Source organism: Salvelinus fontinalis, chromosome 1 (assembly GCF_029448725.1).
Source record: "Salvelinus fontinalis isolate EN_2023a chromosome 1, ASM2944872v1, whole genome shotgun sequence".
Classification (NCBI taxonomy): domain Eukaryota; kingdom Metazoa; phylum Chordata; class Actinopteri; order Salmoniformes; family Salmonidae; genus Salvelinus; species Salvelinus fontinalis.
Window position 1 is genome coordinate 56,077,294 of NC_074665.1, and position 52,613 is coordinate 56,129,906.

General features: G+C 43.3%; 1 protein-coding gene and 2 long non-coding RNA genes across 3 annotated transcripts; 1 reads left to right on the forward strand and 2 right to left on the reverse strand.

Annotated features, from left to right (window-relative positions):
- Positions 1-13,613: 13,613 nt before the first annotated feature.
- On the forward strand, positions 13,614-17,686 carry LOC129858204 (cyclin-dependent kinase 1-like). Its single transcript, XM_055927249.1, has 8 exons — positions 13,614-13,723; positions 14,214-14,256; positions 15,088-15,244; positions 15,448-15,571; positions 15,754-15,924; positions 16,056-16,219; positions 16,666-16,807; positions 17,054-17,686. The coding sequence occupies exons 1-8, from the start codon at positions 13,712-13,714 to the stop codon at positions 17,165-17,167; spliced, it is 927 nt and encodes a 308-aa protein (XP_055783224.1). The 5' UTR covers positions 13,614-13,711; the 3' UTR covers positions 17,168-17,686.
- A 482-nt stretch (positions 17,687-18,168) lies between these two features.
- On the reverse strand, positions 18,169-29,206 carry LOC129858213 (uncharacterized). The gene is made up of 3 exons (XR_008759993.1): positions 27,408-29,206; positions 27,156-27,312; positions 18,169-18,532 (listed from the first exon to the last, which is right to left on the reverse strand). It is a non-coding gene; the product is annotated as an uncharacterized LOC129858213 (long non-coding RNA).
- A 4,477-nt stretch (positions 29,207-33,683) lies between these two features.
- Positions 33,684-35,762, reverse strand: LOC129858217 (uncharacterized). Its single transcript, XR_008759994.1, has 2 exons — positions 35,491-35,762; positions 33,684-34,375 (listed from the first exon to the last, which is right to left on the reverse strand). It is a non-coding gene; the product is annotated as an uncharacterized LOC129858217 (long non-coding RNA).
- Between the last annotated feature and the right edge of the window lie 16,851 nt (positions 35,763-52,613).

Consider the following 52,613-nt stretch of genomic DNA (forward strand, 5'->3'; position numbering starts at 1 on the left):
AGAACCTGACACTGATTTGATTAGCCCTTCAGAACTTGTTAGGGTTGTTTAGGTTCTCTGTGACTGTATTTAAATAGTAATCTGGTTTGGACTTCCTGATCAAACCTGTGCATTTTTTTCTTAGTGCTATGAAGGAGAAGCATTTGTAGGTCTAGCTTGAGCCCAAGAGACATTTCTCTTTCTAATTAATTCTGCCAATTTTGCCAATAAGCCCACAAAGTGAGGAATTTTTGTATGGTCAATGAGAAAGTAAAACAAGACTTGCTAATTTCCTACATGAGGCTAATTCTGATTGAATAAAAGTGTTGTCATATTCAGGCACTGCTATTAGTGGGTGGCATATCGCCAACTTTGAAAAAAATGACTTTATATCAGAGATGTGCCTGTTGTCAAAGAGATAGAGAACTCATTATGGATATAACCAGTTTTAGCATGGACATTGGCAGGGTTGGGGAGTAACTGATTACATGTCATCTGATTACAAAAAAATGAATCAGTAACGTTGCCAGCAAGAAATATTGTAATCAGATTACAAATACTTTTGATATCTAGATGAGTACTTCTTGGATAACTTTCAAATTCAGAAAGGATGTTTAAAAAACATATACATAATGACACCTTTCTGTTTTCTCAATGGCATTCAATTCAGCATTGAAAAAGGCGCAAGTTTAAGTTTGTTCCACCTGAGCGAGTGTGACCACAATTCAGAGACCACTAGGATGACACACCAAATGCATTTGATGGATCCTTTTTCTCTTCTAATGCCTCTTAAGGGGAAAGTAATCCAAATGTGACTGAAAGTAATCAGATTATGTTACTGAGTTTTGGTAATCCGTAAATTATGTTACTGTAAAAAGAAATGGGACAGGTGACTAGTAACTGTAACTGATTACATTTCAAAAGTAACCCACTCAACCCTAATTGAGGGCTTCCTATGAGGTGGGAGCAGTCAGCCAACGGAGAAGAAGAACATGTAGTACTTGTTGGGGATGACTCAGAAGGAGTTGGGTAACATAGATAAGATATTTTATTTTCATAATATGCTTGTGAGATACTTGTCATTAAAATATTTCCCTTTGCCTATAGGGTTGGCAGTTGCAGTTATCACTTCTCAGCTAGGGCTTAGTCACTTGGGGCCCAGAGAGGGGAGAGGTCAGGCTTGTCTTCATATGTCAATGTATCTGTTAAACCATGTGGTGCTATGTAGAATATCAGAAGGGGAGGAGGACAGAATGGAACATTGTCTTCTTATGGGAATGTGTCTGTAACTATTCCTAAACCATGTGAAGGGATGGCGTTATTAATGGGGAACCAGTTAGTTATCTCATACAATGTCTGTACGCCAGTCACTCCCTACTTTTCTCATTGGGGGAAAGAGTATGGCAGTGTCTGGAACCATTGTATGTCCCCTCTGAGGTTGCCCTTATCTTGACCTAGTATATGACCTAAGAGGCTCACTGTCTTCAGTGAGTTTGTCCAGGTTTGGGTGTATTTGAGATGGGAGTATCTAGGATTGACAATTGATATATGCCATTGGATGAGGTAATGTTTTGGGAGACAGTGAAGTACCAAGGATGAGATTAGAACCTTGTTTAGGGGACCAAACTGAATGATAATTTATAGCAAATGCTTTATAGCTATGGGATACTCCTCTCTCAAGTAAAAGTATTTCTTTGTGAAGCAGTTCCTATTATCTGTGGTTTGTCATGTCGACTAGGGGGTGGATCTTTGCTATAAAAGATCTCAGTTGCCATCATGATGGGGACTCTCAACTTTTCATTAGAGATACTGAAATGTTGAAAGTCAAATGCTATTGCAAAAGCTTAATGATTATTAAAGGTGAAGTTTAAGTATAACTCTGACTGGTGTGTGGTTTGCGCTCTCATCATTTGGTAATACAGGAAACTGCCACGACATACTTTAAAACGGAGATAGCCTCAATGGCGCTGCCCATGCTGTCACAGATGCTATAATGCACAGATATAAAGATGTGTCCTCTATCTCTGTGGCCTGTTGTTCACACGCGTATTTGCCCTCTCATTGGCTAGAATAGTCCCATCTGATCTTGCCTCCTCCCACCTGCCTTCCATCTTTGAGGACATGTATTTCCATTATTAGAGTGATCACTCACCTAGCTTATCAATATAATAGACAATCTTTGACTTAATCGCTGTGATTAGTCACCTTTTACCAAGACTAACTTTTCAATGTAACTAGCTCTCAGTTGGCCTGAAAATATTTTACATTTTAAACTTAAAAATGGTCTTGAAAATCTATGCCATAAAAGAGCAGGGAACTGAACATGCAGTTATTTAAAGTAAGTCCAGGTGTGTTCAATAACGCTGATGAGCGTGACGAGGGAAGGCAGGTGTGCGTGATGGATGGCAACCTGGCGCCCTCAAGCGCCAGGGGGAGGGAAGAGCGGGAGCAGACGTGACATATACAGTTGAAGTCGGAAGTTTACATACACTTTGGTTGGAGTCATTAAAACTCGTTTTTACAACCACTCCACAAATTTCTTGTGAACAAACTATAGTTTTGGCAAGTCGGTTAGGACATCTACTTTGTGCATGACACAAGTCATTTTTCCAATAATTGTTTACAGACAGATTATTTCACTTATAATTCACTGTATCACAATTCCAGTGGGTCAGAAGTTTATATACACTAAATTGACTGTGCCTTTAATAAACAGCTTGGAAAATTCCAGAAAATTATGTCATGGCTTTAGAAGCTTCTGATAGGCTAATTGACATAATTTGAGTCAATTGGAGGTGTACCTGTGGACATATTTCAAGGCCATCCTTCAAACTCAGTGCCTCTTTGTTTGACATCATGGGAAAATCAAAAGAAATCAGCCAAGACCTCAGAAAAAAATGTGTAGACCTCCACAAGTCTGGTTCATCCTTGGGAGCAATTTTCAAGTGCCTGAAGGTACCACGTTCACCTGTACAAACAATAGTACGCAAGAATAAACAACATGGGACCACGCAGCCGTCATACCACTCAGGAAGAAGACACGTTTTGTCTCCTAGAGATGAATGAACTTTGGTGTGAAAAGTGCAAATCAATCCCAGAACAACAGCAAAGGACCTTGTGAAGATGCTGTAGGAACAGGTACAAAAGTATCTATATCCACAGTAAACGAGTCCTGTATCGACATAACCTGAGAGGAAGAACACCATCTCAACCGTGAAGCACGGGGGTGGCAGCATCATGTTGTGGGGGTGCTTTGCTGCAGGAGGGGCTGGTGCACTTCATAAAATAGATGGCATCATGAGGGAGGAAAATTATGTGGATATATTGAAGACATCAGTCAGGAAGTTAAAGCTTGGTCGCAAATGGGTCTTCCAAATGGACAATGACCACAAGCATACTTCCAAAGTTGGTATTGGAGTGGCCATCACAAAGCCCTGACCTCAGTCCTATAGAAAATTTGTGGGCAGAACTGAAAAATTGTATTTGAGAAAAAGACGCCTACAAACCTGATTCAGTTACACCAGCTGTCAGGAGGAATGGGCCAAAATTCACCCACTTATTGTGGGAAGCTTGTGGAAAGCTACCCAAAACGTATGACCCAAGTTAAACAATTTAAAGGCAATGCTACCAAATACTAATTGAGTGTATGTAAACTTCTGACCCACTGGGAATGTGATGAAAGAAATAAAAGCTGAAAGAAATCATTCTCTCTAATATTATTCTGACATTTCACATTCTTAAAATGAAGTGGTGATCCTAACTGACCTAAGACGGAATTGTTACTAGGATTAAATGTCAGGAATTGTGAAAAACTGAGTTTAAATGTATTTGGTTAAGGTGTATGTAAACTTCCCTGGAAACATAGCCCACTGTAAATATAAAATATGGAGTAGAAAAAAAAGCTGACGAGACACTCATACAGCTCAAGAGGAGCCTACTAAGTGTCTTCCAGGGAAAGTGGCCCTGGACTCTCTCTTAAGAGTCTGAATTGTACATGAGGGCCAATAAAGAGGTCAGTGTGAAAAATAGCTGATCCAAACACAGACCAAACAGTAATGGTTTATTTCCACTTGTTGCTGTCTGTACCTCAACACGAAAAGCACATAGCTCAAAAGAGGAGTGAATGGCATGGTTTGGCTCCTTAAAATGCAGTGTGTGAGGTTTGATAGATGAGGAGCTCACATAGTTTCAGTCAAGGGGCAAAATTTATCCCAAAAAGGATGAATGTTGGAATTTCCATTGCTGCATTTGTCAATAGGATACAACATATGTCACAAGGGATGCAATCTGACTGACAACATTTGGTTCAACATTTGGTACCATAGAATATCAACAGGTAAATGTAACTTTTGTTAGGAAATGTAGCAGTTTTTGTCATGATGGAGAGGTAGCACACTCTCTGAGTAAACAAACTCAACAACACTATCTCTCTCTAGCAGCCGGTGTCCAGCAGGACTCCGTCAAACAGTGAATTGACCTGCCAGTAGGGTTGCAAAGGGTCGTAAACTTTCCGGTAAATTTCCAGAATTTTCCCTGAAGTGTTCCATGGGAAGTTAAGCCCGGGAATTTTGCTTACATTCATCAAAAAGATTAGCTTATGATATTGAACCTTTTTTTGTGGGATACACATCAGGCAATTCTAGGTCTTGTGGCATATTTTGGTTAAACTATCCCCAATTCAAAGGAATTGCAACCCTCTGCATGCACAGTGCATTCTTCCATCACGTGCAGTGCACTTTTCCATCACATGTACAGCTGATTCTCAAGATCTTGCACACTAATGAGATACTATTGAGACCACACTACTATACTGTTTGAGCCAAGGACTACATGCTTTCTGTTAAGTTTTGATTACAATACTGGGTGGGGTGAATATATTTTATATGACATATATGCATGATTTTATGTTAGCTAGTAAATAGTAGCCTACAGCAAAGTGTTTTTAAATCAAATCTAATTTGTTAATCATTTCTTCTAGTTTGTTTTTGCTACTATGTGGGTTTTAGCTTGCTTGAACCTGCTAACTGCGGAGTGCTACTTTACCTGTTTCCATTCATGTTTCATTTTAAAACATTTATCTTACAAAGGAGTTGTTTAATCTAACTGCTTAACTATTTATCTGTACATAGAATTGTATTCGGGTTTTTCTTTACTCATTTTTTTCAAATCTTTACTGGAAAATGCCACGGGCACTATCTGATGTGTGGAGACATGTCACTGCAGCTAATGTAGAAGGAAAAGCTGTACATTTGCAAATACTGTGCCAAATCCTATGTGAAGAATGCAACAAAGATGCAGAATCATCTGGCCAAGTGCATAAAGTTCCCTCGGCGCTCACAACAAGCAGCCTCTGACAAAAGTCCCTCTACTTCTATTCGAGGTGAAAATGATGAATCAGACACCTTATCGATAGCAACAGTTCAGGGTCCTCCTGGAATCAGAAGTTTTTTTTGAGTCAATGGAGGAACGTAGTCAGAGAAATGGTGATGAATGTCTTGCCCGAGCTGTGTATGCAACTGGTTCACCTCTGATGCTCACAGGCAATATGTATTGGAAGGGATTTCTGAATGTTCTTCGCCCAGCATACACCCCTCCAACCAGACATGCTTTATCTACTAATTTGCTTGATGCAGAGTACAAAAGAGTTCAAGTGAAGGTCAAGCAAATCATAGAGAAAGCAGACTGTATTGCAATCATCTCTGATGGAAGGTCGAATGTTTGTGGGCAAGGAATAATTCTCCACCCCTCATCTCCACCCCTCAACCAGTATTCTACAAGAGCACAGACACAAGGGACAACAGACACATCGGTCTCTACATTGCAGATGAGCTGAAGGCAGTCATCAATGACCTTGGACGCCAGAAGGTATTTGCACTGGTGACAGTCATTGCTGCAAACATAAAGGCTGCTTGGTCTAAAGTGGACGAGTCCTACTCTCACATCACACCCATTAGCTGTACTGCTCATACATTGAATCTGCTCCTCAAGGACATCATGGCACTGAAAACAATGGATACACTCTACAAGAGAGCCAAGGAAATGGTTAGGTATGTGAAGGGTCATCAAGTTATAGCAGCAATCTACCTCACCAAGCAAAGTGAGAAGAATAAGAGCACCACATTGAAGCTGCCCAGCAACACCTGTTGGGGTGGTGTTGTCATCATGTTTGAAGGAGTCTCTCCAAGAAATGGCCATATCACAGTCTGCCAATATGGACAGCCCCATCAAAAGGATCCTCCTGGATGATGTATTTTGGGAGAGAGTGGTAAGCAGCCTGAAAATCCTGAAACCTATAGCAGTAGCCATTGCACGGATTGAGGGAGACAATGACATCTTGTCTGATGTTTAGACTCTGCTTGCAGATGTAAGAGAATAAATCCGTACTGCCCTGCCCACTTCACTGTTGCTCCAAGCAGAGGAAACTGCAGTTCTGAAATATATCAAAAAGTGTGAAGACTTCTGCCTGAAGCCCATACATGCTGCAGTGTACATGTTGGACCCCAAGTATGCTGGCAAGAGCATCCTGTCTGGTGTAGAGATCAACAAGGCCTACGGTGTCATCACTATCGTGTCTCGCCACCTTGGCCTGGATGAAGGCAAGGTTCTTGGCAGTCTGGTGAAGTACACTTCCAAGCAAGGGCTTTGGGATGGAGATGCAATATGGCAGTTGTGCCAACATATCTCATCAGCCACCTGGTGGAAGGGACTTTGTCGATCTGAGGCTCTTTCCCGTTGCCTCCATCATCCTCCAAATCCCACCAACATCATCTGCCTCAGAGCGCAACTGGTCCTTGTTTGGGAAAACACACACCAAAGCACGCAACAGGCTGACCAATACAAGGGTTGAAAAATTGGTGGCCATCCAGGCAAATTTGAGTCTTTTTAAGCCTGAAAACAAGCCATCCTCAACAAGGTTGGAAAATGAAGATGAGGCCTCAGAGTCTGATGTTCAAGAGGTGGACATTGAGGAAGTACAGGGAGAAGACATGGAAGCCTGAGAGGAAGACGACTGAAGCTTTAGTTTACAGACTATCATTTTACAGATGTATGTTGAAAATGTTTTTGGGAGATGCGATAGATCATTGGGGATATCACGATTCAAGGTAAGACCTAGATGTAGACTGTGTCAAAGTAACAATTTTATTACAACAACAAGGGCAAAGGTAGAGGACGGCAGGCAGGCTCAGGGTCCGGTCAGGCAGAGGTCGGTAATCCAGAGTAGTGGGGCAAAGGTACAGGACGGCAGGCAGGCTCAGGTTCAGGTCAGGCAGAGGGGTCAAAGCCGGGAAAAACTAGAAAACAGGAACTAAGACAAGATAGGAGCAAGGGGGAAACCGCTGGTAGGTTCTACAAACAAAACGAACTGGAAACAGACAAACAGAGAATACAGGTATAAATACACAGGGGATAACAGGGAAGATGGGCGATTTTATTTTTTTAATTTTTTTATTTTACCGTTATTTTACCAGGTAAGTTGACTGAGAACACGTTCTCATTTGCAGCAACGACCTGGGGAATAGTTACAGGGGAGAGGAGGGGGATGAATGAGCCAATTGTAAACTGGAGGGGTGGAGACAAGCACAAAGACAGGTGAAACAGATCAGGGCGTGACAAGGGAGCATTCAATATTCCCTTTATTTAGTTGTTTAGTGAAATCATCCAATGTGAAGAGTCAACTAATTTAATTAAAGTTCAATTCGTAACTAAATGTTTTTTAAACATTTCTATAGGAAGGATTTAATCATTTGCAATTGTGTCTACTTATGATAAGGTTAAAGATTTATGTTTCTGTCTCCATATGATATGGTAAATATATCCAATGCAAAAAAACTACATTTAAATGGTATTAATATTAATTTGCATATATTTCCATTAATTCCCAAATATTCCCGTTAATTCCCATATATTCCCGTTAATTCCCACCGAAAGTTTCCACCTTTGAAAATTCCCTAAAATGTGCAACCCTACTTGTCACTACCTGACCTTAGAGATTATTTTTATGTCTCTATTTTGGTTTGGTCAGGGCGTGAATTGGGGTGGGCATTCTATGTTTTGTGTTCTATGTTTTTTATTTCTGTGTGTTTAGCCGGGTGTAGTTCTCAATCAGAGGCAGCTGTCTATCGTTGTCTCTGATTGAGAACCATACTTAGGTAGCCTATTCCCACCTGTGTTTTGTGGGTAGTTGTTTTCTGTCTTTGTGTCTGTACCAGACAGGACTCTTTCATTTCATTCTCTTTGTTATTTTGTTTAGTGTTCTGATTTTAATAAATGAACATGAACACTTACCACGCTGCGCTTTGGTCCGATGATTCCTCATCTTCAGACGACGAACGTTACATCAGGAGGATAAAAATAACACATGAAGGTCTAGTAAAGAGTTTTGGGTTGTTCTTTTTAATAGGACAACTAGAGCAGTAGCGTTGTAATAATTCTAGCTTTGGACATGTCGTGAGGTGGGTTAAACCCTCCCTCTCCCATTACAATAGGTAGGCCTACAAAACTGATAGACTGTTAGGCTAATATAAATGTATGTTATATTACAAAATGTAATAAAAGGTGTGGGAACAAATGACATGCTATATTTTTTATTTTATAGGACATCCATATCTGATGTCTTCAGCTATGGTTTAGTGATTGCCAATGCAATATGATACATGTCAGACATGTAACAAAAATAAGCTGATAAAACAATGGGAACACCTTGCGTTGGAAAGCTGTACTGAAGAAACCAGTGTTGAATAAGGGAAATATCATTGAAAGTGATAAATATGAGAATAGGACATATCCCCACTGAAACATGACATGTTCAAACCTATATAAATTGATAGACATAAAGCATATTACACAAAGCAACAAGCAGATACTTAGAAGTAATTTATCACTACCCTGCTAATGGTGCTGACTGCTTTTCCATTTTGTTGTTTTACTTTGAAACACACTGGAGCAATGAGCATATGGATGAGTACATTATGTAAAAACTATGAACATCAGCTTCCCTGTATCTTCATGTTCGAATGTGAGCTTTCCTCACCATGCACCCAGCCAGCAGATTAATCGCCATGATTAATATGGCTATGTGGAGTGTTTTAATCATTAGCTAATGTTTTTTCCTTGAGCATTTTGCATAATGGATTACTAGAAAGCACTTCACTATGCATAATTAATGCAACCTCAAAAGCAGGAATAATGTATGCTCTATTGAACTCCTTTATTCATCTTCCTTAGTAATTAACTCTAAGCCGTTTTCCTAAATTCTCTAATGCATAGCATAATTTATTTGCAGATCGGGTGTTATTGCCATGTAATCGTTCACATTTTTGTGTAGTTGTTTAGAAGACAAATAATTATTCATAAGGCCGACCTGGGCAACAAAAAAAGCTAGTTTAGCTTTGAAAAACATATTGTATCACAGTACCTCTCATCTTTCGAAATATCTAATTTAAAGGTACTGTGTCTTCACTGACATTTTCAACCTCTACCTGTCCGAGTCTGTAATACCAACATGTTTTAACTAAATAAATAAATAACAAACATGGATTATATTCAATGTCATCAGTTCACTGGAGAACAGAATATAATTTGAAAGTAAAACACAAATTGAGCTTTATAGATCTGATATTGCTGTTTACAATTCGGAAATTAGTTAAGTGATGGTTGGTGTCTTTTGAATTCAAGTTCATTGGACTGGTTGATCCTCTTGTGTTCCTCTGTTTTGCCATTTGCAGGAGACTCCTAGGTTTAACTGGTGTGGTGGTCTGTGCTGGTGGTGTTAGGGCAGTGCCACACACATCCATGGTGTTTGGGGAGAGACTTAAACCTTGACTCAGTTCTGCTCAGTCTCAGAGCCATAGAGCAAAAGCCACATTCACATACACGTTCATACACATGACACATGTGAGTGTAGTTGCTTGTGTACAGAGATGGGACCAAGTCTCAACCTTCGAGTCTTCAATCAAGTCCCAAGAAATAACAGGCAAGTCTCAAGTAAAGTGCACAGCTCAGGTCGAGTCAAGTCACAAGTCCCTAATTTGGGATTTTGTGTCCTCAAGTCAATGGTTACGTGTTTATTGTCAATTTCGATGCACTTTTTTATTTCCTGTTTTTCTTATACTACTAGTACACTACATAATAAACTTGAGTCAAAGATCATGTTAGAAATGTATTTTTTTTAAATTCCTATTACTGACAGAAAGGCCATACAAATGGTTCCAATGACAAGACTTTAAGGCTCTTAGGTTTTCAACTGTAACGGTAGTCCTCCTCCTCTTCAACCGAAAAGGAGGAGTAGTGATGGAACCAAGGCGCAGCGGGTTGTAAACACATAATTTATTTAAAGACAAGGCGAAAAAACACGAACTTCACTATAACTAACAAAACAACAAACGGAGTAGACAGACCTGGATGACGAACTTACATTGAACACGAAGAACGCACGAACAGGGAAAATAGACTACACAAAATGACGATGTACAAAAACAAACCGAACAGTCCCGTATGGTGCGACAAACACTGACACAGGAGACAACCACCCACCACGAACACTGTGAAACAACCTACCTAAATATGACTCTCAATTAGAGGAACGCCAAACACCTGCCTCTAATTAAGAGCCATACCAGGCAACCCTAAACCAACATAGAAACAGACAACATAGAATGCCCACCCAAACTCACGTCCTGACCAACTAACACATACAAAAAACTAACAGAAATAGGTCAGGAACGTGACATCAACACAGCTTACACCTACTGTAGACACAAAATGTAAACCAGGAAAATCCCAAAAGTTGTTTTATTTTTTCATAACTATACAAGAAAAAACAAGTGCAAACTTCAGAGCAGCCATTGTACGTTCTCAAGACTTCACTGCTCCATTATCATCATTTATTTCCTCTCTCTCTTACAATGCATTGCATTAGCAAAAGATCAAATTGGCCAAGGGTCTATCACTCATTTGGGTGCATACCGCAGTATGATTCTCCCTGAACACACGATCCACAGGAGCACTTAATGCAGACACTGCCAAGAACCTCATTGCCTCTCAGAACAGTGAAGGAATAGTGTTTCTGTTCATAGCCCAGAACAACTTCGCAAATGTTAAGTTCGTGGCTGAACTGAGATGCTGGAGTGCCACACACTTCTCTCTTTTGTCTTTTGCGATATGCTACAAACCAGTGGCGGTCAATGCCGTTTATGATGAGGGAGGACATTTTTTTTTTCGTGAACATGGTCTTATTTCTATTACGGCATGTTTGGATGACTGTTATTCATATTCCATTCACCTAGTTCAATGTAACATCAATCGGTTTAGGCTACTACATGATACCATGACGTTGCTACAACCTAGCCTATGAATGAATGTTTACAACGTACACATTCAAGGTACACACAGGTCGAAGGGAAATTTTGAGATGACAGTCAGTGACACATGGACAGACAGTGACACATGCAATACTGCCTTGGACACTCCTGCCTGCATCTAGCTTATCTAGGGTGTAATTATTAGTCCAACAATTGCAAACAAGAGTTTCTTTTGGACAAATTCTGGTATTTTGTATCCCCATTTCATTTACTTCAGTTTAAACAGACCACCATAGTGCCTGTGCCCAATAACACTAAGGTAACCTAAATGACTACCGACCCGTAGCACTCACGTCTGTAACCATGAAGTGCTTTGAAAGGCTGGTCATGGCTCACATCAACACCATTATCCCAGAAACCCTAGACCCACTCCAATTTGCATACCGCCCCCAACAGATCCACAGATGATGCAATCTCTATTGCACTCCACACTGCCCTTTCCCACCTGGACCATAGGAACACCTTTTTTAAGAATGCTATTCATTGTCTACAGCTCAGCATTCAACTCCATAGGGCCCTCAAAGCTCATCAATAAGCTAAGGACCCTGGGACTAAACACCTCCCTCTGCACCTGGATCCTGGACTTCCTGACTGGCTGCCACCAGGTGGTAAGGGTAGGTAACAACACTTCCGCCACGCTGATCCTCAACACAGGGGCCCCTCAGGGGTGCGTGCTCAGCCCCCTCCTGTATTCCCTGTTCACCCATGACTGCGTGGTCAAACATGACTCCAACACCATCATTAAGTTTGCTGATGACAGAACAGTGGTAGGCCTGATCACCGATAACGATGAGACGGCCTATAGGGAGGAGGTCAGAGATCTGGCAATGTGATGCCAGGACAACAACCTCTCCCTCAATGTGAGCAAGACAAAGGAGCTAATCGTGGACTACATGAAAAGGCGGACCGAACAGGCCCCCATTAACATTGACAGAGCTGTAGTGGAACGGGTCGAGAGCTTCAAGTTCCTTGGTGTCCAATTTACCAACAAACTATCATGGTCCAAACATACCAAGACAGTCATGAAGAGGGCACGACAAAACCTTTTCCCCCCCAGGAGACTGAAAAGATTTGACATGGGTCCCCAGATCCTCAAAAGGTTCTACAGCTGCACCATCAAAAGTATCCTGACCGGTTGCATCACCGCCTGGTATGGCTACTGCTCGGCATCTGACCGTAAGGTGCTATAGAGGCTAGTGCGAACAGCCCAGTACATGACTGGGGTCAAGGTTCCTGCCATCCAGGACCTATATAATAGGCGGTGTCAGAGGAATGCCCATAAAATTGCCAGAGACTCCAGTCACCCAAGTTATAGACTGTTTTCTCTGCTACTGCACGGAAAGTGGTACCAGAGCGCCAAGTCTAGGACCAAAAGACTCCTCAACAGCTTCTACCCCCAAGCCATTAGACTGCTGAGAAATTCATAAAAATCGCCACCGAACAGATCACCCCCTCTTCTTGTTTTTGTACACTGCTGCTACTCGCCGTTTGCTTGTTACCTATGCATAGCCACTACATGTACAGATTACGTCAACTAGCCTGTACCCCCGCACACTGACTCGGTACCGGTGCCCCTGTATATAGCCTAGTTATTGTTGTTCTTATTGTGTTACTTTTTATTATTACTTTTTATTTTAGCCTACCTGGTAAATATTTTCTTCTTCTTGAACTGCACTGTTGGTTAAGGGCTTGTAAGTAAGCATTTCACGGTAAAGTCTACACTACAATTCAGTGCATGTGGCAAATAAAGTTTGATTTGATTGAACAACAGGGACACCGGCTCTTGCTATATGCAATCCTTGGGACGTCCCAACTCTGACGTTTTCAAGGGGCCAGAGGGTTATTGTTAAAGTAAAGGTAGGCATTAATAGGGTAGGGAAGCCCCAATGTTACCATATAGCAATAACCCAGGCACAACTCCACTATAACGTTTTTTTTCTCAAAGTTGCCGCGATGTCAGTAAAATCGTAACAACTTAACCATTATGGAACTTATATTCGATCAAATAAGACTCACGTAGCACATAAGACATTGCATTTTTGTTGACCAAATTCGACCTTCTAATTGACCTCCATACAAAACCTCCGCTTGGTGGAAAAAAAGCCACCTTGCTGGAGAAGACATATTTAAGTTTCCATCTCGCTTCGCCCCTTCCTCTCTGTTTAAACTTTAAAACCATCATATCCTGCTTCGAATTGTCCTCCTCCGGATTGGCTCTTTTGAAAGACATCCAGCGACGTGATTGCTTGGTTTTGAAAGCTAGCAGTCCCGCGGCCAATTCGAAAAGAGTGCACCCAGCAGTAGTACTCTAGCTAGCTGACTGTAATAGAGCCACACTCATTTTCCATTCAACAGTCGCGTTACACAACGACATGGCACGACCGGTATAAAAGTTTTACATTTTTAGCAACATGTATTCTTTGTTTGTTTGATCGATTGTATTGTAGCAGTTGTCATGAAATTGAAAATGTAACTAGCTAGCATAGCTAGCTATCACATGCACAGTTTTTGAAAACGAGGATATTGGAAATTATTACTAACAAGACGTCACATTAAATGTCACAAAGTAATGTTATACTTGTTTTGTTATCGACTAATGATACTAATATAATGTTCAGTGTTGGCTGGCTACCTAAGTTAGGTAGGTAACGTTAGGCAAGTATTTAGATAACGTTAGTTGACTATCTATTTTCTTAACGCAGACGTCGTGCTTTTTTCCCCTAACACTTGTTAGATTACGCGAGGTTTCTTAACTAACTCTAGCTACTGTAGTTACCTCCAACAAACACAAACTAAGTTGGCTATTTTGACCTATCGTTCATTTTAAATTGCATAAATGGCTTTCGTAACCTAGACTGTTTTTTTTTTCTTCAGGGAACGATGGAGGATTACGTGAAAATAGAGAAAATCGGAGAGGGTATGTTATTTCCTCAACCTTGATTTGTTCCCCCCCAAAACTTGCTATCTATCTAGACTAATATGTATATAATTTTGAACTTGCTATATCTAGCTTGCTAGATTTGTGTGCATGTCATTAGATTTTCTTCTTTGTATTTTCTTCCAACCTGTTAATCAAATCTAATTTCACTTGTCACATACTTCGTAAACTAACAGTGAAATGCTTATTTATTGGCCTCTCCCAACAATGCAGAGATAAAAAATAATAGAACGATAATAATGGGTAACGATAACTTTCTATATACACGGGGTACCAGTACCAAGTAGATGTGCAGGGATACAAGGTAATTGACGTAGATATGTACACATAGGTAGGGGTAAGTGATTAGGCAACAGGATAGCTAACAGCAGCATATGTGATGAGTCAAGAGTCAGTACAAAGGGGGGGGGGGGGGGGGGGGTAGTCTGTGTAGATATTTCTGTTCACTATTTACCAGTCTTATTTCTTGGGAGTAGACACTTGTGGTGCAGCGGTCTAAGACACTGCATCTTAGTGCAAGAGGTTTCACTACACTCCCTGGTTTGAATCCAGGCTGTATCACATCCGGCCCTGATTGGGAGTCTCATAGGGCGGCGCACAATTGGCCCAGCATCGTCTGGGGTAGGCTGTCATTGTGAATACGAATTCGTTCTTAACTGACTTGCCTAGTTAAATAAAGGTAAAAAAATTTAAAAACTTAAGGATCCTGTTGGTTCCAGACTCGGTGCAGCGGTACCACTTGGCGCTCTACATTATTCATCAAGTTAGCTACACAACATAGTAAAGCATGAGTATTCTTGTGATTTCCAGGTACCTATGGGGTTGTGTACAAAGGCAGACACAAGTCGACAGGCCAGATAGTGGCCATGAAGAAGATCCGACTGGAGAGTGAGGAGGAGGGAGTGCCAAGCACAGCTGTTAGAGAGATCTCTCTGCTCAAAGAGCTAGCGCACCCTAATGTTGTACGGTATGTAGTGTGTTTGTGTCTGTGGGGTTCCTAAAGAGTTTACAGTAGCCAGGCAGCAAGAAAGTAGATGTGATGTCTTATCAGTTCAAAGCTCAGACACACCATCATTCCAAATAGGTTCTGAGCAGGTTTTGCTATCGCCATATCATATTAGCTGTCTAGTGTCTACATAAACAAATAACATGTATTTTGTCTCCAAACAGCCTTCTAGATGTGCTGATGCAGGAGTCCAGACTGTACCTCATCTTTGAGTTCCTTTCCATGGACCTGAAGAAATACCTAGACTCTATCCCCTCGGGCCAGTACATGGACCCCATGCTTGTGAAGGTATTGACCCCACTGAGGGCGGGGCAGTCATGATGCACATAACTTTGTTTGTATTTATTTTTTTCACTTTCTGCTCTTAGTATACCAACTTAGTGTTTTTAGTCCAAGTTGTATTGGACTGTAAACGGTGTTTCTTGCCAGTAGGTGAATTTTAACCCTCTGCTACTATCTCCCCCATCCAGAGCTATCTATACCAGATCTTGGAGGGCATCCTGTTCTGCCACTGTAGAAGGGTCCTCCACAGAGACCTGAAGCCCCAGAACCTGCTGATTGACAACAAGGGAGTGATCAAGCTGGCAGACTTTGGGTTGGCCAGGGCCTTCGGTGTGCCAGTCCGGGTATATACCCACGAGGTAAGCCAGAACACCACATAGTTCATTTCCAAAGAGCATTAGCAGATACACATGTAAAGGAAGGCTATGATAAGGTGTGTGTGTGTGTGCGTACATTTTAATGGCATCATTAACTGTGTCTTTGTGTCCAGGTTGTGACACTGTGGTACAGGGCTCCTGAGGTTCTGCTGGGTGCCGCACGGTACTCCACCCCTGTGGATGTCTGGAGTATCGGGACCATCTTTGCGGAGTTGGCCACAAAGAAACCACTTTTCCATGGAGACTCAGAGATTGACCAGCTCTTCAGGATCTTCAGGTATACACTGAGTGTACAAAACATTTGGAACACCTTTCTAATGTTGAGTTACACCAGGTGACATCAATAAGGGATCATAGCTTTCACCTGGATTCACCTGGTCAGTCTGTCATGGAAAGAGCAGGTGTTACTAATGTTTTGTACACTCAGCATATTTGCATGTGAATATACACATCTGTAATATAACAAATCCTACTGCTACCAACATCTAGGTTGGTTAATCAATAAATGCGAATATTAGTTTTGTTGTTGTAGACAATGTAGCTATTTGATGCTAGATTAGGACATTTGATTGAGCTGTGGTGGGCAATGGGCCATCCAGAATTGACAAGTTGAGTGATTAACAGTCAACACTGAGATAATTGCTCCATGATGGGCATACTGTATGATATTTTATGATCTCCTTGAATTAAGTATTTATCAAGCATGGTTTCTTTCTTTTCCAGGGCCCTTGGTACTCCCAACAATGACATCTGGCCAGAGGTAGAATCTCTGCCTGACTACAAGAACACGTTCCCCAAGTGGAAGTCAGGGAATCTGTCCTCCATGGTGAAAAACCTAGATAAGAATGGCATTGATCTGCTCGCTGTAAGACAGTTTCCCTCTTCTCCTCATATTTATTCAGATTGATTATGAAACATTGTTACTGTAGAAGCGCGGTGCACACCTGTCTTTTTCAAGGGGCTGGTTGTGTTTTGGATAGTATTAGTGATATTGAAGTGACCTAATGTTCTGTCAGCACTGCAGTAGTCTTTAGGATACAAATGAAAGTGACCATGTCCCACCTTCTGTAGAATGTGTCGCTTCATAACTTCCTATCGTCCTCATTTGTAGAAAACGCTGATCTATGACCCACCCAAGAGGATCTCTGCTAGACAGGCTATGAGCCATCCATACTTTGACGACCTGGACAAAACCACTCTACCTGCCAGCACGGTCACGATGTAAATGTCACATGGCTCTACTCAAAGGACCTGAAAAAGAGTACAATTATGGATGTGTATTGAATTTGTTCGTTTGATTTATTTTTTGTATCTTTGTCCTTTCTTTGTTTGTCCTTTTTCTATCTAATATGAATAACTATTCTGTAAATAACTTTTATGTAAAAAAACAAAAAGTTTGGATCTAAAGTGACAGTATATTTTCAATAAAGTGCACTTTTGCAGAACTGATCTTTCTAAATTGTTTTGTTTTTTATCAGGCAATAATAACTGTTAATCTGTCACTTTGTTTCTGCATTCCTGCCTTCAGTTTGATGCTTTCAAGTGTATATTTCTGTTTTTAGCAAGTCATACCTTATCAGGGTTTAACACAGGGATCATCAACTATATTCAGCTGCGGGCCAGTTTTTTCTGATGGCGGGGAGCTGGAACATAATTACAAATAATTGGTAGACTGCAAGGCTGATTTCAGTGACAATTTTGCTGTTTAAACAAGTTTTGTTTTGCTAATAAAATTTAAACATTACTTCAAACTACTTTTGGGTACCTTGTTAACATTACAACATGAAATCCATGTCTTAAACGTTGCTACATCTCAGAAATGGCAAAGAGAACCTGTAATCTGCTTGACACATTAATGTTACTTACCTTACAGATCAAAGTCAGCTAATTTCCACTCCATCTCTTGGCAAATCTGTTTGATTCATACACTGGCTTGTCTGCCTGTCATGTTTTTATTTGAACCTTTTCTACATTGAAATATCATTTTAGTAGTCTGATTTTTTTTTTCTCATATAGCTCATTGTGGTTGAATATATGTATTATAGGTTCTAGGATACAATGAATAATGTGGAACAAATAAATACCATCAAAGGATAACTTACAATAATGAACACCTTGTGAAACATGTGAAAACCAAACAGGCAATAATTGAGATTTTAACACAAACTTGATATTTTTTGGTACAGTTGTCATTTATTTTCAGATTATTTTTTTTTGTACACTCACATGGCAATAATAGACTAAAATACTGAATTCTGGTGTGTGGAATATTGAGGTGGTTGGGAGGTTCTGCCTGTCATTTGTTCTCAACAGGCAGCCAGTCTCGGAAGGGGGACTTGAAGTAGGATCCTGCAAGGTCCAGGCACTGCTGCTTTCTTTGATCTGAGTGTTTGCAGTGCTAGTGTTTATAGTTAATCTGTGTATCTCACATATGTGCCCAGTGTGATAGAGCAAGAAAGCTTTCTTAGCAGATAATGACAACATGACAATAACAGTAGCTGCAGGTGATGTAATGAAAAGTTGGAGGGTTGTTGATAATGGAGGACATCAGGTGGATCCACATCTGGGTGTTGGGCAGAACCCCTAGGTCCTGGAGAACGAGCAGAGTTTTAAAGGGAACAGGGTAGGAGACGGAGACGTAAACAAGCAAACACAAAGGTTATACTTTAATGTGAGAAAATTTGATGGATTCGTGCAGAGTTATAAATGGGAGATATGTACTTTTCAACACTTTTGGAAGGTATAGCCTAATGCAAGCTGGTCCCCCTCCGACTCAGAGCACAGAGAATCAGACCGATCGGAACTCAGTGGTTCTGGTGGATGGGATTATTCCTGGGGGGCTTGGACAGTTGATGGTCCTAAAGTCATGTGGAGAGGTAAATTGAAGAGGTACATTTTCATAAACTCAGCATAACTACCATTTCTTGCTTTCTCAAATGTCAACCAAAGCTTAACATACTTTGTATATTGGGCTTCGCGTCAGTGCTTTCAGTGGTCGACCATCCAACTGCTCCAACTGGAAAAGATTGTTGGCCTCTGTCACATCTTCTCCTGCTCCTCCCCTCCGGCGTACGACGTCGCCAGAATACTAACCACCGGTCCTGGGATTCATCATTATGCACACCTGGCACTCATCATTACGCGCTCCTGTTAATCATTGTGATTCACACCTGGACTCAGGTGTCCACGTCTGCCTGGATAACCTTCTCTGGGAGCATTGGCATTCTCATCGCTTCTCTTCCTCCTTTGGCGAGTACTCAGGATCAGAGCCTGAACCCATGGAGGTAGGGGTCACACGCTTTTCCACGGCGGAACGACGCAGACGGATACAGCTGGGGCTATGTCTGTATTGTGGGCAAGAAGGGCATAAGCTCCAGTGGTGTCCGGTACTTCGGGATCCACTAGAGCAGAGGTACGGTCAGGTGATGTTCCATCCCTTGGACCAGGAGTGAGGAATCCAGATTCAGCTCTTCTGCTAAACTTTTCGGAGTTATTACTCTGGCTGACTGTCCCTCATGTACTGTCTACAGCTTAAGTGAATTCCGGCTCCGCAGATAACTTTATGGATCAGACCCTTGCCTCTGTCACGACTTCGACCGAGGCAGGCTCTCCTTCCCGTTCGGGTGGCGTTCGGCGGTCGTCGTCACCGGCCTATTAGCTGCCACTGATCCTTTTCTCCCCATCCCTATGTGTTTATTGGGTTCACCTGTTTTGTAGTAGAGTTAATTAGTTGGGCTTATTAGTCAGCCGGCCCGCACGTTTCTTTGTGCGAGATTGTTTGTTTGTAAGTAGTGGTGTTGGTTTTGTGCTACGTGTTTTCTGGACTGTGTTCGTTTCCCCCGTGTCTGGGGTTGGTTAAGAAGTACACCCAGTGTGTTCGTAGGGTGGCCTAGTTTGTCCGTGTTCATTAAAGAACATTTGTATTTGCACCTGCTGTTTCCTGCGCTTTGACTTCACACTCCAACACCCAGGCCTTACAGAATCCCGCACCATAAATGGAGTCAGCAGGAGCAGCGGCCAACCCTCTCCCATCGATGGAGGAACGGGTACTCCATCATACCACTGTTCTCCACCGTATTGGATCAGCGATGGATTCGATGATGGAGAAAATGGACCGATGGAAGAGGAGTGGTCTCCTCTCTCCACCTCCGGCTCCTCCAGCCCAGGACTCTCCATCCCTCGGCTCCAGCGCTCTCCGTCTGACACTCCCGAGGGATTATGATGGATCGGCGGCGGGGTGCCAGGGGTTCCTAATCCAACTGGAACTGTACCTTGCCACCGTAAGAACCACTCCATCGGCAGCGGAGAGGGTGAGTGTCCTCGTCTCCTGCCTCACGGGTCGTGCTCTGGAGTGGGCCAACGCAGTCTGGAATGGCCCAGACTCGGCGAAGGAGCATTACCCAGACTTCACCCGCCGTTTTCGGGCCGTATTTGACCATCCTCCAGAGGGCCGAGCGGCGGGAGAACGACTGTTCCACCTTAGGCAGGAGAAGAGGAGCGCCCAGGATTACGCGCTGGAGTTCCGGACCCTGGCTGCAGGATCTGGGTGGAACGACAGGGCCCTTATTGATCACTACCAGTGTAGTCTCCGGGAGGACGTCCGCAGGGAGCTAGCATGTCGGGACACCGCTCTTTCCCTGGATGAGCTGATTGACATGTCCATCCATCTGGACAATCTGCTGGCTGCCCGCGGGCGTTCTGAGAGGGTCCTGTACGTTCCACCACCCAGCCCCTCCGCTCCTATTCCGATGGAGTTGGGAGGGGCTGTGCCGAGGGGTACCGGAGGAGGAGGCTCTCCCTGCACCAGCTGTGGTCGGAGAGGACACGCGGCCAATCGGTGCTGGGGGGTCCGTCTGGGAGTCGAAATGGCAGGCGGAACGCTTCTCGATCACCCCAGGTGAGTCAGCACCAAACTCACCCAGAACCCCCGGTTAGTCACATGTTTGTCTTGATTTTTTTCCTTACATTTTTTCCCTCTTCCCAGCATAGGGCGCTAGTCGATTCAGGCGCAGCTGGGAACTTTATGGATCGCGGACTCGCTCTTAGGTTAAGGGTTCCGCTTGTGCCGATAGATTCTCCCTTTCCCGCGCACTCCCTAGATAGCCGGCCATTAGGGTCAGGGGTGGTCAGGGAGACCACGGTCCCCCTGGACATGGTGACGCAGGGGAATCATAAGGAGCGTATCAGCTTTTATATTATTGATTCGCCTGCGTTTCTAGTGGTGCTAGGGATTCCCTGGCTGGCCCGGCACAATCCTAAAATTTCGTGGAGACGGGGTTCTCCAGGGGTGGTCAAAGGAGTGTTCTGGAAGGTATTTGGGAGTTTCCATCAGTGCCACGTCGGTGGAAAGTCCAGACCAGGGTTCCACGGTGTGCATTCCCCCGAGTATGCCGATTTGGCAATCACTTTCAGTAAAAAGAAAGCGACTAAATTACCACCTCATCGACCGGGAAGGGATTGTGCGATAGATCTCCAGCTAGACGCTGCGCTTCCCAAGAGTCACGTGTACCCATTGTCCCAAGAGGAGACGGTGGCTATGGAGACATATGTCACTGAGTCTCTGGGACAGGGGTACATTCGGTCCTCCATCTTACCCGCCTCCTCGAGTTTCTTTTTTGTGAAGAAAAAGGAGGGAGGTTTGCGTCCGTGTATTGATTATAGAGGTCTAAATGCCATCACCGTGGGGTTTAGTTACCCACTACCTCTCATTGCTACGGCAATGGAATCATTTCACGGAGCGCAGTTCTTCACAAAATTGGATCTCAGGAGTGCGTATAGTCTGGTGCGTATTCGGAAAGGAGACGAGCGGAAAACCGCATTTAGTACCACATCGGGCCATTATGAGTACTGCGTCATGCCGTATGGGTTAAAGAATGCTCCAGACGTTTTCCAATCCTTTGTAGACGATATTTTCAGGGACCTGCACGGGCAGGGAGTGGTTGTTTATATCGATGACATTCTGATCTACTCAGCCACTCACGCCGCACATGTGTCTCTGGTGCGCAAGGTGCTTGGTAGACTGCTGGAGCATGACCTATATGTCAAGGCTGAGAAGTGTGTGTTCTCCAAACGAGCCGTCTCTTTTCTGGGTTATCGCATTTCCACCTCGGGCGTGGTAGTAGGGAGTGACCGCATTAAGGCCATGCGTAATTGGCCGACTCCGACCACGGTAAAAGAGGTGCAGCGGTTTTTGGGTTTTGCCAACTACTACCGGAGGTTTATCCGGGGTTTTGGCCAGGTAGCAGCTCCCATTACCTCACTGCTGAAGGGGGGTCCGGTGCGATTGCAGTGGTCAGCAAAAGCGGACGGAGCTTTCAACAGGTTGAAGGCGCTGTTCACGGATGCGCCCGTGTTGGCGCATCCGGATCCCTCTCTAGTATTCATAGTGGAGGTGGACGCGTCCGAGGCTGGGGTAGGTGCCGTGCTATCACAGCGCTCTGGTACGCCACCAAAACTCCACCCCTGTGCTTTCTTCTCGAAGAAACTCAGTCCAGCGGAGCGTACCTATGATGTGGGGGACCGGGAGTTGTTAGCAGTGGTCAGTGCCCTGAAGGTGTGGAGACACTGGCTTGAGGGGGCTAAGCACCCTTTTCTCATCTGGACCGACCACCAGAATCTGGAGTATATTCGGGCAGCTAGGAGACTGAACCCACGTCAAGCAAGGTGGGCCATGTTCTTTACCTGATTCCAGTTTACGTTAACGTATAGACCGGGCTCTCAGAACGTAAAGGCGGATGCACTGTCCCGTTTTTACGACTCGGACGATCGGCCCACCGAACCCACTCCCATCCTTCCCGCCTCAAGGCTGATAGCACCAGTGGTGTGGGAAGTGGACTCGGACATCGAGCGGGCGTTACGGGCGGTACCCGCTCCTCCTCAGTGTCCGGTGGGGCGGAAGTACGTGCCGCTTGGTGTTCGGGACAAATTGATTCGGTGGGCTCACGTTCTACCCTCCTCGGGTCAAGCTGGGGTGAAGAGGACAGTGGGGAGCCTTCGGGGGAGGTATTGGTGGCCTACCTTGGCGAGAGACATTAGGGTTTATGTTTCCTCCTGTTCGGTATGCGCCCAGAGTAAGGCTCCTAGGCACCTTCCTAGAGGGAAGTTACAACCCCTCCCCGTTCCACAACGGCCTTGGTCGCACCTGTCCGTAGATTTTCTGACCGAACTTCCCCCGTCTCAGGGGAACACTATGGTACTGGTGATTGTGGGTCGGTTCTCGAAGTCCTGTCGTCTCCTCCCGTTGCCCGGTATTCCTACAGCCCTACAGACTGCGGAGGCATTATTCACCCACGTCTTCCGGCACTACGGGGTGCCGGAGGACATCGTTTCTGATCGGGGCCCTCAATTCACGTCCCGAGTATGGAGGGCGTTCATGGAGCGTTTGGGGGTCTCGGTCAGCCTGACCTCCGGGTATCACCCTGAGAGTAATGGGCAGGTGGAGAGAGTGAACCAGGAGGTGGGTAGGTTTCTGCGGTCGTATTGCCAGGACCGGCCAGGGGAGTGGGCGAGATACATTCCCTGGGCCGAAATGGCCCAGAACTCACTACGCCACTCCTCTACTAACGTGTCCCCCTTTTAGTGTGTATTGGGGTACCAGCCGGTCCTGGCACCATGGCATCCGAGCCAGACCGAGGCTCCTGCGGTGGAGGAATGGGCGCAGCGTTCTAAGGAGACATGGAGGGCCGTCCAGGAATCTCTCCAACAGGCTAGTGGACGGCAGAAGAGGAGCGCTTACCACCACCGCAGTGAGGCCCCCGTGTTTGTACCGAGGGACAGGGTCTGGCTCTCGACCCGAAACCTGGCCCTCCGCTTGCCCTGCCGGAAGCTGGGTCCGCAGTGTGTAGGGCCCTTCAAAGTCCTGAGGAGAATAAACGAGGTGTGTTATCGATTACAACTCCCTTCCTATTATCGTATTAACCCCTCGTTTCATGTGTCTCTCCTCAGGCCGGTGGTAGCTGGTCCCCTGCAGGACGGTGAGGTGCCGGAGGTCCCTCCTCCCCCTCTGGACATCGAGGGGTCCCCGGCGTACACGATACGGGACATTCTGGACTCGAGACGCCGGGTGAGGGGCCTGCAGTACCTCGTGGACTGGGAGGGGTACGGTCCGTAGGAGAGGTGCTGGGTACCGGTGGGGGACATTTTGGATCCGTCGATGCTGAGGGATTTCCATCGCCTCCATCCGGATCGCCCTGCACCTCGTCCTCCGGGTCGACCTCGAGGCCGGTGTCGGCGCGCTGCGGGATCCGTGCGTCAGAGGGGGGGTACTGTCACGACTTCGACCGAGGCAGGCTCTCCTTCCCGTTCGGGTGGCGTTCGGCGGTCGTCGTCACCGGCCTATTAGCTGCCACTGATCCTTTTCTCCCCCTCCCTATGTGTTTAATGGGTTCACCTGTTTTGTATTAGGGTTAATTAGTTGGGCTTATTAGTCAGCCGGCCCGCACGTTTCTTTGTGCGGGATTGTTTGTAAGTAGTGGTGTTGGTTTTGTGCTACGTGTTTTCTGGACTTTCTTCGTTTCCCCCGTGTCTGGGGTTGGTTAAGAAGTACACCCAGTGTGTTAGTAGGGTGGCCTAGTTTGTCCGTGTTCATTAAAGAACATTTGTATTTGCACCTGCTGTTTCCTGCGCTTTGACTTCACACTCCGACACCCAGGCCTTACAGCCTCCCTCAACATTACCATCTAGCCGCTCTCCTCTCCTTTTAGGGTTCAAGGACTCATCTGTTGGCCATTGGAATCTGGAATAATTAAAAACATCACTCAACCACTCACCCTCACCATGGAGTCCAATCATCAGTAGAGCATCTTCATCACAAGTGCACCAGGTCACAATCATCCTCGGCCTACCTTGGCTCCAACGCCATAACCCTATCATCTCATGGTTGAAAATGAAAATCAGACTGGTCACCGGAATGCCGGAAGATCTGCTTCCCTGTTCCACGTCGGTTGTGAGTCCTATGGTGTCCTTTCCGCCCAACATCCGAGGAATACCAGGACCTTAAGGAGGTGTTCTCCAAGACCCGCGCTAGTTGTTTCCCTCATCACCCCTGGGACTGTGCCATCGACCTGTTTTCCGGTGCTATACCTCTGCACAGACGCATCTACCCTCTGTCTGTGACTGAGACCCAGGCCATGGAGCATTACATTCAAGAGGTGCTCCAACAAGGTTTCATCCGGACTTCCACGTCTCCTGCGTCGGCTGGTTTCTTCTTCGTGGCCAAAAAGGAGGGAGGATTACGGTACCCTCTCCCGTTGGTGCCGTCAACCATAGAGCAGCTCCGCGGGGCTCAGTTCTTCACCAAAGTGTGCCCTTTGGCTTAGCCAATGCTCCGTAAGTTTTCCAGGCATTCGGCAATGAGGTGTTCAGGGACATGGTTGAACGGCAGGTGATTGTATGCATCGATGACATCCTGATCTTCTCGACCAACCTGAAAGACCACACCACCCACGTTCGCGCTGTCCTGGAACGCCGCTTGGTTAATCACCTGTTCATCGAGGCAGAGAAGTGCCAATCTGTATCCTTCCTGGGTTACCAAATCAGCCCGCAGGGAGTGAGAATGGAGGACAAGAAGGTAGATGCTGTAAGGTCATGGCCAGTCCCAACCCCCATCAAGGGGTTACAACGGTTTCTGGTGTTTGCCAACTTCTACCGCCGCTTCATCAGGAACTTCAGCGCGCCGTCGCTGCCCCTATCACCTCCCTCAAGGATGGACCTCGTAGGGTGGTGTGGTCCCCAGCAACCGATGAGGCCTTTTGTTTCCAAGCAGTGTTTCACCTCCGCCTCCTTGCTATAACACCCAGATCCCACGCTACCTTTGTGGTTGAGGTAGACGTATCTGAAGTGTGCGTGGGGGCAGTTTTGCAACAAAGACAGGGTGCCCCATTGTAATTGCATCCTTGAGCTTTTTCTCCATGAAATTGTCCTCCGCAGAGAGAAATTGCGACATTGGCGACCCGGAGCTCCTGGTGGTGAAATTGGCGTTAGAGGAATGGAGACACAGGCTGGAGGGCGCCAAGGAACCATTTGTCATCCTCACCGACCATCGGAATCTAGAGTACATAAGGACAGCAAGGAAACTGAATTTGCAACAAGCAAGGTGGGCATTTTTCTTCACCAGGTTCGACTTCATGCTGACCTATCACCCAGGTTCTGAGAACATCAAGGCTGATGCTTTGTCCCATATCTATGATTCGGGAGAGGTTCCTGTCCAGAGGGAACCCATAATCCCATCTGAGTCGTGGGTCCAGTGGTTTGGGAAGATTGGCTGCTGACTTGGGAACACAGCTGTTGTCGCTGGTCATCCAGGTATTTCTTGCACCATCTACTCCATCACTGAGAAGTACTGGTGGCCCACCTTGGTGCAGGATGTCAACTCCTGTTCCAGATGTGCTCAAACCAAGCCCCCCCCCCCCCCCCCCCCCCCTGGAATGATCCAGCAGGGAAGCTCCTGGCACTTCCCATGTCTCAGCGACCTTGGTCACATCTATCCTTTGACTTTGTAACCGAATCCCCCCCCCCCCCCTCGCTTTTAATCCCTATTCATGGTCTCCCCACTGCTCTCCAGGTCGCCGAGGCACTCTTCCAGCATTATTGCCTTCCGGAGGACATCGTCTCCAACCATTCACCCAGTTCACATCACAAGGTTGGAGAGCCTTAGAGAAGCTCGGGGTCACGGTTAGCCTCACTTACGAATATCAGCCTGTCTAACGGGCAGGTGGAGAAGGTGAACCAGGAGCTGGTGATATTTCTGAGGAGTTACTGTCAGGATCGGCAGGGTGAGTGGGCACGATTCCTTCCCTGGGCAGAGTACGCCCAGAACTCCCTACATCACTCCTCCACTGGGTTGACCACCTTCCAGTGTGTTTTGGGTTTCCAGCCGGCACTGTCACATCTGCTTCTCCCCTCCGGCGTACGACATCACCAGAATACTAACCATCGGTCCTGGGATTCATCATTACGCACACCTGTTAATCATGATTCACACCTGGACTTCATTATCTTCCCTTTTATGTCACTCCCTTATGTTTTCTCACCAGTTGGTATTGTTCTTGTTTATTGGCATGTGGCCTTATGGAATTGTCTCATTACTGGTTTTGTTTTATTAAATGTTTCACCTGACTCACAGTGCCATTATTACAACTTCCACTGAAGGACGACAAAAATATCAGTGTTAGGGAAACTAAAACTAGCTTCAGGTTATTTTGTATGTCATTTACCTTAACAGATGGTGAACCCAGCTAGGAGCGACAGCAGCGAGGTGTCCCAGGTCTCGCCTTCCAAATGAAGTAATTCTCCCGGATGTCGTGGCACTTGGTCCCCTTCTTGATTCTGCTCCGGTAGCTCTCCTATGCCTTGTCAATGTTCAGTCTCCCCCTGATAAGAGAAATAAACACTATTATATTACAAATTAATTTCTTACATCTCTTGGTGGGCCAGAAAATATATTAACAGCGGACAATCATTTTTACCTGTTCCAAAACCTCCATCATTCTCAGTCCGTGCCTGAAGGTGGTCCTCGAAGGTGTTCTGATCTGGTTAACCTCTACAGGATTGTTGGTTCCACCGCGGGACATGAGGTTATAACAAGAATTTCCCAGGACATAGACATCTGATATTGGCAGAAAGCTTAAATTCTTGTTAATCTAACTGCACTGTCCAATTTACAGTAGCTATAACAGTGAAAGAATACCATGCTATTGTTTGAGTGCACAGTTAACTTGAAGTTATTAATAAACCAATTAGGCACATTTGGGCAGTCTTGAGCTTGGATCAGCCTAAAACGTTGCACATACACTGCTGCCATCTAGTGGCCAAAATCTAAATTGCGTCTGGGCTGGAATAATACATCATGCCGTTCTCTTGCATTTCAAAGATGGTACAAAAAACGCATGTTTTTTTTCTTTATCTTTTACCAGATCTGTGTTATATTCTCCTACATTAATTTCACATTCCCACAAACTTCAGTGTTCTTTCAAATGGTATCAATAATATGCATATCCTTGCTTCAGGTCTTGAGCTTCAGGCAGTTAGAGTTGGGTATGTAATTTTAAGTAAACATTTTAAAGGGGCGGATCCTTAAGAGGTTTTAAGGACTTACTCAAAGTTGACATTACGTTTTATATTTTATAGCTTTAAACAGATAAAGGCCCACTTCAGTTCCTCATTGCTTGGCTGATGGAGTAAGCTATTGTCAGGCAAACTACCAATAACTCAAACTTCCTGAAATCCATTATAGCCGTCTGGCTAAATAATTCTGGGTTGAGGATCATTAAGAGTTCATTACGGCCTCCCTTTTTCTCAGAAAATACCTACCCCAATCTACTGAATTATTCACAACCTGAAAGGATGTACGATAAGTGGATAAGAAACCATCCACTCGTAATGTAGTGAGAATGCACTTACAAGATGCAATTGTAAGTACCTACAATAATTGAAAAATAGGAGTAAGGTGGTAGAGAATCGATGTACCATGAATGTAATAAGAAATCTTAGTTGCCGGCTCAAGGCCGAAAGCTACCACTACAAAATGTTCGTGCAGAACAAGGTTAAGGCGGGTGTCCAGGTTAAGGGGAGTTTAATGGAAAATGTCCACATTCACAGTTCAGATAACTGAGAATCATGTCCAGGGAGTACTGACATTAACGATGTGGTCCTGAAAGGAAAGAGAAAGAACTTAGGCTATAGCACTGCTATAATATGAAGGACATGACTTACTGTTTGCTCTTTTTGAATAACATACTTTCAGACTACTGAAACCTCACCCGATGTGGTGGAAGTTGTCTAAAGGGATCATTTGGAATTTTGGTAATGAAGCCTGTTATCTACGCAGAGTCAGATGAACTCGTGGATACCATTTTTATGTATCTGCGTTTAGCTTGAAGGAAGTTGCTACCAAGCATTAGCGCAATTGCTAACTAGCGCTAGCTCAAGGGAAGTTGCCAAAATTCCAAACTATCCCTTTAAGATGCAATCTAGCTTTTACATTATTTCAGTCAGTAGTTAAGAAAGTGTTGCTCACGAGCCAAAAGTGATCCCTGTTTTTTGTTAACTACGTCATCCAATTGTATATTATCATGTCATCCATTTCATGTGATATGTTATGCTTTTTGCAATTTGTTTGATACGCATTTTTCTATTTACATGATATGTTATGAATCCAATTCGTAAAATATGTTAAGAGTATGGACCCCGGAGTGCATCTTTATTAAGTGTTGCATCTTCCTATTATCTTTGGTGAGATCCTTGTAGTTTATGTGTAGGAAGTGGTGATAAGCACACAGTGATAAGCACACAAAATCAGCTCAGCTGTTTGTGTCACAACTTGGCTACGATAGCGCTGGTTTGTCTCGTTTTAAATGTTTAGCCAAATTCTAAACATATCCCTTATTGTGTGAGTTTTTTTCTGGCCACAGTCATGCTACAAAGAGAGAACTTGATAAAGTAGGTGGGGATGTGGGGGAGGCTCTCTGCAGTTCAATGTCTACAACAGATAATGAAATTAAGGATAAGAAATCTTAAGGTTTACCTTCATAGATGTGACATCCATAATGCTGTCTATGATATGGCTGTCCCACTCAAATATACCCTCAAACCCACCATGAAAGTCTTGGCATCAGCATGTAAATATCATCAAATCTGTAATTCACCCTAAAGAATATGAGCCTCAACATTCGAACGTCTCCATAGCCTGTGTCGAGGAGAGTTAAGTTCACTGCAAAATATGAATAATAAAATGAAATGTAGACCCACCAGCCAGATGGAGAGGAAACTGTAACATGCTCCAGGTCCACCCCGCTAGGATTATATACACCAGCTGAGGGCTGTTCTCCCTGGGAGGAATACAGAACACACAGCTCAACTAGTCAATGGGCCGATTCTACGCCCATTGGTATCTCATTGTTCTGGTAATTCTCCCATAGAAATAATTGGGAGACGGGATGTTTAAATGGGTTTTACATTAGTATCACAAAACATGTATTATGAAAGAGGCCATTTAAGGCCCTTTTTAGACCTATATAGTGCATTCGGAAAGTTTTCAGACCTGTTGATTTTTTCCAAATGTTGTTGCATTACAGCCTTATTCTAAAATTTATTAAATTCCCTCATCAATCTACACACAATACCCCATAATGACAAATCAAAAACAGATTTCTAGAAATGTTTGCAAATTTATTAAAAAGGAAAAATGAAATATAACATTTACATAAGTATTCAGAACATTTACTTATTACTTTGTTGAAGCACCTTTGGCAGCGATTACAGCCTTGAGTCTTCTTGGCTAAGATGCTACAAGCTTGGCACACCTGTATTTGGGGAGTTTCTCCCATTCTTCTCTGCAGATCCTCTCAAGCTCTGTCAGGTTGCATGGGGAGCGTCGGTGCACAGCTATTTTCAGATCTCTCCAGAGATGTTCGATTAGGTTCAAGTCCGGGCTCTGGCTGGGACACTCAAGGACATTCAGAGACTTGTCCCGAAGCCACTCCTGCGTTGTATTGGCTGTGTGCTTAGGGTCATTGTCCTGGACTTCGGCTGCATATTTTCCGCCATTTTCTTCAAATTTGAAAACAATGTGAAGCCACCCCCATTTTCTGAAGAATTGTATTATGGACCCTAGTGTCCACTGCTTGTATACTTCGTATTTTGGTGAATGTAGTACGACATCCAGGAACTGCTGACATATTAACTATATCCATACTATGACCAATAAGAATACTATATACTCAATTTACGTCACAAATAGTATGATTAGTGCGGTTAGTATGAGTATTCGAACACAGCTATAGACTGACCAGGTGAAAGCTATGATCCCTTATTGATGTCACTTGTTAAATTCACTTGAATCAGTGTAGATGAAGAGGAGGAGACAGGTTAAAGAAGGAATTTGAAGCCTTGAGACAATTGATACATGGATTATGTATATGTGTCACTCAGAGGGTGAATGGGCAAGACAAAATATTTAAGTGCCTTTGAACGGGGTATGGTAGTAGGTGCCAGGCACACCGGTTTGTGTCAAGAACTGAAAATCTGCTGGGGTTTTCACACTCAACAGTTTCCCGTGTGTATCAAGAATGTTCCAACACCCAAAGGACATATAGCCAGCTTGACACAACTGTGAGAAGCATTGGAGTCAACATGGGCAAGCATCCCTGTGGAACACTTTCAACACCTTGTAGAGTCCATGCCCCGACGAATTGAGACTGTTCTGAGGGCTAAAGGGGGTGTTCTTAATGTTTGGTATACTAAGTGTATGTTAATAATGGAAAGTACTTACTTAGATGTGACCCTGTTGTTGACTGTGAATTTGTGAATACATCAACATCTGTGTAGATAGGCCATGTGAATTTACCTTGTCTTCTGAATGTTCATTTATGGATTAAGGTCAAGGGTCCTAGCTACAGTAGATTTAAGAAAAGTGAAATGTAGAATAGTCTAGAAACTAAAACTAGTTCCAGTTTAGATAAGTTTGAACAGTTAAATTCCCCACAGTTTCGTTCAGAGAAATCATGCTTCTCACATTTTCCCTTGAGTTCATTTTCTTAAACTGAAATGAGATAAGTGAAGTTGTAAGTAAATGTTTCATAACTTTCATTCATGCATTGAACATGGAGCTGTACGATTTCTCTCCATCTCTGTTTCTGTACCTGAGGGCCACTAGATTTGTTTTCCTGATGATGTAGTTCCAAAATCCAGATGGAAGGAATTATAAGGATCAGGAAATGCAAGATGGCTGGCGAGAACCTCGGGTTGAAGGAGAAAATGAACTTTCTTTATTATTGTGACAACTCTTTATTCCATTCACATGCATTTGAGAGATGCATGCAGCTATCCAAAGTTATCCACAAATTATGGTCCATTCACTGTGAATATATATATATATGTGTAAATCTTAAGCCCACAGAATAGCAATCAAACACAAAGGATAGAGCAGTGATAAAAAATATAAATAAATATGTAATTACAAAAATAAAAGAGAATTTTAATCCCAAAGAACGGCCAGAAAACACTGATTTAAATGGAACCAACACATATCAGGATGAATCCAATTCTAACCACTTTTTTATCTTTATGATTTTTTCAGAATGTTTGACAAAACAATCACATATTATTTTGGAAGCTCTTGTCATTCTTCATTCTATGGGTACCACCCTATCCCACCCTAGCTTTTTAATAATACAAAAATAAAGAAAACAGTGCATTTTTGTCCATCCTCCTCTGATTCCAAAAATACAGTATTATTTGCATAGTCACGGCATGCTTTGTGTAAGAGTTATTGAAGATTTAAAGCCTGAGTATACTTTTTTCCACCAGATTTTTGGAGGCTAAAGAGTTGTGAATTTTTGTCCATCCTCCCCTGATTCATAGTCATGGCAAGCTTTGTGTAAGAGCTATTGAAGATTGAAAGACAGATGTTTTTTTTCAACAACAAAAAAGTTGTGGATTTTGGTCCATCCTCCCATGATTCAGAATATAGAATTTTCATACTAGTGGTATACTTTGTGTAAAATCTATTTCAGATTAAAGCCGGAATAAAAACAAATCTTCAAAATGTTAACAAAAAAAAATATGAAAAAAGTTGGGGATTTTGGTTCATCCTCCCCGATTCAGAATATATAATTTGCATAGTCATGGCATGCCTTGTGTAAGAGCTATTGACGATTGAAAGACCTAATACTTGTTTTCTCAAAACAATATTTAAAAAAGCTTTGGATTTTAGTCCATCCTCCCGATTCACAATATATAATTTTCATAGTAATGGCATGCTTTGTGTTAGAGCTATTTAAACAATTCTTACAGCTTTAAATCTTATCTTCAAAATGTCAACAAAAAATGAGCAGAGTATTTTTGTCCATCCTCTCCTGATTCAGAATGTCTTATTTTCATGATCATGGCACACTTTGTGTAAGAGCTATTAAAGATTTAAAGCCTTAATATTTTGTTTATTTGTTTACTGTGACAGATTTTGGTTTTTCCATTTATGTTTTGAGGTTGGACTTTTTGCACTTTAGCACGTACAGTAGGGCGCACCGATTTGGAGTTACCTTGTTAGTCAGCATGCGTTACACCTGTGCTGGTTGCCATCTCGTTATTGGGAAGGTGTTTCACCTGTGCTGACCCAGGTGTTATTTAAGAGTGGCTGGTCCAGTACTCCAGTTGTCTTGGGAGATGTGGAACGTCAACACCTGTAGATGGTGTGACCTACTTGAGGTCTAGAAAAATATTCCTTTGTCTGATCTTCCCTGTTGTTGTTTTGCACTATTTTTTGGTTCGCTTTCTGTCTTTAGGTTTGGTGTGGGTTTTAACTTAGTTTGCCTCTTCTAGGGCAACATTTTATGGGTGCTCTTTGGTGTCTTTTAGGTTCCAGTTGTTGTTGCTAGTCAACTTTCAGTGGACACCCCCATGAGTATCTGTCAGGACCCCTCCTAAACACCCATCTGTTTCATTTTGGTTGTATCAGTGATTATTTGTTAGTTCCCCCTTCTGTTTGAGCAACATCATTGGTTTTCTTGTTGGGGAACGTAACGAAATGGGGGGCTTATGTTTTGTTGATATTGTTTCCCATGAGTATGGTAGTCGCTCTAGTCACCTACTTTGAAGCTCTGCTATGCCCAGATATTTGAATGTTCAATTTACGCTTTTGTAGTAGAGTTTCTGTCACTGACATCCACCTTGAGGGGTTATATGTGGATGGTGGATGTCTTGTTTTGCACGCTTTGTACAAAATAATAAAATGCAGTACTACAGGATATTTCATAAAGTAGGTCTTTATTAGCTAGCTATAACGTGCATGTTCACGTATCTCCAAACATGATCAACTGCTCATGACCTAACCATCTGGGTGGTCTTAACCAATCATAGCACAGTATGATACGGCGGTAAAATGCATCCAATTATAATTCAGTATGTTTACACATATGAATATTACAGTGGAATCCTTTTGAAAGTTACATAAACACACAGGCTAATAAAATAAAAAATAGTAATGGACTTTAAGTTGGAAGCATTTGTGGAAAACCATACATGGGAGATGCTAGTAGTAGTAGAGTACATCCCGTAGACGTGCAACTAAGGAAGTTAAAACTAAAGGCAAAGTTGGTGCAACAAAAATTAGAGCTTGAACAACAGAAATTAGAGTTGGAGCACAGGGAAGACAAGATGAATGTGCAGCCAAATGTAACGGATGTGAAATGGCTAGCTAGTTAGCGGGTACGCGCTACTAGCATTTCAATCAGTTACGTCACTTGCTCTGAAACCTAGAAGTAGTGTTGCCCCTTGCTCTGCAAGAGCCGTGGCCTTTGTGGAGCGATGGGTAACGATGCTTCGTGGGCAACTGTTGTTGATGTGTGCAGAAGGTCCCTGGTTCGCGCCCATGTCGGGGCGAGGGGACGGTTTAAAGTTATACTGTTACATTGATGCTGTTGACCCGGATCACTGGTTGCTGCGGAAAAGGAGGAGGTTGAAAGGGGGGTGAGTGTAACGGATGTGAAATGGCTAGCTAGTTAGCGGGTACGCGCTACTAGCATTTCAATCAGTTACGTCACTTGCTCTGAAACCTAGAAGTAGTGTTGCCCCTTGCTCTGCAAGGGCCGCGGCTTTTGTGGAGCGATGGGTAACGACGCTTCGTGGGTGACTGTTGTTGATGTGTGCAGAGGGTCCCTGGTTCGCGCCTGTGTCGGGGCGAGGGGACGGTTTAAAGTTATACTGTTACACAAACAAGAATGAGAACGTGCAGCCAGACTAAAACAAGAAGAACGCGTGCATGCCATTCGATTGATAGAGATTGATCTGCAAGCGCTCCGAATCCAGGCAGGCTATCCTGCACCCTCAAATGAGTTTGATATTGATCAGAACAGCCGGCTTGTACAGCCTTGTAAACAAAAACGAGGAGGGTGTATATTTTACTTTGTTTGAGTGGATTGCCACATCCCTAAAATGGCAGAGATATTTGTTCACTGCTCCTCATGTGTTCTTATGGGAAAGCTCAAAGTGTACACCGCTTTATCGCTTGACCATAGTTCAGACTGACACTGTTAAAGCTGCTATCCTTCAGGCTTACAAGTTGGTCCCAGAGACAAACAGACAACTGTTCCGTAAATTATGAAAGACAGAATCACAAAACCCCACCTGTTTCGTTTTGGTTGTTGTCAGTGACTCTGTTAGTTCTGCCTTCTGTTTGAGCGACATGAATTGGTTTTCTTGCTAAGGAACATTACATTATTTAAAACATTTGAAGGCGTGGGTTTTTGTCCATCCTCCCCTGGTTCAGAATATATCATTTCCATAGTCATGGCATACTTTGTGTAAGAGCTATTGAAGATTGAAAGCCAGAAGACAACAGTATTAATCAGAATATTAAACAAAAAGACGTGGAGAACACCGAATATCCGATATAAAACACATTTTACAGTTAAAATAAACTTCATTTTACACTATCTTGTTTGTTGTCTGTTATGTCTTTAGGATTTAAAAATTTGGATTGCCTGCACATGACAAATTATAGACAGTATGTTAAAATAACGTAGGCTATACTAGAATAAATGAACAGAATCTTACCATTTATAATCCTTTCCCGTTCTTATTTTCAAAGTTAGGATCATTTCGAGAACGAGAGCTGGAAAGAAGAATGTCAGAAACCAGTATTGTCATCTTTAAGCAATCTCCAAACTCTGACTGAGATCATAATAAATAGTAACCTAGTAACAATCGCACATGAACATTTGACAAATGCCATGACGCTTAATGGTAAAAATTCGACATCTTAAGTGTCCCGTTATTCCTGAAGATTCAAACTCCAGTCGACCGGCGACAATGAATAACTCACTCTACCACACACGGTCGTAACTAGTTACCACAAACACAAAGTTATAAACCACGCCCAATTCTACAATTTATTTTCTTCAAATTGTATTTTAAACTTAACCGTAACCACATTGCTAACCTTATGCCTAACACTAACTTTAAATTAAGACTAAAAAGCCTATTTTTGTTTTAATGAATTGTGGTATTGTGGCTGTGGTAACTAGTGTAAACTCCCGCTCGGAGCCACCAAAGCTTACACTCCTCCCCAAAGGGGGTCTCGTTTTTGACTGATGGGAGTTGAATGACAATAGTGATTTTCCAACGCAGCCAAGGGAAGATAATGCTACATTTGCGCACACAACTAAAAGGCTATTTATTTATTGTATCACATTTTATTAACGTCAAGGGATTTAAATGTGCAACTTTGTACTGAAGAGGGCAGCACTGCAGTGCTTAACATGGTATATGCTTCTGTTAGGCAATACGTTATTAGATTATGATTGATGGATATAATGAGGCTATACACAGGCTCAAAGGCAGATGTTATTCACTGGAACTGTTCATCAGATGTTAAAAATTAGCATACAATAGCCTAGGCCTCATCAAAGTGACCATGTGTGCTTCATGAAATTCCTGTGCTGTAAACTGTCACATTTATGGACAAAGGGAAGAGAGGGATTTGAGAAAGACCTAACATAACACATCTATTTTAACCAAATTGAGTAGATTTGCAGTATGGTGTTCTTAAGAAATGGTTAGCACTATATTCAATATCTATGTCACTGACACATTCCACAATTAAATAGAGATATGCTCTACTTAGACTGTTATATAAAAGAAAAAACATAGGCCTACTAATAGTATTTTTCTCTGCTCTCCTGACAAGTATCTTTCTCCATTCATAAAATAGTAATAAATGCCTAGTTCACTAATTTTGAGGGGGGGAAACTAATATATATACAGTGGGGAGAACAAGTATTTGATACACTGCCGATTTTGCAGGTTTTCCTACTTACAAAGCATGTAGAGGTCTGTAATTTTGATCAGAGGTACACTTCAACTGTGAGAGACGGAATCTACAAAAATCCAGAAATTCACATTGTATGATTTTTAAGTAATTAATTTGTATTTTATTGCATGACATAAGTATTTGATACATCAGAAAAGCAGAACTTAATATTTGGTACAGAAACCTTTGTTTGCAATTACAGAGATCATACGTTTCCTGTAGTTCTTGACCAGGTTTGCACACACTGCAGCAGGGATTTTGGCCCACTCCTGCATACAGACCTTCTCCAGATCCTTCAGGTTTCGGGGCTGTCGCTGGGCAATACGGACTTTCAGCTCCCTACAAAGATTTTCTATTGGGTTCAGGTCTGGAGACTGGCTAGGCCACTCCAGGACCTTGAGATGCTTTTTACGGAGCCACTCCTTAGTTGCCCTGGCTGTGTGTTTCGGGTCGTTGTCATGCTGGAAGACCCAGCCACGACCCATCTTCAATGCTCTTACTGAGGGAAGGAGGTTGTTGGCCAAGATCTTGCGATACATGGCCCCATCCATCCTCCCCTCAATACGGTGCAGTCGTCCTGTCCCCTTTGCAGAAAAGCATCCCCAATGAATGATGTTTCCACCTCCACGCTTCACGGTTGGGATGGTGTTCTTGGGGTTGTACTCATCCTTCTTCTTCCTCCAAACACGGCGAGTGGAGTTTAGACCAAAAAGCTCTATTTTTGTCTCATCCGACCACATGACCTTCTCCCATTCCTCCTCTGGATCATCCAGATGGTCATTGGCAAACTTCAGACGGGCCTGGACATGCGCTGGCTTGAGCAGGGGAACCTTGCGTGCGCTGCAGGATTTTAATCCATGACGGCGTAGTGTGTTACTAATGGTTTTCTTTGAGACTGTGGTCCCAGCTCTCTTCAGGTCATTGACCAGGTCCTGCCGTGTAGTTCTGGGCTGATCCCTCACCTTCCTCGTGATCATTGATGCCCCACGAGTTGAGATCTTGATGGAGCCCCAGACCGAGGGTGATTGACCGTCATCTTGAACTTCTTCCATAATTGCGCCAACAGTTGTTTCCTTCTCACCAAGCTGCTTGCCTATTGTCCTGTAGCCCATCCCAGCCTTGTGCAGGTCTACAATTTTACCCCTGATGTCCTTACACAGCTCTCTGGTCTTGGCCATTGTGGAGAGGTTGGAGTCTGTTTGACTGAGTGTGTGGACAAGTGTCTTTTATACAGGTAACGAGTTCAAACAGGTGCAGTTAATACAGGTAATGAGTGGAGAACAGGAGGGCTTCTTAAAGAAAAACTAACAGGTCTGTGAGAGCCGGAATTCTTACTGGTTGGTAGGTGATCAAATACTTATGTCATGCAATAAAATGTAAATTAATTACTTAAAAATCATACAATGTGATTTTCTGCATTTTTGTTTTAGATTCCGTCTCTCACAGTTGAAGGGTACCTATGATAAAAATGACAGACCTCTACATCCTTTGTAAGTAGGAAAACCTGCAAAATTGGCAGCGTATCAATACTTGTTCTCCCCCTGTATATATATATATATATATATATATATATATATATATATATATATATATATATATATATATATATATATATATTGATTTATCAGAGGGTGCTGCAGCACCCTCAGTACCCCTACTTCCCGCAGCTATGGTTGCACAGACTTTTGATTCAAATCAACAGCTTGCAATCATTCTTTATGAAGTTATGAGTCATGAAGTCCCTTTGGTCCTTTGCATTAATTAGATTTATTCATGCATGAATATACTGTAAAAAATATGCCCTTGGTTAGATGTTTTCCTCCAATAACAAAAAATAGCTCTACTCTAAACCCACTTTGGCATTTGATGCTATATTTGAATTACATGTACAAATGGATATTTCTGACTGTGATTGCAATTTGATGTGTACAAACACAAATTCAATATCGGTAGAGCTCCCCAAGAAATTATTCACTACTTTCAATTCAGCCAGGGAAGGTAAGGCACACAGGATTGTGCAATCTTCTCTATGCCTATTTGGCTGATTCTATACGGAACAGAAAATATAAACGCAACGTACAACATTTTTTTTTTTTTTACTTAGTTACTGTTCATATAACGAAATCAGTCAATTTCAATAAATTTCTTTGGCCATAATCTATGGATTTCACATGACTGGGCAGGGGACCCACTGGGTAGCCAGCCAATCAGAATGAGTTTTTCCCCACAAGGGCTTTATTACAGACAGAAATACTCCTCAGTTTCACCAGCTGTCCGGGTGTCTGGTCTCAGACGATCCCGCAGGTGCAGAAGCCAGATGTGGAGGTCCTGGGGTGCTGTTACACATGGTCTGCTGTTGTGAGGCCAGTTGGACGTACTGCCAAATTCTCTAAAACAACGTTTGAGGCGGCTTATGGTAGAGAAATTAACATTAAATTCTCTGGCAACAGCTCTGGTGGATATTCCTGCAGTCAGCATGCCAATTGCATGCTCCTTCAAAACTAGAGACATCTGTGGCTTTGTGTTGTGTGACAAAACAGCACATTTTAGTAGTATTTTATTGCCCCCAGCACAAGATGCACCTGTGTAATGATCATGCTGTTTAATCAGCTTCTTGATATGCCACAACTGTCAGGTGGATGGATTATTTTGGCAAAGGAGAAATGCTCACTAACAGGGATGTAAGCAAATGTGTGCACAACATTTGAAAGAAGCTTTTTGTGTGCATGGAACATTTCTGGGATATTCTATTTCAGCTCATGAAACATGGGACCAACACTTTACATGTTGTGTTTATATTCAATTTCCCTGCCAGTAAAAGACGAAACAGTAGGGTAGGGTAGTGACCTTAGAAATGGGACAGACTTTTCCTGTCTTTGTTCCCGATTTTTTGTCTGCTTGGTCTTCTATAATATGACTTTACAATGATAATTGCAGCACCATGCCGATCGGCACATGCAAACTGCTTGTATCTGCTAGTATTCACAAAATGGTAGAGAATAAATTTAAGTGAAATGGACCTCCCATTTGGATAAGTTTTGGATTGTGAAATTTACAGTACAGTTTGGTGAACAAAATTCCCACCTAGATCTAGTCCAAAGTGGCATCTCAGGTCCTGCCTGGTATCTACTTTCCATTGGAATAAATATACTGAACAAAAATATAAACTCAACATGCAACAATTTCTAAGATTTTGCTGAGTTAGTTCATATAAAGAAATCAGTCAATTGAAATAAATTCATTAGGCCCTAATCTATGGATTCATATGGCTAGGTCTGGGAGGGCATAGGCCCACCCACTTGAAAGCCGACCCACTGGAGAGCCAGGCCCAGCCAATCAGAATGAGTTTCTACCTACAAAAGGGCTTTACTACAGACAGAAATACTTCTCAGCAACCCACCTCCTAAACCTGCGGGATAGTCAGATGAGAAGCCAGATATGGAGGTCCTGGGCTGGCGTGGTTACACGTGGTCTGCAGTTGTGAGGCCGGTTGGACGTACTGCCAACTTCTCTAAAACGTTGGAAGTGGCATAAGGTAGAGCAAAGTACATGAAATTCTCTGCCAACAGCTCTGGTGGACATTCCTGCAGTCAGCATGCCAACTTTACGCTCCCTCAAAACTTAAGACATCTGTGGCATGGTGTTATGACAAAACAACACATTTTAGAGTGGCCATTTATTGTCCCTAGCACAAGGTGCACCTGTGTAATTATCATGCTAATTAATTAGCTTCTTGATATGCCACACCTGTCAGGGGGATGGATTATCTTGACAAGGGATACAATGCTCACTAACAGGGATGTAAAGACATTTGTGTGCAAAATTTGAGAGAAATAAGCTTTTGTGCGTATGGAGCATTTCTGGGATCTTTTATTTCAGCTCATGAATTATGGGACCAACACTTTACATGTTGCATTCAAATCTTTTGTTCAGTGTACATGGTTCATTGGGAGAGATCATGAGCAGAGCAAGGAAACAACCCCCATGATATGTAAACAGAAATAGATTTCCCAGCTGCCACATTCTCACCTGGAATAACAAGGCTTCCTATGCACTTCATTCAGTAATAATAGTAATAATAATGATGAAGATACTAATGAAGATTGTCATTTCCTGTGTCAGGGATGAACTGAATGACCTTGCCAGTCTTCTGACAGCGTGTAAAGGAACTTGAGCAACTAATTGCTAATTTCACTTGGTTGTGAGATACTTAAGTTACTTTAATCCTCTTGGCCCTTTGGCCCTGGGAGCAAAGGGCATCCACCACCATGACTCTTGACCTAACTCGTTTCTGTGCAAGGGCTTTTGCCTCAAGGAGAAAATACCAGGAGATTCCATTTTATTGAAGTATCGTTGGATACTGTGTGGTTTTAACACTCTGTGGTATTGGTCAGGGTAGTTCAGAAAAATATGTACTGAGGTTTGAATTACAGTACAATCTATCTGCACATATGTTTTGTATTTGTGTTATAACTGTCACTCTTCAATTCTCTTTTGGGGTATTACAGGGAGAGTTCTGATCATATTCTGAATCGCACATCCAAATATGATTGTGGAATGTAACCACATTTTCATTGATATTTCACATAAATATTCAGAGAAATAATAACATACACTTCCTTCTGAGTTGAAATTCTACTGTGATCCAACAGGTGGCAGTGATCACTTAACTTTAAGGAAAGGGGTCTGCCAGGTGAGTGGTTGGTAAATGGGAGGCATTTCATTTCAATTATCTTGACTGTCATGTTATAGTCAGCAAAACTTCTCCACAACACATTTGTCAGTTGGATTGATGTGAATTAGTTGTGCCAGCAATATGCCCTCTGAGGACATTTATGAACAACATTCGTTTCTCATTACCAGGAAAGGAAATCTAGAGCACACATGTTTCCAAAAGAATAACAACACGTGCTGCTGACATAATGATGATCCTTATAGTGAACCATCTAGCCTTTTGTCTATCTCTATATTAACTAAATTATTATTGTAAAGATAATAGGCGGGCTCTTTATTACCTTCCTTTAAACAGCAGGGTCAAGGTTGAACAGGTGGCATTAATGGTTTGATTGCACTGGCATTGATCTTCTGCCTAGTCAAAGGGCTGTGTTTAAACTGTAAGTCACACATGTCAAGCATTTGCATGGGAGAAATTGGACATAAATGGGCAACACATGACTCATTCGCCAAGGCCAACAGCTGCATGGGCTCCAGAGTTATTGGACAACATGATTTGCCTCAAAGCAACTCCTCAAAGCTTTTCAAATGTGGAATTTTTACGTAATCCGAAATAAATAGACTTACAGGGGATTTGCTGTAAAGAATATTGTGTTCCATGTATTTTCCTTAACTCCTTGTTGTATCATTATTAACTTGACAACTCTTATATTGTAAGCATTAGAAATCAAAACAAGGCTGAGGGTTGCTACTTGGCTCATATTCCCTCACAGTAAACAGCTCACAGATGTTTTACATTGATATTAACGACCTAAATCTGCCCTCTGTTGAAAAACCGAAGCAAAGAAGGGATTATGTTCTTCTCAACCATATATTAGACAGCAGTACTACCAATCTAATTTAGTTCCAGTGAAGTGAATGGTTTTTGCATAGGTCATTGGCTGTCTCAAAATATCCTGTCACCATAGCAACTTCAAGTGAGTCCTAAATTGCCATATAAAAAGAGATCAATTATTAATGCTGAGAGGTTTGCTTATGTGCTTTGTTCTGAACACAATATTTCTCTTTCCACTGCATTGAAACAATACCTAACTGTTTTTCATAACTTGTTTCCCAAACACTGGGCACACACTTGTTGAATCAACGTTGTTTCCACATCATTTCAATGACATGACGTTGAACTAACGTTTAATAGGCGTTCAATTGATGTCTGTACCCAGTGGGTCCCTATGAGATGTACAACCATTGCAAAAATTCAAACGACTATAAAAAAAAAACTCTAAAACCTATTACAAAAATCTTAGTTGATTCCACAAAGACCTGCAGAGGTGTGACATGCCTATTGAAGGTGAGGAGGCCCCTCTTTTTCAGCACTTGTACTTTATTGAACATATAATATAGAATGGAAAAGACATTGCATCTTGCCACCAGTGCCTTCATCTACAGCCAAATGCACATCCCAAAACCTCCCAGTTCAGCAGGACTCTGCGGGTTCTACCACTAATGATCTATATATTATATTAGCCGCCAGAGAGTAGTGAAAATGCATAATATATACAACTAAGGCAACATTCAGAAGTCAACTTTGATGGTTTTATTCCAGCTCCTTTTAATGAGGTTTTCACAGTTGAGGTTTTTGAGTCATCAGGGTCTATTGTAAATTATCAATTTACCAGCAGCTATAAATCAAGGCAACAGAGTTATACACCAGATATTTGCACAATACATTATTCATCATTCTGCTAATTCCATTTTCAGATGGAGAGATACTGTCTATGGTTGGGGAGAATTCTGTAGGTAGTTTGCAAATTCAGATTTATCCAGTGCTTTCATTCCTGATGCAATTTGCATTTGATATCGCTGCAATATATCCGCAGTTATGTTAATACATATTCACTTCAATATGTGTTCTGTGATGCATGATTGTATTCCTGTGACGCATAGTAAAATGACTCACTTGTCATTACCAAACAATTCAGCTGTTATAAGCTGTGAATATGAAATTGCATTTTGCAGTCAATTCATTCATTCTAATGGCAGCCGTCCAGACAACATTTTTGAATAATTTCATCCAATGTTTGTGTTATCATCATTTATAACTAACATGCATGTCGACATACGACATCATGCATGCTCAATGACAACAGCCTGTAGTGGGAATGAAATGGCCATGTTGGTGAAAAGTGGCTGGAGTGTGTGCATGCTGCCTTTTCAGTTCCAAGGTTGGATTTGAACAGTGAAATATAATGAGTTGAATTAATTTTATTAAGAAAAGGAACTGGATGCAGAAATAGCATATCTTATTGTTCAGGGTAAGAAATGGTAGATTAAGTTGTTTGAGTCTGTGCACTGATGTAATGTCAACCAAGGTTTAAAGCCCCTTCCCAACGCAAAACATGTTTCGCACTTGGAAAATGCTAGCTACAGTATATCAATCCAACTCATCATGCTGCCCCCAAAGCAAAGGATGGGGAATAAGAGACTGCATAAGCATGGACAGGTCTTATATGCTTGAGTAAGAAATGCTAGAGCACCTCATAAGATAGCTCTTATGTGATAAACTTAGCCTGCAACGCCATTCAGGTCTCCTGTTACCTGTTCTGAATGCATCTTGCTGACCCTGCCATTGTCATATAATTATGCAAGCACAAAGACAAGCATAAGGTTACAGCTGAAACGCGTGCAGAGGAACACATTTTCCTGATGGATTTTTAATGGCAGTCCTAAACTAAAGGAGGTGCCCATTGTAAATGGATATCTAATCAGCAGTGAATTTCTGAATGAGGCAGTGAGGAGAGGGAGATGCTTAACACAAGAGTGCCAGAGGCAGTCATTTTGTCTGCATATGAATTCTAAATTGAAATATCTTAGCAATTTTTTGTCATGGCCCCCTCCATCCTTGACATTTCCTAAAAAAAAGTATATTTAAAAGGACATCAACTGTTCAGAGGAGACTGTGTGAATCAGGCCTATCATGGTCGAATTGCTGCAAAGAAACCACTACAAAAGGACACCAATAAGAGGAAGACACTTGCTTGGGCCAAGAAACACGAGCAATGGACATTAGACCGGTGGAAATGTGTCCTTTGGTCTGGAGTCCAAATAGAAGATTTTTGGTTCTAACAGCCGTGTCTTTGTGAGACGCTGTGTGGGTGAACGGATGATCTCCACACGTGTGTTTCCCACTGTGAAGCATGGAGGAGGAGGTGTGATGGTGTGGGGTGCTTTGCTGGTGATGTTGACTGTGATTTATTTAGAATTCAAGGCATACTTAACCAGGATGGCTACCACAGCATTCTGCAGTGATACGCCATCCCATCTGGTTTGCGCTTAGTCCCACTATCATTTGTTTTTCTTCAGGACAATGACCAAAAACACACCTCCAGGCTGTGTAAGGGCTATTTTACAAAGGAGAGTGATGGAGTGCTGCATCAGATGACCTGGCCTTTACAATCACCCAACCTCAACCCAATTGGGATGGTTTGGGATGAGTTGGACCGCAGAGTGAAGGTAAAGCAGCCAACAAGTTCTCAGCATATTTGGGAACTCTTTCAAGGCTGTTGGAAAAGCATTCCTCATGAAGCTGGTTGAGAGAATGCCAAGTGTGTGCAAAGCTGTCATCAAGGCAAAGGGGGGCTACTTTGAAGAATCTCAAATATAAAATACACTTTTATTTGTTTTAACACTTTTTTTGGTTACTATATGATTCCATATGTGTTATAAAGAAAAACCCTGGAATGAGTAGGTGTCCAAACTTTTGACTGGTACTGTATATGAAATGTATTTATTTGACTGTCATAATGTTGCAATCAAAATGGCTTCTCATTGGCATTGTAAAGGGGGTAGGCCAAGCAGTTTAAGAGTTAAACACCACACTCCAAAATGAACCTATTCTCACAGAGACCTGTCATACTGGAGTCCAAACCCAATACTTTGTCAATCATCACAATTCATTTAAACACAATATTATCACTAAGATTTGTGTAAATGTAGCCTACTGTATGTGGTCCATATGATGCTTAATATTGGTAGTGTTACAGGCTTTTACATTTTATATGCGCCCCATATACTAACGAGGTTGGATGTTAGCACATAGGGCGCACCGATTGGTGTCACCTTGTTATTCAGTAAGTGATACACCTGTACTGGCTTGTCCATCTCGTTATTCGGAAGGTGTTTCACCTGTGCTGGCCCGGGTGCTATTTAAGAGTGGCTGGCCTAGTGCGCCAGTTGCCTTGAGGGATATGGCGGATTAACATATTTTTAGTTCATTCTCCCTATTTGATTTCTAGACAAATTATCCTTTATCTGATCTTCTTTATTGTTGTTTTGCTCCACTTCTTGCTTTGCATCCTGTTTTAGTTTGGTGTGGGGTTTTCTTTTGTTTGCCTATTCATGGGCAAATTTTGTGGGTGCTCATGGTGGGTGTCTTTTAGGTCCCAGTTGTTGTTGCTCGTCAACTTTCAGTGGATACCGCCATGTTTGTCTTTCAGAAGCTCTCCTAAAACCCCACCTGTTTCGTTTTGGTTGTTGTTAGTGACTCTTTATTAGTTCCCCCTTCTGTTTGAGAGACAATTTTTGGTTTTCTTGCTGGGGAACGTAACAGTAGGGAGTCTATAATAGCAGCTACTAGCTGTCAATGACAAACAATTTAGTGTCATGGGCATGGCTTAACTACATCACACATTCATAATTCATGAATGCAACTGTCAGCTTATTTCAATAACCTGCACAGATGCAGTAGCAATAGCATACTCAAGGTTATTGACATAAGAGATTTGGGAAGTTATGTTCTGATTATGTAGGGTCCTTGAATGAAATAGTCGTTCAATCTACAATCTATCGACACAACAAAGACCATACAATAACTTTACAAATGTGTTATAAAGCAGGCTATCAAATAATGCGTAATTATAAACTACTTATAACCCCCTGTAAACCATTTATGTATGGTGCCATCTTATTGTAGTATTATATGTTAAAGAAGGTACTGCAGTGTTTTATGATAAACACTGCAAGATCAATCGGTAGCTCCCACACTCTATTCTAGAGAATGCTGGAGATTGCAATCATATGTTCTGCAAGCATGGTAGAAATGTCCCAAGGTCAATGTCCTTAATGGTTATTCCACAATTTAATTTAGCTCTATAACCATAAGTGTTCTGTTCTAGTGCCAGTGTGATTACATTAAGGTTGGAATTGTTATAACACAGCGTTGTTCCCTCCAATGTATCTTGCCTATCAAGTCATTATTCATAACTGCTATGAATAAAGATGTACGTTTATGACTCATTTCATTACAAGGCAAATAAAATGGGGAAAGAATTTGTCTTACACTGTGGTGATAACTGTTGAGTCTTCTCTATTGACAACAAGCACATTCAATTACTAGATAAGGGGTAAAGTTGTCTTATTGATTGACTAGGAATTCATTATGTCCTCTGTCATTAAAGTAGGTCCATTGATTTTGCCATTTAAACAGGTTAGGGATTTGGGAAATATGATGATAATAATAAGACTTATGGGCAGGATTCAATCAAACCTTCCCTACAGAGAAGTTGTAACCATTCATTAAAATCAAAAATAAGTCATAGACATGTTTATTATTGTCTAACAGCAACACTTAAAACATGCTTTTTCTGGCACAGGAACAATGTAATTTCTCTTATTAAGTGTGGGTTATCAACCACAGTACAAGTAGGACTGCCTTATTATAGCCTAATTATAGGGAACCGTTTGATATCGATGATGAGTATGACGTGTCTCCTACAACGCCAGAAAGCTACGAATCTATTTCGCTTGAGGGACTATGCTAGTCACTCAATGGGATATCCTTCCACCTGGCGGCAGGATGAGTCGAGATATTAATATCAGAGTAATTCCATGCCCCGGGTGTGATGCGTGTGCCTCCACCCCCTATCAATACCTGAGCATCACTTCCTCTTTTCTTCCCTTGGCTATGCAGGTGAGTGAGAAGTGGATGTAGAAGACTTCATTGGTGAGTTTTTCATTGTGTGTAGAGTATACTCCATTTTTGGGCGAACCTTGCTCCTCCCAGGAGTGCTCTGCAGTGTTTTGTCGTCGTAATTTTTTTGTTTGTTTTACAGGTTGACGCCGTACTACAAAGTAGGCTGAACAGGTTGGGCCAACCTGATCACAGCATGAGGATTAGTTGTCTTGTTTGTGTCTTGTCCGCTTGTTAGTTTCCCGGCTAATTGCGTTACCTGTTGCTTGTTAGCTGGATGCTAGCCTCTTCGCTCTGGAATTTGAGGATGGGTACTGCGCCTACCCAGGTTAGGGGAGAATGTGTGTTATCTAGCTCTAGCTAAACACTGTTGCTCTCCAGAAGTAGGACGGTTGATCTCCGAGTCGCACCTTAACGTCGAGGCTTCGCATCATAGCTAGTATACTCTCTTACTGGTTCTAACTGCAGCTGTTGCCGGAGTGAGAGTCAAAGCATGCGCGCCTCTCTAATTTCGTAAGAGTGTCAATTGAGTTTTGCTCCTCACATCCATACCTTTTTGGAGATTATAAGTGGAGTTTCTCAAATATATTCTGATATCCATAGAATATATTATTACTTAATTCACAGATTTCCCTGAGAACAGATCTACTTTATACTTACTCCTGGTATAGTATTAAAGAGGTGGTATACAGGTTATCTGGTCTATAAGACATATCTGTATTTCTGCTTCTGTCTAGACAGGGAGAAGATTATCCATGTCATACTACTGCGATAAATGCAATGCTGGCTTGCCTTCGGCTGATGCACATTCCACCTGTATGATGTGCCTAGGCTTAGAGAATGCCATTCAGGCTGTGGATTACCCCTTCAGCTGCATGTATTATGCTACTCTTGGCCCATGCTTATGTGAAGCACGATTAACTATGATGGAGACAAAAGCTAGAGGCCCCGGGAGCGGCCTCAAGCGTAAACAACCCCCCCCCCCCCACCAAGCAGTCCAAGAAGGACAGGGGACCTACTCTGGATGAGTTGGAGGCCCAGGGAGCCTCTGTCTTCACAGCTCCACTCTCTCAGCCCGACAGGCTCCATTGAAGATTTAAGACAGTATCCTGATGATATCTCCATCCTTGCTGTTAATGACCTAGACGAAGAGACTTCTGAGGCTGGTTCTGGGTCAGCGAAAACATGGCTCAGAGAGGGCTGAGAGTGAAGTACCCTGTTCATCAGCTGATATGCAGGAGCTCATCTCTAGGGTTCTGAAAGCTCTGGATATTAATCCAGACCATAACAGCAGCCCGGGCAACTGTACATTCCTCAATGCCCCAAATTCTCCAATGAACTGTGTTAGTCGTGTCCTAAGGTGATCTCAAGGTTCTATGTTTCAAGCCTTGGACCGTCATGGCTTCTCCCGAGGAGTTGGGACTGGACCATGGACCCTATTGTTGCGGCTATAGTCCTTCCAGACAAGGAGATCATTGATAGGTCTCCACTCTGTCCTTCAGGACCTCATCGGGCTGCTGACGACCACTTAAAGGACACGTTCCTGACCTTGGCCATGGGGGCTCGCCGCATGAATGCAACCCCTCTGCTGCAGGCATACCTGCACGGTCTGATAGCTTACCTGTCCACCGACGGTGACTCTAGAGCTGATGGCTGAAATGACTCAGGTGTACACACTCCTCTCCCTATTAAATGTTGAGATATCACGTGCTAATGGCATAGCCCTGTCTATGGTCATCTTGTCACGTAGACAGCTTTGGTTCTCACAAAAAAGATGTCGGCCTCCGTGAAGAAACCCTTTATGGAGCTAACCATCTCCCCAGGCCAAGTTTTTGGTGCTGGTGTGGATGACATTTTGGACCAAACGGCGATGCTATGGAAGGACAGAGACCCTGCAGTCTTTCATGGGTCCCCCTGCAACACATTACCCTACCCAGAGACCATTGGAGTCTAGAGCTCAGCCCTCCCCTGCCTTGAAAGGCCACTTGGGCCCTTGCCATAATCAGCCACCTCAACAGGCTCAGGGTCAGCAGTGGTACATGCAGCTCAGACAGAGACATAACAAGCACCATCCCTCTGCTCCGAAGAAGGACGGGCCCCCTCAGTCATCCTGATGGGTTTTGCCCCAGTTAGAAGCTCTCTAACTGGAAATTGCATTTTTCTCCAGCAGGGAGGCAATCAGACAACTCAAACCATCAGAACAGCCCAGTGGGTTCTATGGAATATATGTCCTAGTCCCCAAAAGGAATGGTGATTTTTGCCCCATCCTGGACTTGAGGCCTCTCAACCAGTGCTTGAAAACCCTCCCCCTCAAGATGTTATCTCTGTCCCGCATTCTACAGGCTATCAGCCCAGGCCAGTGGTTCACCACTGTTGACCTAAAAGATTCTTACTTACACATACTGATCCACCTGGCTAACAGGAAGTTCCTGTACTTTGCATTCAAAGGAATACCATACAAGTACCAAGTGTTACCTTTCGGCCTCTACCTGGCACCAAGAACATTCACAAAATGCACGGATACTGCTCTAACACCCCTAACATCACAAGGGATGATAGTACTACATTTCCTAGACGATTGGCTAATCTGCGCTCAGTCACGAGAACAGGCAGCAGCAGACACGACATCTCTCCTGAAGCACATCTCAAAGCTAGGCCTCAGGTTGAACATGCAAAAAAGCCACCTTGTCCCCATACAAACTGTAGTGTTTGTGGACATGCGGATCGACTCGTCTCTAATTAGGGCTCACATCACCGAAGAGCGAGTCTAGAATTATAGTTCACCTCAATCGTTTTGTCCAAGACCAGAAGGTGACTGTTCTTCAGTGTGAGAGACTGATGTGTCTCCTCTCTGCAGCCTCTCTTTTGACCCTATTGGGCGTTCTACACTTGAGGCCCCTGCAGAGGTGGTTCAATGCTCAAGGTTTACACCCCAAGGAACACAGGTATTGTCGCCTGACTGTGTCCAAAGAATGCAAGTGAGCACTGGCCAGATGGCGATCCCTGAAATTCCTGTCAGGCGGGATACGCCTGGGCAGAGTCCATCAGAGGGAACATTCAAAAATGTGCCTCCTTGACAGGCTGGAAGCAATATTGAGGGAGAGGGAGTCCAGCTGGACATGTAGTACCAGCTGGTCCAAACACCGCATCAACATGCTGGAGATGAGAGCACTCCAACTAGCTCTGCTAAATTTTCTCCAACAACTGCGGGACAAACATGTGCTGGTACAGACAGACAGTACCACACTGGTAGCCTACATAAACCACAAAGGGTGTCTGGGTTCCATCCAACACTCCCAGATGGCACATACCCTTTTGCTGTAGTCACATAAGAAGCTGGACCTACCAGGTTTCCAGAACATTGCAGCAGACATTCTGTCCAGGGAAGGCCCTCCGGACCGTGGAGTTGCAAATACATCCCCAAATAATGAGTCGCATGTGGGGGAAGTGGAGGTGGATCTGTTTGCCTCAGAGAGGAACATACAGTGCCTCCTCTGGTTCTCAATCTGTTCACTTGGTCTAGGAAGAGGCTACACACCTTCCCACCGATCTCGCTAATTCCAGAAACTCTGGACAGAAGCGGGCCACCAGGTCCTTCTGATTGCCCCGAGATGGCCAAGACGCCACTGGTTCAGCACAATACTGTCACTCCTAGCGGGGGCGAAGCCAGACCTATTTTCGAAGGTGGATGGCACATTGTGGCATCTGAATCCCTTCTGTCTGCAGCTATGTGCCTGGCCGCTGAACAGGGAAAATAAGATCTAAACCGAGCTGGCCGCCCGGTTTAGATCTTGTTCCCTTTGTTGTTAACATCTTACAGAGTGCCAGGGCCCCGTCCATCATGTCAACCTATGACACGAGGTGGCACGTGTTCTGCCAGTGGTGTGGGGAGCAGGGGCTTGCTCCAGAATCTTGCAGAATAAAAACTGTGCTCCAGCTTTTGAGGTCTTTGTTAGATGCTGGCAGGGCTGCATCCACATAAGGTATACGCAGCAGCCATTTCAGCATGTCATGACGAAGAGCAGGATGGTTCACTTGGCAGCCATCCGCTCATGGCAAGTTTTCTTAAGGGAGTCCGTCGATTGCGCCCCTCAAGTGCCCCCTCAGTTCCCAAATGGGATTTGGATCTGTTTCTTGGACACTATCTGGACCTCCCTTCGAAACGTTAGACGTTATAGACTTCAAACTTCTCTCTCTCTTAAGACTGTGTTTCTGGTGGCCATCGACTCTACCAAGACAGTTGGCGAGCTCCATGCTTTATCTGTTCGTGATGAGTTGTATCATCTAGGCCTGGGTAAGGCGAGCATTACTCTGCAGCCAAATCCTGCCTTCCTAGCAAAGGTCCTGCCCCCATTGACACGTAAACAGGGAAATGATGCTAACAACCTTGTCCACCTCCATGCACCCTAGGGCTCATGATATTGATGTGTGCGCTCTGTGTCCTATGAGATCCCTAAAAGCGTACGTGGAGCAGACTCAGGCGATCCATCACCCTGATGAGCTGTTTGTGTGCTTTGGAGATAGAATACAGGTTAAGTCTCTCTCAAAACAACGGTTGTCACATAGGATTGTAGACACTATCCTGCAAGCATATAGCCTAGCTGGCCGCCCAGTGCCATCCTCTGTGGTAGCACACTCCACCAGGGGAGTTGCCACCTCCTGGGCACTGCTTAAGGGAGTCCCCCTCTCTGACATATGTGTGGCTGCCAGCTGGGCATCCCCCAGTACCTTTGCAAGGTTTTACCGGGTGAATGTGTCTGACCCTCACGGTGTGGGCTCAGTTGTGCTTGGTGCTGCCCTTTCCTCCCAACAGTATCCTTTAGTTCGGCTGGGTACTGCCTCGAACACCTATGGTCATGTGTTACTCTAGGCTGGACCCTACGAGAACTGACTTACTCTGGTATTGTCATCCCATTGAGTGACTAGCATAGTCCCTCAAGCTCAATCACGATTCTATGCTAGGGACTATGCTAGTCCAGATGTCGGTTCCCTTGTAGCTTCAGGAAGAGTCTTGACGAAGTGATGCTACGTGCCCAGGTATTTATAGGGGGTGGGGTCTCACGCGCATCACACCCGTCGGACGGAATTACTCTGATATTAATAGCCTGCTCGTCGAACATCTCACATACTTTTGTATATATCAAATAAAATACAATTTTATTTGTCACATGCGCTGAATACAACAGGTGTTGACCTTACAGTGAACTGCTAACTTACAAGCCCTTAAAA

Excerpts from the sequence above, each read along its gene's own strand:
- LOC129858204 (XM_055927249.1), top strand. Across the intron at positions 14,257-15,087 it reads AATAGAGAAAATCGGAGAGG|GTACCTATGGGGTTGTGTAC; the intron begins GTATGTTATTTC and ends TGTGATTTCCAG. Across the intron at positions 15,925-16,055 it reads TCCGGGTATATACCCACGAG|GTTGTGACACTGTGGTACAG; the intron begins GTAAGCCAGAAC and ends CTTTGTGTCCAG.